The sequence below is a fragment of the Peromyscus maniculatus genome, chromosome 9 (genome assembly GCF_049852395.1).
Source record: "Peromyscus maniculatus bairdii isolate BWxNUB_F1_BW_parent chromosome 9, HU_Pman_BW_mat_3.1, whole genome shotgun sequence".
Lineage (NCBI taxonomy): Eukaryota > Metazoa > Chordata > Mammalia > Rodentia > Cricetidae > Peromyscus > Peromyscus maniculatus.
Window position 1 is genome coordinate 96,267,489 of NC_134860.1, and position 72,089 is coordinate 96,339,577.

The following is a 72,089-nucleotide window of genomic DNA, read 5'->3' on the forward strand; positions in this document are numbered from 1 at the left end:
GAGTTACAAAAGCATAAGATTCCAAATGGAATTGGTGTCTTTAGATGCAGAGACAGAAACTCCAATGCATTCCCTCTCTGCCACGAAAAGGAACAGAAAGATGCAGCCATCTGCAAAGCAGGAGGAGAGCCGTCACCAGAAAACACAACCGTGCTGGGCAACCTGATTTCAGGTTTTTAACCTCCAGAACTATGAGAAGCAATGAATGTGGTTATACCATTGATGAAATACCATTCCATCAGTGGTATTCGTTATAGTGCCCAAGAGGAACAGGACAATGAAGCTGTGTGACTTTCAATAGACTTATGCTTTGATCCTGCCTTCCTGATCTTTCTCTCAGAATATGTTCCCTTGTATGCTACAGCTAATATGGAAGAAGTTTGGTTCTCTTGAGACTATCATGCTAAAGAGAGCACAAGCAGGGAACCCATTAACAGAGAACCATGCCCAAGATGTGCCCCAACTCTTTGAGCCTCCAGATGTTCGAGTCTTTTCCTGCCCAAGACCCAAACCCATGGATAAGTCAGCCTTCAGAAGACTCTGTGGGATGGTTTTTGCAGGACTGTCTTGTACTGACTCAGTTATTTTTCTACGTCTCACTTGGGAGTTCTCAAGAGTAACTGTAAAATGAGCTGTGATGCAGGACCAGCAGAGAAGGAAGAGTGGCTAAAAGAGCCTCAGCTCTATTCTAGTACCTTCCCAGAAATAAGACATCTTTGATAATTTAACTCACTTTGTCATGTTGCCCCATGGTACAAAACAGAGGATCAGCTGTTTCCCTGAGCCCCTCAGCGGCAACGCTAGTGAGACATGCACAAACAGGCAGCCTTCCTGAGCCTCAAGGGACTGGCTGACTGAATCCTAGCCATCTGGATCCCTGGCTGCCCACCTATAATTCATAAGCCCACTTCATGTAAAATAGATCAGTGTTCTGTCTTTCTGGTGGTGAGCAAGTTGAAAAAGTGCATCCCAACAGAAGTGGGCCAACAAGCTATCATGCACAGGGCTTGACATGTTCCAGTTCTGAGCCGTGGAGCTGTCCTCCCCACGTCAGGGGGTGGGAACACGGCTTGTCTCCACTGAGCTCTGCTTAAATTTTACACCCAAGAGCAAAATAAACTTGTTTTGCAGCCAATAATGAGCAAAACTGATTGGATTCTATGTCTGCAGCCCTCTGCAGTCTAATTTTGCTCTTTCTAATAAACTAGGTTAGAATGCATGTTGAATTTTGTGTGAAGAGGGTAAAGATATAAATAGTATAGGAGGGTTTTTTTGAAAGAGGAATGTATGATTTCTGTTCTTGAATTTTTCAATTTTACTATCCATACATGTGTTGTTGTTGTTGTTTTTAACAAAAGTAGAGGAATAATTGTTCATACTGATTTTCACTTAAAACACTCTGATGATAGGCATGATTTCCGAGAATAAGGCTCACACACATGGCAATTCTAAGCACTTCTGATTTTTCAGAAGGAAGATTCTACAATGTAGCCACAAACCCTGAGAGCACAGAAACCCTCACTTTGTTCAATTAAGTAGCTTTAAGGACTGGTTAAAACATGAAAACAGACTAAGAAAAAATAACTTTCCTGGGAGACTGAAGCTCTCCATAGCAGAATCATTCACTTTTTATGACGGTTATAATTATTAGTGGCGATGGTGATAACAATCTATCATTTATATAGCACTTTAGCATTGCACACTGCTTTCCCTCCATCCTTTATTAGCTAATCTTCAGAATGCTCTTCAGTCATAAGTCAATATTCTGGCCTCCATTTAACAGGTAGGAAATTGAGGCACTACTTGCTTGAGTTCCTGGCCCAAGCTGAATACTCATTACTGAAAGTTCCAGCCTCCAATCCCAGCCTCTGTTCTGTCTCTAATGTGGTGTGACACTTTCTGAAGACTTCCCCAAAGTGAATTTTCTTACAATTAACAGTATAAAAAATAATGTGTAAGTTAAACTCATAGTTGGGTCCTAAGGATCTCTTAACATCCTATATTTGACATCAGACCCTCGAAAATAATGGTAAAGAAGGCTGGGGAGGTTGCTCCTTGGTAAAGCATTCACCTTATTCATGAGGACCTGAATTTGGATTCTCAGCACTCATGTAAAAAGCTGGGCGTAGAGACACATGACTGTAGTCCCAGCACTTAAGAGGTGAAGGCAAGAAGTTCCCCAAGGATTCATTGCACAACCTCTTGCCTAATTGGAGAGTTCCAGGCTAGTGAGAGACACTTTCTCAAAGGAGATGAACAGTGTTCCTTAGGTTGACATCTGAGGTTTTTCTAGGCACACACACACACACACACACACACACACACACACACACGTACACACGTACACACTCACATGCACACCACATATATGCTCAAACACATATGGATACATAGAGAAAAAAAAAAAGAGTGTCATTGAACTGTATGCCTGAAATGTATCCTTTAATGTTGAATGGTCATGCAATTGTCTTTCTTACATCTACAAGTAAAATACACATGCTATTTAATAACTATGTAAAACAGGAAATATAAAATTTATAAATTTTTTAGTTACTGAACTTTTTAGTTTTTTTTGTTAGAAATATCCGTGATGGGGATAAAGAGATGGCTCAGTGGGTTAAGAGCACTGGTTTCAGCCTGGCAGTGGTGGCTCATGCTTTTAATCCCAGCATTTGGGAGGCAGAACCAGGCAGATCTCTGTGAGTTCAAGGCCAGCCTGGGCTACAGAGTGAGATCCAGGAAAGGCTCCAAAGCTACACAGAGAAACCTTGTCTCAAAAAAAAAAAAAGAGCATTGGTTACTCTTCCAACTGACCTGAGTTTAATTTCCAGTACCCACATGGCAGCTTACAACCATCTATAATTTCCATTTCAGGGAATTTAACTTCCTTTTCTGACCTTCTCAGGTGCTAGGCATGCACATGGTACACAGATGTACATGCTGGCAAAACACTCATATACATAAAATAAAATAAATAATAAAGGCAAAGAAATAGTAATGATGCCTGGATTTCACTAACTTGGTGCTCTGCCTAACATCCTAGCTATTCATTTCACTATAGGTCACGTAGGCATCTCTTATATTATCTTGGGGTATATTTCTTTATAATGAGCACTTTACTTTCTGTCTTCCATCCAGTTTTTAGCCCAACTCATGTAAAACATCATCTAACTCAAGTGGAACACCTTGGTTTTCTTCAGTGTAAATTTGTTTTGTTCCCAAACAGTGGGAAAAAAATAGGATGTCAAAACTCACTGAAACATGGCATTTGTGCTTTTGGCACAAATAATACAAGCATGGACCCACTCTCTTGGCTCAGGGCTTCCAATCACCCAGGACTTACTTTATGTTTCCTTCTTCCAATTGTTCCCTGTGGCTGACACACTAACCAACAAAACACACACACACACACACACACACACACACACACACACACACACACACACACACAAATATGGCACAGCCCAAGGAATCTGAAGACTTTTTTCTTTATTCTGGGTTCCTCGTCTTCAAAGAAAGAATTCAAATGCCAGTCACTTTAGTTAGATTTCATGGAGAAACATCATAAAAATGGTGACCAGTCCAATAGCAAATCGCTTGGTGAGTCTTCTTTGAAGAGTCGCCAATAATGCTAATCGTCAGATGGTTGGATCCTGCTTTGTAAAGATGTGTTTGTGAAGAACAGCAATCTCTGTGACTTTGACAAAAGAACTGCTGACTCGCATCACTGTTTGTCTTTTGATGTGAAAGAGCAAATCGATTTATAGAGCTGTTGCTTGCAGATGTGGGATATGATTAGTATGCAGAAAGACCTTTCCACAGTGTCATTTGTTTATTTAGCTGCCTCTGCACTCGGCTCTGATTGTGTATCCCTAATTAATGTATACAAAGCCAAAAGAAATAAAGCCATGGGTCCACAATCATGGGCTACTGTATAGCACGTCATTTCTCGCCCTTGGGTAAGGAGAGACTACAATTTTACTTAGCTGCACACCAAATAAAGTGCATGGATTTATAAACCATCACAAAGAAAATGCAAGGTTTTTTTTTTCTCATCTACTGTCTTCCTAGCTATTTATAAATTTAGATAGGTGGGAATGAACTCGTTTAAATGTGAAAAGAATGTACTTGCTTTTCTGTCTGGATATTTGAATTTTTATTAAGAGCAATTGGTAAGTCTTTATGAAAAATATCTGTGATTTCTTGCAGCGGTCAAAGTAGTTTGTAAAACACCCTATGAGACCCGATTCAGTCCCTTCTTCAAGACATTGCTGTTCAGATGCCTGGAAATTTTAGCTGGGAGAGAGTTTAAAGTGAAAAGCAAAACATTACAGACATTGATGTCAATAATGAGTGATCAATAGAAGTCACACACTCAGAAATTGACATTCCATCAGCAGGTCTCTGTTGCTCACACATGTGGCACTGTCTATTCAGTTTCTGTAAGAAGTATCGCTAGCAAAATGGCAAAGCTGCTGAAATCTTTAGACGCCCAAATAACGGAATGCAGAGTGACATCTAGTGACATCCTACATTAGAGGCACTTCCTTTACATCTCAAGAACAACACAGCAGTACAATGTCTTCCACAGTCCCTGGTTAATGCAACAATCATTCCCTTATATACGTGCTGCCTCCAATGTTTACTTCAGTCTAGGACAAGTGTCTCTCACATCCAGTCACAACAATAGGAAGGCTTCAAAGGGTATCTAGAGATTTACATTTTTCTTTGAACTTGTCTATACCAGTTCCATATATGATCCATGGCAAGAAAGCTTTTCACTGGTTCCTGCACTGCTTTGGTCTCTGTATTAGCATGAGCACCATGCCAGAATTTCTGCCTTAAATCATGCCAGATCTCCCTAAGAGCAGCAGCCCAGGGAGCTGTTATCTTATTGCAGAAACTCAGAACATGCCATCCCATCTAAATCACCAGCATCCATGGCCTCATTTGCAATAAAGTTTCTTTGATCTATTTTTTCCCTAATGTATAGAGGAATTTTTTCCTTTTTCAGGAGACAGAGGGGATTGTTGGAAATAATATGGTCATTTCAGAAAGCAAGAAAAATTAAACTTAAATGCACAGCATAAAATTAATATAGTGTGAAAAGTAAGATGCCAAATACATCTGACTTTCACTGGCTGTGGGCATTCTGCAATAGGTTTTCATCCCAGTATATATTTCAAGTGATTTCTCAACCAGAGTAAAACAAATGAATGGGTAATTTTAAAAAGTAAGACTCTTAAATAGAATCATTTTATAGTCCCTAAGATCTTCTTCAAATGGGACACAAAAACAATGTTACACATCAATAAAGTAAGTATATTTCCAGGTAGACATAGCAATAGTCTGCAGCCAAGATACAGATCTGCTTAAATTTTTAATTAAAATAGAAATATGAACAACCTTATGTTCCCTTAATAGGAAAAGAATTAAGCAATACTCCCTCATAAATATCATGAAAATTCTCAGCCAAATATATCTCCAATGGCATTTAAGAAATAACTTTCTCTTGGATTTTAGGTATGACTTCTGAGAACTGATGGCTACCATAGAGAATGCCACTCCTGCTTTTGAGACCCTGTCCTTAATTTCACAACTTAAGAGATCAATTCCTGGCAGGACTCACATGCAGAAGGAATATCTAGACTGAATAGTGACCTTCATTTTGTCTCTTTGTGAACTCCCTATTTTGCAAATTATCTGTACTGTGAATTCCACCAGATTGTTCTTTACTTCTTAAACACATCCCAACCCTTTCACTCAGATTCATGTCTTTCAATCTCTTGGTTTTAAAAATGGAAAAAGAAAGGTCTGAGCACTCTCCACATTTTCCTCCAAGGTCACGGTTTCAGCACGTGTAGAACTCTTGGTTTCCTGCCGTCCATGTCGTAAGCCAGGCAACAGTAATCATGACAACCAATGTCAGTAGGAGAATAGTAAGCAATTGTGCAATTCACTTTGTCTGTTAACTTTTTCTTGCTCTTTCAATTTTACTTGGAGTAAATGTGCAAATAGAATGTGTATTTGGAGCACTTTGTGTAGCTCACCTTAACTGAGAGTGATGGTGTTTTACAGGATGAAAAACAGTGATGTAGAATGGTCTGTTTAGGGGCTTGTTTTTATTTATTTCGGGAGGCAGATGGGCTTTTTAACCTGCTAAAAACAAAGTCATATAATGATTTCTAAACTGCCTCCTACCTCTAAAACTTTACTTTAGGCATATATTTACCTTTTAATACACAATCCATGTATCTAGGAGTATGGTTTTGACATTATCCAGGATAAAACCTTGCTCTCTTATATAAGCAGATAAGAAGCTTAAAAAAGTAGTGGAAATGTTTCCTGCTAGTTGTTTTCTAATATTTAAAAAGAAGGTACCTTTCAATTATCCGAAATCATGCTATCTTCAAAGAGTGAGCAGAAAATCTTTTCCTAAAGAAAAACACTGAAAGCATATTTTAGGGAGTATTGAGAAGCAAGCATACTTTTTCTTCCTATGACTAAGGTTGCTATAACAAGAAGAGAAAAGCATAAGAACCAGTTGTTTTGAAAAAGGATCTCCCTATGCATTCCAACCTGTTCTCAAACCTACAATCCCAGCATTCATGGAGTTCTTTCAAAAGAAATACTTTCAAATACACAAAAATCTATCAAGTGACTTCACACTAAGTCCAATAAGCCATATATTATTTAACTACAAATTGAAGCAATGTCCTCCAAAGACTGTATTTTTTTTAAAAAAATGAAGCTCTTCTGTGGTGTTATTTTAATTGTGCTGAAATGTGATTTTATTTGTATGTTAATAAATAAAGTTTGCCTGGAGATCAAAGATCATAGCAAAGTCATAAACCGAAGTCAGGCAGTGGTAGCCCACATCCTTAATCCAATCACACGGCCAGCAGAGTCTCTGTGTGGTCAAGGACACAGCCAAGCATGGTGACACACGCCTTTAACCCTAGTATAAACCATAGAGACCTGGAGGTCTGTATAGACAGGCAGTGATGAGGAAGTCATGTAATTGAGCTTAGAGCCAATGAGAACACAGAACAGGAAGGTAATAAAAGCACAGGTTAGACAGGAAGAAGGATTCTCTCTGGGGGAGTGACGGTGAGGTGGTAAGCTTGAAGCTAGTCATGGCTATTTGCTATTTCTCTGATCTCTTCAGCTATTGCCCCTGTATTTGGCTCTGTTTCTTTTTTCTTTTTTTTTTTTTTTTCTGGAGCTGAGGATCAAACCCAGAGCCTTGTGATTGCTAGGCAAGTGCTCTACCACTGAGCTAAAACCCCAACCCCGGCTCTGTGTTTCTTATTTAATAAGACTGTTTGGAAATTCATCTACACTCTTCCATAATCCCACAGAAAACTGAAAGAAAAAATGCCACCCCCTAAGCTGGCATGAATCAGCAGCACCTTAACCACAAATGGAGTGCAACACACATTTCTATCTTGCCATATTAACAGTCTACCAGTAGTCATTCATTGTATTGCACCAATGACCCCCTGCATTCCTCTGACAGGTGGGTAATCAAGCCAAGATCACAAGACACAAATGAGAAAGCAGTAAGTGTTCCCATAAGAGAAAGTGTCAGTTAAGAAAATTCCCAGGAAACCAGGTTGAATTATTGCTTCTAGATATGACAAAATTCTTGAACCTGGAAAGTCCACTTTCTTCCCAAATAGAATTTTTAGGCTCTCCTGAATCTGAATTAGACTCCTGGATGTACTTCTAGGAGGTCCCTTTCAGGCACCATTGGCAAAGAACCCAGAAACAAGAGAAATTGTACCTATAGATCTCATAAGACCATGAGATACGTACTATTTTTTTGTTCAGCAACATGGTTGGAAAGTTTTTAAAACATTGGATACAACATTTTTCTTCTACTGGAAAATTGGTTTTAGGACACCATGAAGAAAAAGGAAAGCATCATGCTAGCCAAGATTTATTGGTTTTTTTTATATTAACTTTAGTGACTTTTTATGTACCTTATATAAAACACCTTATATGGTAACTATTAGGGATTCATTCTATGTTCTTTCAGATAATCATCGCATTAAAAGCCACTTGAATTTGGAAAATTGTCTTCTTTTTACTCAAAGAGACCAAATAAATATGTGTGTGTGTATGAAATAAGCTGTTTATTTGTAAATTTTTGTGATTGTGATGATTTTAAAATAAAAACTTTTATTTAGATTTTATTAAAGAAAAAAAAAAGGATCCTGCCCCGGACTTCTCTTCTGGACCAGAGATAAGAGCTTCCATCCTGCCCCAGAGTTCCCATTTGGACAAGAGAGGTCCCATCTGGACAAGAGAGAGAGACTTCCTGAATCTGTCAGCTCTGTCTGAACCAAGTGCGCTGGTAAGACCAAGAACGAACCACAAGGAGATGGGCAGACATCAAGGCAGAAGTACATATAACAAAATGAAGAGCAAAACAGCATCACCAGAACCTAGCCCACCTCCAACATCTAGACCTGAACATCAAAAATTGGAAGAAGTAGAAGAAAACAGCCTTATGAATAACATCATGAAGAAGATAAAGGCTTGTGTAGAGGAAAAGACAAAAAAAATGGGAAGAACGCTATAAACAACTAGAGGAAAGGGCAAACAAATTAGAAGAAAACAATAAAGTCCTGGAAGAAAGCAATAAAGTCCTGGAAGAAAACAATAAAGTACTGAAAGAAAATCATGAAAAAGCAATGAAACAAATAAAGAAAACAGTCCAAGACCTGAAAAGGGAAACAGAAAAAATGAAGAAGACACAAACAGAGGGAATGCTGGAAATAGAAAATCTGAGTAAACGATCGGGAACTTCAGATGCAAGTATAACCAACAGAATGAAAGAGATGGAAGAGAGGATCTCTGGCACTGAAGATACAGTAGAAGAAATAGGTTCATCAGTCAAAGAAAACATTAAAGAAAAAAAAGGTTGAACCAAAGTCACAAGCCAGACTAACTTTTCTTGCTCATCTTAATTCATAAATGAAAAAACAACAGAAGTCTACTTTCCCTTCTTTACCAGGCACTACAGACTACAGAGATCCCAGACAAAGAGAATGAAATGTAAATAAAACAGGGGTAGGGTAGGTGAGGGGCTTAGCAAAGTGTGTTTGTTCACATTCCTGTTTGGGTCCGTGTGTCTTCAGACACAGCTGTCTCTTTCTTCTGGGTAGATAGACAAGGGATATTTTCAGTAAAAGCTTGATAAGTTGATTTAGAAAAATCCTTCTTATGTGTGTCCTTATGTATCTCCTGCAAGCTGAGGAGATGTGTCTGCAGGTAAAATGCTTGCAGAACAACCCTGACAAACTGAGTTTGAGTCCTCAGAACCCACATAAAAAAGGCAAACAAAACAGAGCAAGCATCCATAATCCCTGATTGAAGCAGACATAGGAAATCACTATAATAAGCTCATACACCAGCCAGTCATATGAATCCGCAACTGTGAACAACAGAGAAACTGCCTAAAACAAGGTAAAGGGCAAAGACTGAGACCCAGCGTTGTTCTCTGACCTTCACATGTCCATATTCACACATATAAAATGCAAACACATCACACACATGCACACACACGCACCATAGATGACCTGCTTCAAGACGGAAGGTTGACATTGACACCTCTGCTCTTTTCTCAAGTGTCATGATGTTATTTTTTACCATGACGTTCCTGAGTCTCAATAGTAAAAAATAAAAATCTCTTTAGTCACCTTCATATTACTACAATACAGTACTTGAGGAACTGACTTATAAAAGAGAAAAGATTTGTTTAGTTCATGAACTTGGAGGTTCAAAGGTACAGCACCTTCATCAGCTCCATCCTGGAAAGAGCAGCAGATGGCAGTGACAATCCCAGGGTGGATAAAGGTCATATTTTGTGCAGGAATAGAGAAGCAACCCCTACTCTCCTCCAAGGACATGCTTCCAGTAACCTAAAAGCATCCCTCGGCTCCATCTCTTAAAGGTCCATAGCAGTTTGCAATATTGCTGTCGTGAGGACCATTTTAGTAGTGAAAATAAGAAAATTTGGACAGGAGAAAAACTTGGAAGTTACTAATCCAGCTATGTTGTTTCATTATCATATAGTTACTGAGTCCTACAAAGATTCAATAACTTATTCAGTGGAATCCTACTATTGAATAAAGTGGTTTAAAGACTTTCTCATGGATCATTTTATTACCTTTCTGCCGTTCTTTTCCTTTCTAGAGATACCTTGTAAATATTCTCCATAAATGGTGTTTGTTTACTGTTCCTGACAATTAGTTCCCATATGTATCTGCTATACAAAACTGTATGTTCTAGTATATGTAATTAGCAGGCTCACCCATGCTCCTGGATCAAACTGAGAACGTTTTATGTGTGATGGATTGAATAACAGCCCCCAAGAGAGTCCAGGTTACAAAATAAGAGTTTGAATGTTATCTCCATATAAAAGAAACTGTGCAGCTATAATCAAGTATGTTGGGATGTGAAACATTGTTCTAGATTATCGGGGTGGGAACCAAATGTGATCCCAAGTCATAGCAGGCTGAGGTTTGATTTGAAAAGGGTAATGTGAGAACTGAAGAACAATGTTATTCTTTCAACTTTGAGGATGCAAGAAGGGACCAAGATCCAAGAAATACCTCTCCAGAAACTAAAAACATTTTTCTTTTTTTTAAAGGGTAGATTTAAAGATGTTTTATATTTATTTATTTGGGGGTGGTTCAGTGGTGTGTGGATTTCAGAGGACAATCTGTAGAAGTCAGTCTCTGTTTCAGCCATCAGGGTTCTGGGAATCAAACTCTGGTTGTCAGGCTTGGCCACTTTTACCCATGAGCAGCTTTGCCCATTAGGGTTGCTTTCCTTATTTGGTTTTAGTCAATGTTATATTTTTTAATCTTCCATATTATTATATACAGTCAGTGGTCATTTATTTTCATTGCATTATAACATCTCATTATGGAATGTACTGCAACATTCAACCACTCTACTGATAATAGACACTGATATATATTCCTCTAGTCTTACTCTATAATAAAACATCATGCTATGTGTACAATTCTATAACTTCTTTTCTGTTCAATTAATGTTGACATAAATATCATTAAACTTATTTAAATACCCCTTCACTCTATAAAATTGAATGTCTGTGGAGCCTATTTAAACTGTGTTTTAAAATTATTTTTTATTGTATATTTAGTTACTTCCAATGTTTTATAAACTGAGGATTCAGTATTGAGACTCATAAATGCCAAGTAAGTATTCTATCAATGAAACAGAACCTCAGCCTTCTTTTCAAATTTATTTAAGACAAGGTGTGTCACTAAGCTATGCAGACTGGCTTTAAACTCACCATATAGTTCAGGCTAGCCTTGAACCTGTGTTTTTCTCACCTCGGCCTCCCAAGCAGCTGGAGTTACAGGCTTGTACCACTAGGCACAGCTTATAAACAGTATTTTAATCACTACTTTCACAATAAAGCATTGTATGTGTCCATATTATTCTTTTCACCATACTGTTTTATCATTACATTATTGTCCTCAAGGTAAATGGTTGACATTAGAATATATAAACATTTTCTGTATTTGTTTGCAATAAAATACCCAGACAAAAGCAGCTTGAGAGGAGGGTTTATTCTTGTTTAATTCCAGAAGAATATGGTTCATCGCGACAGGAAAGGCATGGCAGCAGGGACTGAAGGAAGCTGACTGGTCACATTGCATCAGAACTGAGAAAGCAAAGCATAAGCATGAAGTGGAGTCGAGCTAGAAACCCTAAAGTCAAGCTCCTACTCACTTACCTTCTCTAGCAGGGGTCTGTCTCCTATGTTCCCACGGCTTCTCAAATAGTGTCACATTTGGGGAGCAATTTTCAAACATGAGCCTATGGGGGATATTTCACGTTCCAACCACATTGCACCCACCCCTGGGACCCATAGTCTCATGGCCATCACTTGATGCATCCAACTTCAAAAATACCCATTGTCTTTTATACTTCTAACATTGTTCACGAGTCCAAAGTCTCTTGAGGCTCAAGGTACTCTCCTAACTGTGACCAACCTGTAAAATAAAATAAAGTAAAATAAAAACTAATTATGGACATCTTGTATCCAATGCAAAGAGTACATATACCCATTCCAAAAAAAAAAGAGAGAGAAATGGAGGCATATCTAGGCAAGATCATAGCAGAGCCAAAACAAAACCTAACCTAGCAGGGAAAACATCAAATCCTCCACATCCACATCCAGCCTCTGGGACTCACAATGGAATCATCTCAGTACCAAAAGGCTCAGGTATCCTAGCACCTCCAGTGTTCCCATCTATAGCACATATATCCTGTCTCTTAGACTGATTCTGACCCATGCCATCAGCTTTCCTTAACAGATTGCCCAATAGTTCTGGCACCTTCAACATCCTGGGCTCTCCCCTGCAACTTTATCTTCAAAGTTTTACAAGATGTTTTCACCTAGTTCGGTGGTGAGTAAAGAACCGATGATGTATTGATTACTGCAATAGTGACTCAGGAGGAGTAAGTAGCCTTGTGGTTGATATGTTGAGTTAGGAAAAGTCCTTAGCAGTTATTTTCCCGTGTACTTGTAAGTAAACTTCTTCTGTAACTTGCTTGGGTCACAGTATTTTACCACAACAGAATAATAACCAATACAGTAACATTTCAGAGTGAATCTCACTTGAGTCAGTAAATTTACAGGCTATTGCATGCAATGGTTAATCACTATTATCATCTCAACATCACTTAGAATCACCATGGAAACACTTCTCTAGCTCTGTCTATGAGAACTGTGTCCAGAGGCTTAACTGAGGTAAGAAGACCTACCCTGAGTATGGCAACATTTCATGGACCTGCATGACAGACTAAATTCAGGAGGAAAAGGGGAGCTAACCACTGGCACTTATTGTCTCTGTCTCTTGCCTGGTGATGAAGTTCACCTGTTGCCTCAGCTTCCAGCCTCCATGTTTTCCTACCATGAACTCTTAAACTCTAACTCAAAATACATTTTTCATTTAAAGAATGAATGTTCTTTAAATTGCTTTGCTCAGCTGCAGAAGGGAGAAAAGTAACTAATACATGCATGTTATCAATTTCCACAAATTTCAAAAAAAAATTAAAATAAGTACAAAATGCAAGAAATATTTGTGTTCAGTAGCCCTGTGTGTGTGTGTGTGTGTGTGTGTGTGTGTGTGTGTGTGTGTGTGTATTGTTTTGGGGGTGGGTTTTTTTTTGTGACAGAGTTTCTCTGTGTAGCCCTGGCTGTCCTGGAACTCACTCTGTAGACCAGGCTGGCCTCAAACTCAGAGATCTGCCTGCCTCTGTATCGAAGTGCTGGGATTAAAGGTGTGTGCCACCAGGCTCAGAAATGACCTATGTATTCTTAACTTGGGCAAAGAAATGTGATTTGGAAAAACTTAACATATAATTAAGAACTCTCAAGAAAAGTTTATGTAATAATTATTCATTTTCAAAAATTATTTTCATGTTTAAATTTAAATGGAATTTTAGTGATGATAATTTAATTAAGAGTGAGAAGGAAAACAGTTCCTAAGAAACTAAAACATCATCACAAAATACATCGACACTGTATTCCCCGATAGTCGTCCAAGGCATAAATATACTGAATTGTGAGAACCAAATCAACAACAACAAAAACAAAAACAAAACATTAAAACCCACACAGAACCTGCTATTTCTAGAATCTTCATTGATTTCCAATATGTAATGCCACTCTGAAAAAACAGGAAAATAGAAACCAGGGTAAAATAGTTAATTATATACTCCTATAGGGTAGTAATTTAATTTTATCATTTCTCTTCTTGGTGTCTGCTCTTATTTTTCCTGATTTTTAGAAGCAAACAATTATGTGACAGAATGATAACATCACATGGACTCCAAGTCTTAAAATTTAACATATTTCCCATACATGTGCACTATGTAAAGCCCGGCACTATAACCGGGTCCCTTCTGTCTCTCCCGCTCCTTATCATTGCAGTGTTCTGTTAGAAGTTTTAAACCTCCAAACAGTCAGCTCATGCACTGAGGACAGGTCCCAGTCCCAGTGCCCGGATGCCTCCCAAACAAGGAACCTGGGGCTTATACAGGGACACTTGGCTCAGCCTGGGAGGAGGAGACTAGACCTGCCTGGACTGAATCTACAAGGTTGAACTCAATCCCCAGGGGAGTCTTTGCCCTGGAAGAGATGGGAATGGGGGGTGGGATGGGAGGATGGCGGGGAGGGGGGAGAATAAGGGAATCTGTGGCTAATATGTAAAATTAAATTAAATTATAAAATTTTTAAAAAAAGAAGTTTTAAACCTTTGTTTTATATATACTTATGAGTTTTTTGTTTTGCCTTGTTTGTTTTGAATGTTCTAGAAAGTTTCCACCACAGGAGCAAGCCTGCATTTCTGCTTCATATTCTGTTCAGTTCTGTATATTAATCAACTTCCTGTTAAGACATTAAATGACTTAATTTCCAAAATGGTACATTAAGTCTGAAGTATTCGTTGCTGGAGTTTGTAAATGAACATCTGTGAATAGATTAAAATACTTACTGTGAAAGCAAAACCTCTTCCCATCAGAAGCACTGAAGTTGGTCGTGATCATTACTAATAACTGTTTCCTAAAATATTTAATTTTGGTAATAATAGCAAGATTGCATTTTAGCTGATTCAACAATTTGAGCAAAACACTCTACAGAGCAAATTGACATTAATAAAAGTATAGTTTAAAAATTAGAGGAACTTTTGCTAGCATGTGATGAACTAAGACCCTGGCACCTTTTTTTCCCTTTCACATCTCCCATTTCAAGAGCTACGAAGGACAAGGTGGGATAAAGTGAGAAGGGAAGGAGGACTGTCCCAGCTTCGCTGCATTTCACCCTTCCTCAGTGTCCTCTGCCTCCACCTTCATCTGCTTCCCTTTTTCATGTCCTTTTCAGAAAAATGACAAGATAGAGTCTTAAGGCAGAGCCCCGGGAAAATTAATACGATCCTGAAGTGTGGTGCAATTAAAGCAGGCTGGCACCACTCCTTGACTTATGTAAAGTTTATTCAACCTGCCATGCTCTTCGATGACCCTAGGAGTGCACGGATTTCTTAATAATGTGCAAATTTAAATGGACTTTATCAAAGACTCAATAAGTCTGAAGTCAGTGCAAAATAAAACTGAAAAATTCCATAGTGTAACATCCTATAGTATACATATAGAAAAAAAAAACTTCTACAGAAATCAAAATACTAAGTGAGACCAGCCAAACAAGTATATTTCATCTGGATAAAGATCCTGGAGCAATATCAAAATTAAGTACTGCCCATTTGCCTCCTTCAGTTCATAATTAGAAAAAAAATCTTCAGCTTCTACAGAGCTGGGCTTCAAAATCATTGTATTTGGGTGAAATATACCAACACAAATATCTCATTATAGTTTCAAGTACTAATGGAAATGAATTATGCTTGTTTGAATTGTGGTATTAAAATAAGGACTTTTAAATTTAAACAAATGAAATAAAAATATTTAGATGCTGGAAGCCCAGGAGAAGTTGGATAAGTTGATTTCATGGTCACAGGGAATTATTAGCCACAATTTAAAAAAAAATAAGTCACCCAGAGATATAGGTGAGGATCAAAAAATGGGTAGAGGGTCGGGGCTATATTCTCAATATGAATGAGGCCTTGGGTTTAATCTCCAGTCCTGTGAAAATTATGATAAAATTGATGAAGAGTACTCTGTGACAACTCCATGAAATAACTAATAGAAGAGAGTTTAGAAATCACTAAGAATTGATTTGGTGTTTAAAAAAAAAAACACAAAGTGGTTTATCTTAGTAGCCAGATGAACCACATTTTTCTTGCTTGTGTTCTGATTGTCTAGAATATGAGCCTGCTCACTGCTCAGGGACTGTGTCTATGTAAGTGCTGTTGGTTGGTAGCCTCCAATCTCTGTGCAACAAATTTTTCTTCCAATCCTGCTATCAAGCCTAGAAGCCATGACCTGGGTTTGGAACCGGAGTTTCCTAATCAAGATACTGGACTAAGAACAAGCTGCAAAAAGGTACAGGCATAGCTGAGACTTCCCACTTGATGACAACGTCTTAAGCACCTAGTATTCAGCAGTGGAGACTGCACCACAACCTCACCACTTGTACTGCCTTTGTGCCACTACTCAACAAAAGCATCGGACAAAAGCACCAGTGTACACACGGCTTACAGTTGCAAGAAGACAGTCCATCTTGGCAAGGAAGACATGACAGGGAGAGCAGAGTAGGTGATTCTATGGCAACAACAGTTAAGAATCATAAAGTGATAGATGTGTCTGCTCAGCTTCCTTTTCTCCTTTCATTCAAAGACCACAGCCTAAGCAGTGGTGGTGCCCACATTTACAGCAAGTATTTCTATCTCAACTAACTTAATACAGAAACTCTTGTAGCTAGAGTTTTCCTGCCTGGCCCACAGTCAGGACAAATCTTTGTCACCCGCCAGTCCCACAGCAGCTCAGACCCAACCAAGTAGACATAGAGACTTATATTGCTTACAAACTGTATGGCCATGGCAGGCTTCTTGCTAACTGTTCTTACAGCTTAAATTAATCCATTTCCATAAATCTGTACCTTGCCACATGGCTCATGGCTTACTGACATCTTCACATGCTGCTTGTCATGGCAGTGGCTGGCAGTGAATCCTTTGACTCCTTTCACATTCCTGTTCTTTCTTTTCTCCTCTCTGTTAGTCCCGCCTACACTTCCTGCCTAGCCACTGGTCAATCAGTGTTTTATTTATTGACCAATCAGAGCAATTTAACATACAGACCATCCCACAGCAAACTCTCTCTCTCAGATACGTGCTACAGTGGTTTAAATTATGATGGCCCCCATAGACTCATATGTTTGAATAACAGGGCCCCATTTAGTGGAACTGCTTGGTAAGGATTAGAAGGTGTGGACTTGTTAGAGGAGTTGTGTCACTGGTGGTCTACTTTGAGGTTTCAAAAGACTGTGGCATTCCCAATGCTTTATCTCTGCATCCTCCTTATAGATAATAGGTGGCCTACCTGTGAAGCCAGCCCTTTCTAAGCATCATAAAAAGACACTCACTGATAAGGATTGAGTCAGGAAAACAATCCATAAAATTGTATATCCTTGGTGCTTTTTGTGTGTGTAAATAAGTGTGTGTGAGCTAATAAATGCTACAATCACCATCAAACTATCAGAGTTCAAGCTAATCTAACTGAATTGCTAAGATGTCATGAAGGCTAGGCAAAAATTGCTGTCTTCACAAAAATAAATGTTTTCTTCTGTAGACATTTTTGTCTTAAAAAGATTTGGGGTCTGATTTCTAATCTTTGAGATAGATAAAATAAGAATCAAAGGCAATATTTTTATTTTTGAGATTATAATATAATTATATTTCTCCCTTAACTTTCTTCCCCTCAAACTCTCTCACATACCCCTCCTTGCTCTTTTCACATTAATTGTTATTTTATGCATATATGTATATACACATATATTCCTAAGTACAAATTGTTCAGTCTGCATATTTTTATGTACATGTATGTTATCAGGACTGACCATTTGGTACTGGATACAATAGATGTGTGCCTCGCAAATGCATTTTTTAAAAAGTCCAACCTAACTCTACCACAAGAAAACCACATCATTGGTGTCCTTTTTCCCACCACTGAGAGATGCCAGTTTATACATGGCATGGCTGTACAACTGCTGTTTACACTCATTAAGATCTGAAATATCCCGACAGAAGTGTTCAGTTATAGGAAATAGATTGTTGTGGACCTTGAAGAGAACCTGGAGCTGGAGAAAGGGCTTAGTGGATAAGAGTGCTCTCTGCTCTTCCAGAGGACCTGAGTTCAGTTATTAGCACCAACATCGGGTGCCTCAACCGCCTGTCATTCTAGATACAATCATATTCACATGCATATATATATATGTTTTCATTTTAAAAGTCTTTTAAAAGAGTACAAGGATGGTATCCTTTTATCTCTCTCCTTTCTTCTCTCCTCCTCCTCTTTCTTCTTTCTTTTCCTCCTTCTCCTTCTCTTTCTTCCTCATCGCTCTTCTCTCCCTCTCCATTAGGTGACCTGTTCACCCACATGCTCCCCACTGTATACAGTCCTCATTATAACCTAGAAACTTTAAAGGCAAATGACCACAAGCTGATGTCTCTGAAATCATGAGCCCTAATCCATTTTGCCTCCTGTAGGTTGATTTTCTCAGACGTTTTGTCACAGCCACACAAAGTGCCTGACTTTACTTAGCTCTTAGGTCTTCTCCAGGAATTCTGAATCTTAGTGGCTGATAAATTAAGCCAAAATTCAAGTTGGTTCGCCAACCACACATGCCTTGTTAGGGAAAGCTTTTGTTTTAGATTTCTATCCTAATTAAACTGTCCAGCTTCAATAGATCTACTAATAGACTTTGTATCTATAACCCTAAATTTAAATTTTCATTGCATGTTTTATAGAAGAAAAACTTTCTTTTACCAACAACAGAAAAAAAAAGACTCATCAAATGGAAATGGGTAATTAAGAATCATAGTACCAACATCCCCAAACATCCAATGTGGTACATTGTCAGTTATGCCAAGAGTTGCACCCTTATTTGGTGATAAGCCTGCTGACTGGAACTGACCAAGGAAAGAAGTGAGTATTATTGTTGCACATTCAGTTATCAAATCAAACCTGCCTGCTTAGATGTCAGGTATTCTTAGACCAGATCTTACAGATGTATGTTAACGGACAGGGCAGAAGAGAAACTCTTCATAGATGTCAGTGGATGTCAAAGGCAGTGATAAGTCAGAACATACTTGCAGTGATATGGGAAAAGCTTCCTGTCATGCCCATAGTTTTCAACACATCCATGTGACATCACTGACACATTTGAATAAAGCTCTTTTTTGAACAGAAACATGAAAAATGTTGCTACTCCCTAACTCAGAGGTATATTGACTGAGATTCACAACACAGAATTGTCTACTTCAACATCCATTGGGCCATCTGAGTTGAAGTTGGTTGATTTAAATCAGTTGTTATTTAAAATGCTGCTATTATTTCACACATGGATAAAATCCTAATATTCTTTGGGAAGAATCCAAAAATAACTGAATGTAGGTAATTTAATATATACCTTTTCCATTTTAATCCTTCTCAAATAATGAAGAATTTAAGTATCTAATAAATAACAATAATAAATAGTAAATGAATAACTATTTGTATGGAGTATCTAGTATATGATTGGCATCATGCTACCACACGCTATCTCCTTTTCCGTATTCATTTAATCTTCCCAACATTCAATAGGATTTTTGTGGCACTAAGTCTGTGAATTCTTGTTTATAGAAAATACATGTAACTGATCTAATGCCACACTAATGAGCAAATGGGGAAAGAGTCTATTTCAATTCCTGGTGTTCATAAAAATATCTTCTGCTTCCTCCAGCACTGATAGACTATCTCTCACGTACAGAATTTGAACTGAAAATAATCAACATAAAAAAAGATTTTAAGCTCCAAGTTTCTTTAATAAGTGAGAAAGATGTAAGAACAGTTACAAACCCAGATGATCAACTAATTCTTGGCAAAGCATTAAAGGCAATTCAATAGGAAAATTTCATCTTTTCAATACATGACTACAGAACAATTAGATATCTATTTGCAAGAATTAATTGAAGAGGAACTGGGGAGAGAAATGAGTCAATAAAGTGCCTGCCATGCAAGCGAGAGGACCTAAATTCAGACCCCCAAGACCCATGTAAAAACTGAGAGTGGTGGTGGACACCTGCAATATCAGTGAAATAAAGAGGAGAGACAGAGAAAAGTTGACTCCTGGAGCTCAGTGGCCAGACACCCTAACCTATTTGGTGAAGTTCCAAGCCAGTAAAAGACCCTGCCTAAAGAAAATCTGGAGGGTACTTAAGAAACAGCACCTGAGATTCTCATTTGAACTCTATATACATGCACACTCGTACACATGCGTGTATATACACATACATGTGCATATAAATGAGCACACACACACACATACAGTAGATAACTCCTGATAAACAACGCATCAAATTGACCTCTAATCACTGTATGCACACACATGTACTTGTTTTAGTGCATGTGTGCACATGCATACATACACTCATCCAACAATGAACTTCAATGCACAGCTCATAATGTATACAAAATAATTCAAGATTTTTATAGACGTAATTACAAAACCTAAAATAACATAATTAATTTCTCAAAAGAAAAACAGGAAAATGTCTTTCCTGTTTTTTTAACTTAAAGTAGAAAAAGACACTTTAAATATAATACCAATATCCCAATGATAAAGTAGACTTCACCTACAGTTTAGAACTCCAACTCTTTAGATGGTAAATATTAAGAAAAGGAAAACAAAGCTACCAACAGAGATAAATCATTAAAAAACACCTATCTAGACAAGGACTTGTATACTAAATTTCTTCAAAAATACACAAACTCAATAACAAGGCAATAAACAACACAATAAAAATAAATAAGCAAAGTATTTGATAAATTTGTCACAGAAAAATTGTATGGCTGCAACAAAAGCCCTTGAAGTGATGCTAATGAAATTAATCATTAGTGATATTCAAATAAAATCACCAAGAAGTGTCACTACAAACATTGTTAAATGGACTGTTTTTGCTTTACAATGGGATAATAAAGGTCTAGAGAGCTGTTCTGCAACTTCTTATCAAATTGAACATACTCTTGCAACTCAAGATTTCCACTCAGGAGTCGGGTATAGTGTCAAAAAGCTCTAATTACAACACTTGGGAGACTGGAATAAGGCATCAAGATTATGTAAGTTCAATAACCAGTTAGGCACCATAGCACAGCGGAGTGCAGCCTGGACCACCCAGTGAACCTCCTCCTTAAAAAGCAGCAAAACAAAAATTCCGTTTCTAGATATTTATCCAAGAGAAATGAAAATTGTTTAGGTTTTCCTAACACCTATTTTTAAATGCTTATTAGATTTATAAGTCTTCCAAATCTTAAAATGTCAATGTCCTTTAACTATCAAACAATTTTTGAAGTGCTTACAGAATGGACTACAACTCATTGATAAAACTATTCAATTACAGATAGAACAACAACAGTTAATCTCAAAAGCATTGTACTAAGAAGCCGGGTAATATTATCATATTCAAAAGCCAAAGCTTAGTATTGCATTCTGCACGGTTCCATTTCATGACATTCTAAAACCTGAAAAACTATAAAAGCTACAACTAATTAGTGGCTTCCAGAGTCTGAGGGGACATTGAGAAATTGTTCATTGGAAAATGACAAGCTTGGGGTAATAGATCAATTTAGGTAGTGACTACATCTCCCTAGAACTATATGCATAAAAGGTTGAGGTTTGCTCTAAATTTATTGTATTTGGCAAGTCTAGCTTTAAATGCTGAGTATGTCCAACACTGAGGGTGTCCAGTTTTCCATTGGTTAGACTGGGCATTACATGCAGTCAGCTGTAATGCCTAATCTAACCAATCCATTATCTTCTTCTCTATTGCTCTTACTGGTGTTTGGTTGAAGCATGGTTCCCTCCCAGCGCCCCCCCCCCCCAATGATGTGATGCTTAAGAGACTGAAGGAACTACTTTGAAGCTCAATAGACCATTTCAGAAGGGAGAGGAAAAGCTGGTTTCCTGTTGGGTCCTGCATAACACAAGGCTCAGTGCAAACGACCTTCATTAAATCATCTAACTGAAGATAAGGTGAATGAACACTCCATAGTCCTGGGTTATCTGCTTGTTTGTTTACTTGTGGGGAAAGAGAGGTACTCATTACCAAATGTGCACAAATAAGAGATTTTTGTCCTATTTGATTTATCTTAATCACTTTTTTCTTTTGTCCAGGATTGGAAAATGTCTCTCTATTTTGGGGTTTGCTATTTCTCATTCATTTTCAGCCAATTTACTCTCATGGCTTATTCACTGGAAATGAACTCAAAATCACAAAAAGTATAGATTATTCATTTCAGGCAAATCATTGTTTGAAACAAATTGTTGGACCGAGAAGCTTGCTGAATTTTAATCAAATTACATTTGGTCAAGTTAGAAGCAGGGAAATTGCACTGCACAAACGGTTTAAGGGCAAACTGATTAACAATGATGACCTAACACTTCACCATCAGCCCTAATGAAGCTCTACGGTTTCCAGTGGATACATAGCCAACCAGCATTGCGGCAAGTGACGCCGGTAGGAGGGGGTGATGACAGCACTGATGGAGAGCGAACTAATCTAAGTTGGGGTTCAGAATAAGTTTGATCCATTCTACTTCCTAGAGAGCACTTAGGGGGAACGTTCAAGAATGCCTGAGGCAGATAATACTAAAGATACTGTGATGGAGAACCTTGATTTTTCATCTTGATCCGAGTTAGGGCCAACCAGAAAACTTATAAAGCTGTGCCTCTGGGACTGCTTACTGAGATGGTTAGCACGTGAGTCAGCAAGCTGAGTGGGGAAGATGGCCCGAACCAGAGACCATCCAGGTTTCTGGGTACGGGGTGGAGCAAAAAGTGGAAGAAAATGCATGCTCACACATGTGCCAGTGCGGGACTCTTCATAAACAGGTGCGTGTCTGCTGCTACTGTCTCCTGCGGATATCAGTAGTTTTTGAACAAAGATTTACACCAGTTACTTTCCAGGGAGCTTTCAGGTCTCCAACCTTAGACCAGTTCTTTATCACTTATCTCTCTTATTCTCAGGTTGCCAGCTCTTTGGACCAAGCAGCTACTGGCTGCCCTGGCTGTCCGCTTTGCAGATAGCCATCACGGGATGCTCCAACCTCTGAGCATTTTGTATGCCATTTACTAAAATCCCTCTTACAGTCCTGTGTTCTCTTCCTGTGGGGAACCCTGACTGATACAAAGTAATAGTCTTATTTTCATTCTCTCTTTATTATATGGTGAGTACCCTGGGCAAGGCTAATTTACAATCTGCAGGGCTCAGTTAAAAAAAAAAAAAGATGCAAAGACCTTTTTTGAAAAAAGAATAAAAGTGTCATTAAAAGCATTGCAATTCACAGCTCTTTATGCTTCTTCCGCAGCCTTTTAATTTCCCATGATTTTTACTTGTAGTTTAATGCCATTCAAAGTGAATAAATTGAGTTTACATTATTGACATGGATTTCATAATTTTTTTCTTATATAATACAAGGACAGTTTTCAATGCCAATATAAAATTATAGTTCGGTCAGTGAAAGTACACAACTTGCATTTTAAATTATATTAAATGATTTTTGAGAAGTAATTTTATTATGGGAACTCTGGCTTCATCAATGTATTAATCCATTAATGATTTTTAATGTGCTGATTTGCTGAGAGATTATGGAATCTGAGGAAGCAAGACCCAGTTAAAGAGCATATTATTTACTTTTCTATTACAATGTTTACTCTCACAGAAGCAAATTAAGGGGAAAACAGTTTATTCTGGTTCACACTTCCAGATTACAGTCTGTAATTGCGGGGGAAGTCATGCCAATAAGAGCGTGAAGTGGCTGGACTGGAGGCAGAGAATGTTTGCTTTCTCTTTATTGGCTGGTCCAAGTCTCAAACCCATGCCATGATGCCACCCACATTGGGCAGGTCTTCCCACTTCATTTAACCTCATACAATTGATCCCTCACAAGTGTGCCCAAATGCTGATATCCCAGCTGATTCTAGACTCCATCGAGTTAACAAAATGAACCATTGCAAAGAGTGAGAGTGTTCTTTGGGGCTGTTCCTTTTCCTCAACCCCTTCCTCGTTCTTTCTTTGTTACCCAGTGTGGTAGTTTGAAAGTAATTGGCTCCCATAATTTCATAGGGAGTGCCATTATTAGGAGGTGTGGCTCTATTGGAGGAAGTGTGTCACTGTGGGAGCAGGCTTTGAGGCTTCCTATGCTCAGGATGCCATCCAGTGTCTCAGTCAACTTCCTGATGCCTGCAAGATGTAGGACTCTCAGCTACTCCAGCACCATGCCTTCCTATATATCACCATGCTCCCCTTCATAACAATGGACTGAACATCTAAAACTGTAAGAGAGCCACCCAATTAAAGGTTTTCTTTTTAGGAGTTCCTATGTGGTCATGGTATCTCCTCGAAGCAATAAAAACCTTAACCAAGACCCAGTCACCCTGAGCTGATCAGTTTTGCCCTGCCACATCCTTGCTGCCATGACAATTTTCTTACCACAAGCCCAAAGGGTCAGACCAAGAAAACACAGACTGAAACCTTTAAAACTGTGAAGAAAGTAAATCGTGGCTCCAGTTGTCTTCCCACATATTTTGCTTTAGCGGTGAAAAGCTAACTAGCATATACCTCAACAAGGTCAGTCTCAAAACTGATATATTGAACAAAGAAAGCCAGACATGGAAAAACAGATGCTACGTGTCAACTTTATGAGGTTCCAGAAAAGGCAAATGTTGAGGGCTGGAGGGATGACTTGGTCGGTCAAAGCTATTGCAAAACAAGAAGGTTTGAGTTCAAATTCCCAGTGTCACAGAAAACCTAGACTGTGTGTGTCTATTACCACAACATTGGAGGGCAGAAATGTGTGGATCAGGAGAGTTCACTGGCAGAGAGCGAAACCTAAATGGTGAATTTCAAATTCAATGAATGACCTGTCTCACCGGAAAATGAAAATAGGGTGAAGAACGATAAAGGGAGATATCTAACATTACATTCTCCTCTAGCTTCCACATGCATTCTCCTGGGCATGTACATGGGTATATGTGCTGTATTGGACAAGGTCAACACACATGTACATGTACACACATCGCTCACATTTATACCAGAAATACACAGAAGCAGAATTGGGCGGCAACAAACGTAACTCGAGATGTTAGCAACATGCTGGCTCCTTTGTAGGAGCAGCTAAGCAGTGAGTAAGAAATGACCCAGGATGCTTCTCACAGTGCTAAAAGTGTCTGTGTCTTGATTTGGCTGAGAGTGCATGGGTGTACCTTTTTCTTTTTTCCCCACATTTTATTGTTTAACAGTTTCAGAAGTCCATTGAATTCTGGTCATTTTCCCCCTACTCACCTCCCTCTCTCTAGTATTGGAACCCTTCTTTTCAATGAATCCCCCCTCTTAATTTCATGCCCTCTGCTTTGTGTGTGGCCTGCTGAGTTTCATTAGTAACTTGCATAGCTATTCAGTGAAGCACAGACAACATATATCACTCCCCCAACAAGTGTTAGTTGCTGAGACTTGCTTTGTACATAGGATCTCTAAATCCCACTCCGTATAAACACTGTCTCAGTAAACAATAAGTTGTTCCATGTTTCTCTTTACCAAAAAGGAAAAGGAAAACCTGATTAAATTCTCACATACTATCTGGCAAGTTATGAAATCAAATTGCAAAACACCACAAAACATAAGTGGTGTTGAGATTAGGACAATGATCTTTATGTGCATTTATGTGTAACTAAAGACGTTCTTACTATGTCAACTCATCCCCATGACTATGGTTCTTGCCATAAAGATTTTTTTCTATTTTTAGTACACTTATCTCTGTAGAAAAATCTTCACACTGTTCCTAGGTTTACTTCTAGATTACTTAGAAAATGGCTGCTTTAATGTATGAACTGAAGATGTAAGCTGTCAGCAGTAAAAAAAAAAAAAAATTGAAAAATTAAATGAGAGCTGTGGTTACAGGAGGGAAGGGAAGTGGTAACAGTTCTTCACCTGAAGCTGCCCAAACCATGAGGGCAGTGATCAGCACTGCAGAATCATTTTTATTGAGCCTGGGTACCTCTGTATCTTGACACCATCTAAAATGACTAAGAATTAGAGGGCTTGAAAAGAGTGAAGTGTCCCAAATCCAGCCCTGCTGTGATTTCTCCTCTTGGGATTGGGCATATTATTTTAGACCTAAATTTCACTCAAGTGCTATAATCCAGGACTCCATTTTGAATGCTTTTTTTTTTTTAGCTTAAAAAGCCCGTGATCTCTAGTTATACTAAGTCTAATAACAGTGAGTCTAATTAGGAAATAACCAGTTTGAGACGGTCAGCCAGGCTCTTTAGTAGAGAAAATGAAACAGACAGAAGCTAAAGAAGAGAAATACAAGGTAAATCTGCATGTGGTAATAGAAAATCCCCAAATCACTGATGGAATAGTAGGCAGGCAGTTGTTCATGTGATGCAAGGGATCTTGAGAGAAATCCACCACATGAGAAATACCAGACTTATTTCTTTACCCTAGAAAAGATGGGCCACAGAGGTGTTACCTAGCTCACCAAAGAAGGGACTCACACCACAGCAGAAGTACTGCTATTTATTTCTTCCTGGTGTTAAAGGAAACAGACATTGCTTGTAGCTCATACAAAAGCAGGGCCTGGGAAAGGCTGGTGCTATGGTTGGGATTCAGCTTTTCATAAACTGAGCCTTCTACAGACTACAGTCATCATAGTTCTCCATTCTGTACCCTCAGCCTCTGACAGCCTGCTAATTGAGAGGGTCTCTAATTTTGTCATTGATGTTCCCTGTGCTTGTATTATTACCTGAGCAGGTCCTAGATGGCCCTTCTCTTCTCCATTCTCCAGGATCACAGCCAAGAGACAAGGATTAGAAGAACAGAGGCCATCACTTCCCACAAATCACTCAGAAAGAAACAATCGATTCTCTTGCTGCCTATGAAGGCAAATGTCTGAGGACTTCCTCACTGCAAGCCTACTGTGAGTACAAGTACCTGAAATGTTTGGCTTCATAATGTTTTACCCAAACATGATTTTGCCCACTTGAGGTTTAGGAACCAGGTAACAAATTCTGAATTACTAATGGTGATCATTGTACATGGAAGCTACTAAAATGAGGGTGTAGGTTGGGATAGGATATTATAACCATAATTCCTACTTCTGCTCATTTTGTAGCTGTCATTGTTGGATTTGCAGGTGGGATCTCACTGCCCATCTGAGAAAATGGTGGACTTTGAATGGAATGCAAGACCTCCCCGACATATTGTAGTTATCCCTCCTCTGAGATTGTGCAGGAAAACCCTCTCGAATTTTAGGTTTGCCTCATTGCAACTAAAGTACGTGTGAGTATTCCCGTTCTCAGGAGACAGGAAAATACGGTAATGTAAACTTTATTTATCTTACACCAAAGTTTCCCTGCAGTGCTCAAATTTTCTAATACTTTGCACTCATGTACATATAAAGTAAAGTAATTTTAAGCTTGGATTTATTTCAGAACAGAAAAGAGACATTTGTAAAAGACATCAGAAAAGAGATTGGGGAAAAAAAACAATTGTAACAAATTAATCACAAGTCACGGGTACAAATTTCCTCATTTCCCCCCTCAGTCATGTTTAATTGTTTGGGTTTGATTTGCAAAACAGGATTTCCTCTGCTTCAAATGGAGTTATTTTCCATATTCTTCTCATTTGACATGATCTGGGGAAAGAGCATAGATATCCCTTAAGAGAGAAAAACAATTCACGTCATGAAAATGGGCTGCATAAAACCGTAATAAATACATGTTCAAGGGCATAAATATGTAGTAACACATTGCAGCTAAAAATCAAATATGTGGTAGAATTTCCCTAGGGTAGAAACAGGCTGCATCAAAAGCAATTTACCCTCTCCCTAAAGGCCCCAAATGTCCTACATTCTCAATTCTCACATCCTGCCTTCTGGACCTCTTTGACATTAAGAATCGGTAATATTTTCATGTGTTCTTGTTTCCAGATCACAGTGTCACATCTAGGCAGGTAGGGCACAAATTCATATCTCTTAGAGTAACAGCTATTGCCTCGCTTTCTCTAAATGCCCAAGATGGTAATTTACATCTTTCTTCTCTGGATGAACAGAATGGAATTTCATCTCCCACTACAAATGAAGTTTTATCTTTCTGTATGTAGTGACAATTCAAGGAAAGCCGAGGCTGCTTACACAAACCGTGCCAATACCTTTTACAACACAAGCCACTTCACAAAAGAATTCTCTTGTTGTAATCCATGTTACAAGCTCCACAAGCTTCCCATAGGACACCAACTTTTAATACACAGCTGCTGTGGATAACGTTCTATATAAATAAAACACTGATGGCCAGTGACCAGACAGGAAGTATAGGCGGGACAAGGAGAGAGGAGAATTGGGGAAACAGGAAGAAGGGGAGAGAGACACTGCAGCCACCGCCAGGACAAGCAGCATGTAAAGACGCCAGTAAGCCACCAGCCACGTGGCAAGGTATAGATTTATAGAAATGGGTTAATTTACGATAAAAGAACAGTTAGCAAGAAGCCTGCCACGGCCATACAGTTTGTAAGCAATATAAGTCTCTGTGTTTACTTGGTGGGGTCTGAGCAGCTGTGGGACTGGCGGGTGACAAAGATTTGTCCTGACTGTGGGCAAGGCAGGAAAACTCTAGCTACACACAGCAGTTTAGCTTGGGGCTGGTGTGAAGACAACAGAGCCTCAGTTCTGAGATCACTAGACAAAACTATAAAGAGCAGGGCTTCTGCTCAAACCCATCAGGATCTTGAGGGTTCACCATTTTAGCTGGGCCAGCATTCTGTCCTTTGAGACTCTGACTTCTGAGACTCCAGCCAAGTGATGTGCACTTTTGCCCTTCCCACCCAGCTCTGCGTTACCAGTCAGTCTCTGATTCACAAGCTCTATAACCCTCGCTGAACACAGAACTTGTCCAAAGATAGAATTAGGTAATTTACACAAGATCCCTCTACACAGTGCTATACAGCACCTACTGTCAGCATCATAGTTTTGCTGTTCCCATTATCTGATAGATCTGTGGGCTTACTATAGTTTTCTTGACTTCTTTAAAGCCTTTCCTTGTTTCATTCTATTACATTCTAACCCTTGAAAAACGACTCACTATTGGGGAGATGATGGAGTGAGTGGTAGAGTACTTGTTGCATAAACACGGAGATCTGAGTTTTATCCCCAGAACCTATGTAGGATGCAGCAGTACACATCTGTAACCCCAGATGCTGGATAGGTGTAGACACAATGTTCTAGGGACTTGCTGCTCAGCTAGTCTAGCCATTCAGTGAGCTCCAGATGCAAGGGGAGTTACTGTCTCAAAAATACAGTGGAGGGGAAAACATTGACCTCTGGCCTCCACATGTGCAAAGGTGAATACGCTTGCAAACACACACACACACACACACACACACACACAGAGAGAGAGAGAGAGAGAGAGAGAGAGAGAGAGAGAGAGAGAGAGAGAGAGAGAGAATAAGAGCTAATTGTTATTTTCTTCAAAGATACTTGCCAGAGTACCTTACTTAGTTTCAACTGTCATTTTGACACAACCTAGAGGCATCTGAGAAGGAAGTCCTAACTTAGATAGTTTCCAGATAAGCCCAACTTGTGGAAATGTCTGTGATGGGTTGCCTTGATTGTTAATTGATGTACGAGAGCCTATCCTAATGTGGACAGCAAGTTCTGTGAGCAAATGTTCCTAGGCTACATATGAAATCTGGCTAAAGGCAAGCCTGAGCAACTCAGAGCACAAACCATCAAGCAGTCCTCCTCATGTTCTCTGCCTCAGTTTCTTTCTTGGGTTCCTTCTCTGGATTTCATTTATGATGGTCTGTACAGCTGTAGAATGAAAATAAACCCTTTCTTCTCCCAAATCACTTCTTGTCAATATTTTATCCCAGCAACATAAAGGAAACTAGAACAGAGGAAAAGGAGGGATGTTTTCAACAAATTCTCTAAGATTCCATTTCATAAGACCAGCAAATCACCAGGTGACTCCCATTTCTCAATGTTTCACCATTAATTCAGTCTCAACTCTTCACATGGAAATATTTAACAATGTCCATTGAATGGATAGCTATTTCAGTTTTCATTTAGTCTCATGTTTTCTCAAAAACCATGAATCAGAAAAGGTAGTAAAAGTAATCAGAAATGGAACAATGATACCTAAAACTGACTAATGCTTAAGGAACAAAGAAATCAGTTTGTTGAGAAGGTATTAAGGGCTCAAATAGGTAACAAGCTGACAGGTTAAGTGATCGAAAAACCAGAAAGAAAAAGAACAAGGAAATGTTGTATAGCATGAGCTGGAGAGGTTGCTCAGAAGTTAAGAACATTTGCTTAATGTTCTGCCAGAGGTCCCAGCGCCCATGTCCAATGGCTCACTGCCACATGTAACTCCAGTTCCAGGGGATCTGGAGCCATCTTCTGGCCTCTGTGAGCATCTGTACACACATGCAAATGCTCTCAAAGTGACACATATAGACACATAAATTTTAAATGGGCATGTTGTTCAGGATAGAATCTAATCACTGTGGCACAGGGGCCTCGCTCACTTGCTGGTCAATCACCCTGTTGCAGTGTCTTGAGTTCTGCGAGCTGCAGGTTCTCTAGTTCTTGCCCATTGTCGTGATTGCTTACTAACTAATCTTAACCTTCCTTAGCCAGATTTGAAGCAGCAAAAGCAGATCCTAGTCAATGAAACTATTACAGTAGGGGAGAGGACCGAGTGTGTGTGAGTGGGACTCACCTGAGCTAAAGCGAAATGGTGGAGTAGGCTAAAGGCCTTGGGGGGTATGGAGGAGAGTTAGCTCATGTGACCGGGCCATGTAGTTTGACTTTGGGTTCTTTGGTTTTTGTTTAGTTTGCCTAATGCTCATCTATAAAAGAAATAAACTTCCGTTCTGTGGCAGAGGCATGGTGCAACTGGAATAAGCAAGGCATTTGGGAGAATAAGGTCCTCAGTCTCCACAGGTGCCAGGAATGCATTTCCTCTGTGGATCCTAACATTTGAAAGAGAGATGGAGCTCAGAGCCATGTGAGAAGAACTAGGGATTGTAATTTTACATCCCAAAGGTGAAAGAAGTGTTCATAACTTCAAGGTATTTAAAGTTACTGCTTTAAAAGGCAGGTCAGATAAAATACAGGAGTTATTCCAGTTTTCTTTGTATCTGTTGAGATCTGCTTTGTGACTGAGTATGTGGTCAATTTTAGAGACGATTCCATGGGGTGCTGAGAAAAAAGTATACTCTTTGTGTTAAAGTGAAATGTTCTATAGATGTCTATTAAGTCCATTAGTGTCACAGCATCTGTTGGATCCCTTACTTCTCTGTTAAGTTTCTGTCTGGCAAACCTGTCCATTGGTGAGAATGGGGTGTTTAAGCCTCCCACTATTAGTGTATAGGGTTTGATGTGAAATTTAAGCTTTAATATTGTTTCTTTTATATATGTGGGTGCCCTTGTATTGGGGGCATAGATGTTCAGACTTGAAACTTCATCTCGGTGGGTTTTTTTCCTGTGATGAATATGGGAGGGAGCAGGAGGAGGGAAGAGAGGGGGATCTGTGATTGGTTTGTAAAATGAATTAAAAAAATTCTTAATTAAAAAAAAGGTAAAACTGAGCTAGAAAATGTGAAATAAATAAATAAATAATGAATGAATGAATGAATGAATGAATGAATGAATGAGTGAATGGCAGGACAGGACCTGTGCTGTACAGAACTCAGAACAACCAAGATAGAAAGAAACGGCGCGGGGGGGGGGGGGGGGGGGGGGGGGGGGGGGACCTGCTCCTGCTGAAGTGGTGAGGAAGAGGTGAACACATTCTGCTCTTTGTTATGAGGTCACTCACTAACAGTCCCAAGTGTGAAAAGTTTAATCTCCAGTTGACCACTGTGGGGAAATGGCAGACATCTTGGCAAAGAGCTGGAGCCAAACTGCAGGCCTCTTGGTCATGGGGGAATTTCACTTAAAGGGAGTTATGGGATACAGCCCCTCTTTTTTCCTCATTTTCTCTTCCAGCCATTAGTTGAACTGGCTTCTTTTGCCTGCACTCCCTCCATGACGCTCTGCCCTGCCGCAGGCCCAGAAGCAGCATTGCCAAATGACGACGGATTGCAACTTCCAAAACTCTGAGCCAAGATAAGCCTTTCCTCTTCCTTAGTTTATTATCTCCAGTACTATGCTATAGTAACATAAAGCTGGCTGAAGCCTTTTCTTCCTTTTAGTCCTTTGAGAGACTAGCAAATAAGCATCTACATCATGAAAGATAATCTAGCATATAAGTTTATCAATGAAAATTTAAATTTCATCCTAAAACACCCTCCAAGTTATACTCAAAATGATGTCTGATGAAATATCTAGGCAGCCCCTGGCCTAAGCAAGTGGCCATATTACATTAACCATCACAGTATCTTACCTGATCCTTTTCAGACTTGAGAAAGAACAAATAAGCTCTGTTGGCAATGTTGAGCTTTTCATACAGGCATTTTAAGGGAAGCAGGTTCAGGGATCACCCTAGAGATACAGCCTTATGCTGCTGGAAGCCACACTTGAAGTTGATAATATTTGAGTACAAAAGTTTGGTTGGGGCCATCATGTGCAGAAAATTATGTCTCTAGCTTGATAGAGTTTCCATCTCAAAAATAATCCACCTGCAATTTACTTTTGTAAATCTATAATGCAATCTTGTGGCAGAAGGACAGAGAGAAAGTCTCATTTTGACATAGTTCCATTATGCACATTTCATTACCACGGTTTAGTTAAATAACACCAGTCCCCTAAAACCACTATTCAAATTTCTGTTTCCAAAGTAACCCATAATGGCACAAGCCAAACACTTTATTGCTAGATTTTCTATTCATATATCACTGTTTAAATAACTGCCAGGTAGGATGATAAGAAATGATCCCACCTGTTTTCAGGTGTGTCTTAGTCATTGAACTTCTGTCAGTAGGCCACTTCACAGACAGCAAAGTGCATGGGTCTCAGGTTGACTTCAATGGCTTCCTACTTGGCTTTCAAATGTATGCAATGATCCCATAAGTTTGATAGGCATTCCTACTCACAGTGATGTTTACTGTGAATATCTTCGTCAACATCCTCCCCAAGCTTCTTTCAATGATGCCAACACTGGTAAAGACCAGTTCTTCCCACAGATGCCATTTCCAAAGACCCAATACCAATTTTCCAAAGACCCAATACCAATCTTCTTCCAAAGATCCACCTGTACACTGCTGGCCATCAGTCTTCAGACAATTTGCATCTTAGCTTTGACGCATCTCTAGACATTTACTCTTCAAATGCTGTTTGCTCCCATTTACAGCAACCCTCTTCTCTTGATCCCCCTGCAGTGGTAACTTTCTAGCTCACCTATTCTTCTGCATTTCTGGAGCCCCTTTTCCCATTCACACAGTCTCCCCAGTAGTAATCAGTCATCTTCAGAGACAAAATGTTTATGTTCTACAAGGAATAAGGAAAAAAATAATAACCATAAAATGAGGTGGCCTGAAATGAGAGGTGAATACGTGGTTAAGTATTTTCTGAAGTGCCGGAAAGGAAGAGATTTTTGTTTGGATTGGTAATGTGGAGAAGGCAAGTGATTTTATTGCTCTAGATTGTAATATACTCATTTCAAACAATTTAACCATTTCATTTTGGATAGTTTTTCTCCTTAGGGAAAAAATACATAACCTTTTTTTCCTACTGGTGATAAATTTTTGCAATTCGGATACACCAGCCTTGCTCAGTGTATTACCTTCCTCTACTCTTTCTCCCAAGATGCATTTTTACATCCTCATAGGATTTCTCTTTCCAAAATATAGACAATGCTTCCCTCCCGGGGAGATGTCACCCAGTGAATACATAAAATTATTAACCCTCTTAAGTAACACACACACACAATTTTTCATCTGCTCATTCCAGTCTTTATTTTTATTTATTTATTTCTGGTTTTCGAGACAGAGTTTCTCTGAGTAGCCCTGGCTGTCCTGGATCTCGTTCTGTAGACCAGACTGGCCTCAAACTCAGAGAACTGCCTACATCTGCCTCTCTAGTGCTGGGATTAAAGGAGTGCATCACCACTGCCTGGCTCATTCTGGTCTTTTTTTCTAACCTCATTTTCACATCCCTGTCCATCATTCCAGGCAGATTCTATACTCACCAGCACATATGAATGAATGAATACTGAGCTGTTTGTTAGGGAATATCCCCTAGTCTAGAGGGCCCTACTCACCATTTCCCATATAGTAAGCTCCTCCTGCCTTTTACTACCAAGGACACCATGTTTTCTCTGGGCTTTTCTTTTTAACTGTAACCCACCTCTAGAAATGAATTGATCACTGAACTGTGTTATGTGCTACCACATACAAATCTCTATCATACATATACATACATATTAAAACTCTGTTACAGTGTGTCATAAGTTACCTTTTGACACCTCTGAAGTAAGGATATGTCTTACAGTAGCAAAATGTTATTTTACATAATTTATTTTACATAATTTATTTCTTAATGTCACATTAACATAATGGTACATCATACAATTAATGCCATCTTAGACTAGATGAAATAATACAATTCTTTATTATGTGTATGATTTTCCTACTAGACAGTGGATCTTGTATTCCTCTTATTTGTGGATAATTTGTGTATTATTGAATGTATACATATTACATTAAAATGTCAATTGGATGGCTGATAGATGCACTAAAGCATGGAGAACAGGAGGAATATTGAAATGTAATATAATTTTCACTGGCAAAGTCTCAAAAAGAACTTTAATTTGTAATCATGTCAGTTTCCTATTTGTACTATTGTACTATATTTATGAATGACACTACAGCTGAAGAAAACATGATTAACCATACATGGGATTTCTTTGAACTGCATTTTGCAATTTCATGTGAATTCAGTTTAAGATATCTCTCAATCTCTCTCTCTCTCTCTCTCTCTCTCTCTCTCTCTGTGTGTGTGTGTGTGTATGTATGTGTGTGTGTATGCATTATCTTTGTGTGTGTAGATAAACTCACCTGTTTACATGCATAGAGGACCAAGTTTGATATTGGGTATCTTTCTCTGTTGCTTTTACTTTGTGTTTTGAAACAGGATCTCCTACTGAACCTGATGCTCATTGTCTTAAGTACCCTTTCAGCAAGTACTCCTGCTATGCTTATACAATGGCACTTTATCTACTAAGCCCAAATCACCAGGTAGAGCTCCAGGAATCCAATTGGCAAGAGAGAGGAGGGATTGTATGAGCAAGAGATATTGAGACCATGATTGGAAAAAGCACAGGGACAAATAGACAAACTAGTGGAAACGCATGAACTGTGAACCAATGGCTGAGGAGCCCCCTTGTAACTTGACCAGACCCTCTGGATAAATGAGACAGTTGATTAGCTTGAACTACATGGAAGGCCCCTAGGCAGTGGAGCCAGGACCTGTTCTTGGTGCATGGGCTGCCTTTTTGGAGCCTGGGGCCTATGCTGGGACACTTTGCTCAGCCTTGGTGTAGGGAGGAGGGGACTGGACCTGCCTCAACTGAATCTACCAGGCTGGGTTAACTCCCCAGGGGAGATCTTGCATTGGAGGAGGTGGGAATGGAGGGTGGATTGGGGGGAGGGATGGGGGATGGGAGGAGGGAGGATGGGGGAATCCATGGCTGATATGTGAAATTAATTATAAAATAAAAATATTTTTTAAAATATGTTTAACGTAAAAATAATGTACTATAAATTCCTTATGCTGTTGATGCTCAAACTGGTTTTCTTTATTACTTAATAAAATATATGCATCACTCTTGAAAGAAACTTAAAAAAATCTTTAAATATAGAAAACCACAAGACAAGTATAATATATATCCTAAAGCTTTGTGTTAGCAACAAATCAACATTTTGAAAGACAATGTATATAGCCTTGACACCATTGTAGACTGAAATCAAACTATTATATATAAATGCTGCATATCTATTTACTATGATAACTTGACTTGCTATTGGCATGCCTTTGACAGACCAAAGTTACTTTGTTAATGTACTGGACTTACAGACTCCATAGGATGCCTCTTCAAACCTAGTGAAAACATATTCTCTGTGGTCCTGAATCCCCCCCCCCAAGAAGATAACAATATAATTTTAATAATTAAAAAACTGACCTCATTTCACAGTGCTTGTGATCTTTGTAGCACTTAATTGAAATCTCATTTGGTGTTAAGGCTTCGTCTGTTGGTTGGGTCCCCCGCAGTGGACAAAGATCAGTGACTTCTGTTTACTTTTGATTCCTATCATCTCTCTTCTTTTCCTCCAACATGTGTCTATATATGTTAGGCTGCTAGAGAAGAAAGAGCGGGTAACAAGTGGGCACAGTCCTCACTTGCCTGGAAGCAGGCAATGAATCTGTCGGGGACTGAAATTTTCCTAGCCAGTATAAATGGAGGTCACAAATAGGAAATGGCAAATTTCAGCATAAAGTATCAAACTAGTTTGTCTTTTGGATTACACTGTATCTCATTTTAAAAATTGCTGTAGACTGAACTAGGTGTTTAAATTAAGACAGGATTTACAATTCTTCGTGAAATTACTCCCCTTTAAAAAGTTTTTGCTATGTACCCCAAGCTAGCCTCAAACTCTTGATACTAAATTCTGGGATTCCAGCTATGCACAACCATACCAAGCTCGCTGGTCCTTTTGTGTGCTTTCCAGGAATGAGAGCCTCCTGGGTAGCTTTCTTGACAACAGCAGAGTCTCTGCTGACTATCAGCGGCCACTGTGTGTGCTTCCAACAACACAGCTTTCCTGTGCTCTACTGACCTCAGCTGGGTCAACAGCAGTCCCACTTACCAGAATCGTTCTGTCTCCCTGAACAATCTCCTCAAAGACTCACCTGTCACATGACTATGGAAAAGGGACAAAGGCCTACCCTTGTCCCTAAGTACAGCAAAAGGAAGAATAGGGGGAATGATACACACTAACAAGCAGTGTTTATTAGCACCTCTACTGGCCATTTGAAACACTTGGGTGTTGCTGAAGTGTGTGGCCCTGCAGTCCCTTGAAAGCCCAATGCTGTCACTTTCTCTGCCATCTCTGCCTTTGCATGAAGGCCTCAGGCAAACTTGCATAAATAGCTAAGTTTTTCAATTGTTTTCAAATCCCGTCATACGTTATTTTCAGATAATCATGTGCTTTTAATCTGTGGATCACAACATAATGTGAAGTGATGTCTCATAAAACTGAATGTGAGAAGGGAAAATTTAGCAAGAGTGAAGGTTTCTGAACATACAAAAACTGAAAACTAATTGAAAATTGAACCTGGGATGGGTCTAAGTTATTTGCAGAGTGGCCTGCCCAGGGTGCATCATGTGACTTCACTGATTTCTGAATGTTATGTTGGTTCTACATACAACAGCACACTTTGCAATGCACATGTCATCACACCATGCAACACCGATTGTTCCAGAAAGACCTCAGCTCAGGTTTGATACTTAGACACAATGAATATCAGTGCTGTGACTGCACATGCAAATACTTTTGCTCTTGAAATGAAGTAGTTTAACTGCAGAAAACAAAACTCAGTATTTTCCTCCATTCTTCTCAGAATATAAGCACCAAACTAGTAGGGCTTTTAGATTGCACTGTGCTACAATGTTTTATTTTTAAAGTTACTGTCTAATGAATTTTGTTTTGAAATTAAGATGGAACAGTAATTTTGAAATGGCCCTAAATGTCCTTCTGCCAATGTGTCTGTGTAATTGTTTAAAGCAGTATTCTCAACATTGATGATTAAAATATCAGTGAACTCTGAAAAGCATTGAAGATGCTGTATATCCCACAGAATCAAATATTCAGCCAAGATATAATTCTTAATGCAAAAATAAACACATATATCTATTTCATTAGCATACAAATTCACTTCTGTCTTTAATAAATGACAAAATTGTATATATATACACATATTAGATAGTTCTTCTAAAATAAATTTCTTAACAATTTATTATAAGTAATTTTTATTTGTATACTCACTCTACACAGATATATATCAAATTACCTCAACTCATGTAAAAAAAAAATTCTTAGATGGAAAGAATTCCCAAGTAAAAAAAAAAATCTCTGTATCAAATAGAACATACTTGAAAATATTTCAATTGAAAATTAAAGAAACTTTATCAAGTAGTATCAACAAATATATAAAATATATACCAGATAAAAACAAGTTATGTCTATAATTTCTCTGGCAGTCTATCTAAGAACTGCTGTTAAAGAGAATGTGCATGTTATAACAATAGTACATCAGTATCTTACAATTGTAGATAGACAGGTTTTTAAGCATACAGGTTAAAGTCTGTATGTATTTCAGGGTGAGGTTAACATCTTACTCTGCAAAGCAATCACGATGTGTGTTTATGCACTAGTATATAGGACAGCAAACCTTGCTCAAGAGATAGACTGAATTTTTAAGATAATGTTCATAATTTTTATGTAATTTTGATGATGCTGTTAACATAGCATTTAAAAACAAAACAAATTTGCGTAAAATAGCAACCCTTTAAGCTCTGAGTCAAAGGCTAGCCACGCGGAAGGCTGAAAAATAACTAGCTTTTAAACCCTGTCCTCCCGACAATGCTACTGCGCTTTCAAATATGCTTTGTTGTTTTCTTTTAATTCACTAAAATTAATCTTATAGATGTAGATGCCAGATTTGCATTAATTAAAACTCTACTGTAGAAGCCAGGCTTAATTGCAATCAAATTTGCTTAATTATGCATGGCGAGAGATTCCCAAACGAGAAAGGTTTTAGTAAGGATTTTGTTTTTTTGCATTGACAAAATAAATTGAAATTGTCATTTTTTTGTGTTTTATGTAACACTTGTAAATAATTTGTGGAGCACCTTAAGTCTTCTATGTAAAGCAATGTTATTGCTTAAGTAATTATAACAATCTGCATTTTTCATTGTTAATTGTGGGTGTCAGACTCATTAATTTTCATTTACAGACTGTAATGAAATTAAGAAAATTTTGTGCTGATCTGCTGAAAGTTGTCTTACAGGAAGTTGTTTAATACAACTAAAGTTTGGAAAAAGTCAAGGCTCATTGTTGTCATTTGAGTTTTAACCAATGTAATCATTCCACAGCAATTTTCCTTCATGTAAAAGCTGCTAAACTATGCGCAGATTTTTAGATGTTTTAAGTTAGGAAGTCACTATATTTATGTTTAATTTAGGATTATATTTTCTGGTTTAAAAAAACTGCAAGCATTCAGAATATATTTTCAAATTTATCTCATCTGTTTTCTGCAGCGGAGTATATTGTTGAAAAGGAGAAATTTTCTAAAACAACAGACATAATTACGAATCAATGCAATCATTGTTAGATCAGTGGATGACCCATTTGTTACCTAGCTTCACATTCAATGCAGATTACCTACAATTCTTTTATCTCAGATATCTGTGATGACTCTATAGCTTTAAACACTGCATCTCCAATCTTGTTTAATTTTTCAAATGTGAATTTAAAACAAGTAATTCATTAGGAAATTAGTAAAGTGTGTATTTTAAATAAAGAAAGTTAACGACAAAGAACAAGGCTAAAGTCTTTATTTTTATGTTAAGACATTGCGTCTTGTTCGTAAAGCCTGTTTAAATGTTAAGTGGTACAATTATTAATGTAAAAAATAATGGAAACAGAAAGTATCTTTCATGCTTATTTAGGAGCAAGTCAACTCTTAAGAGAAATTCGCAAAAGAGCCTTCACCTCAATTATTATCTATCTAATTAAAAATTCCAAAACAATTACTGCAGTTCTGCTTAAACCCAAGCATGAAAGTTAGATTGTTGAAAACGCGGTTGTTGAAAGTCTTGAGAAGAAATTGGCAAAGCAAAGATCATTTTATAATTAAGACTAACCTTTAATTATTGCTCTTTTTATAGCAACTTACTCTGAAAAGATAAAATAATTCACCGAAGGGTTTTGGGCATCCATCCCAGCATGCAGCACTAACCACAAGACATTGGTATGGGTCAAAATCTTTTTATTGTTATAGTGGAAGGCATAATAGAAACAAGAAATATTAAAATATACAATAGGTGCCAATTGCCTAAAAGGAATTTTCTCCTAATTCATTCATAAACAATGAGAGAAAGCAATGTACCCAAATGTTTAATAATTTCCTGGTAAAAATTCAGAATTACTCTCTTTTATGTCAGACTTCAGTTTAAAAACTACTTCTGCATTTTATTTACCCTGATATTAGTCTCAAAATTGTTCATTTTTGTGTTCTTTACAAAAGCATTTGACCACTATCATATTTTTCCCTTCTTAATCTCAATAATTTAGCGGTTTCTACCTAAGAACCAAAGACTCGGGAATACAATGAGAAGAGTCCTTTGCCCCTGCATTCCTAAAACCATGTCCATGTATGGCTTAATTTTCTAGTGTTTTTAATGCCCAAGCACAGTTACAAACAAATTCACTCTCAGAAAGGATTTTCTGTTTCAATAGTCTTCAAAATAGTTTTCTCTTGATTATAATTTTCTGCTTGAATCTTCGTGTTTACTTATAAGAAAGTTACTGTTTTATTCTCTTGCCGCCCCTATCAGTGTGTGTTCCTAGTTCCTAGTGTTTTTCCCGTCATTTTCCCACCTCTTTAGGTCATTCTTTGGGGTTTGCATTCTCTGTTCTGTTCTCTGTCCCTTTGCATTCTGTCCTCTCTGCCCCTGGTTTCACCCAGAGATGCTATTACGGTGATTGATTTACACAGTGCAGAACATTCCATAGGTATCATATTGCTATACAACGTACACATCCCATACAACAATAAATCTAAAAATAACTAGCAAAAGGAGCCATTTAAGTTGAGAGTTAAAAGTGCTAACAGGGTCAACTGGTACAGTCATTGTGTGGATGGTGGTTTCACTAGCTTGGAGACAAATGGGCAAGAGCCAATGGAGCTGGGCACTCATGATGAAATCAGTAATAAATCAGATACAGAGTATAAGCATGAATCAAATTACTATACTCAAATAAGAGCTAGGCACAGGCTTGAAAGGAAAATATGTCATTTCCTCCCCATTCCCACCATCTCTCTTCCATCCATCTTTCATCTCTCTTACTTGATATCTGTCTTTCTCATTCTGACCTTATTACTGTTTCATTTATTCTGTAATTTTCACTAAAAGCAAGGTTCCTATTAATCCTGACATGCTTCTGCTCCTCACTAAAAGTAAAAGGACCTGTTAAAATCCGTTCTCACTTTCTAAAGACTCGGGTGTGTGTGTAACGATGAATAACATTGGTAATTTTTACATGAAAGCTAGTTGGTGATTCAAAAACCAACAGTGCTACATAAAACCCTGCCTCAAAAATAAAAGGACACAGCATCCAGCAGGTAGTCTGTAACCTTCCCATTGTCTCTGATTTAAAAAAAATAAAAATAAAAAAACTCCATTCAGCATACTGCTTCTTTTTCTTGTTCTCTCCTTTTCATAGGCCCATAAAATTTCAGTTCAATAACCACCCTCGACTTGGGTGCAGCCACAAGTGTCTATGTGTTAAACCACTTGTGAGACATATTAAGCACAACCTCAAACAATGCAGTAGAAATATTGACTTGTAGAAAATAATAACACCAGACAGAATGCACTAGCGCTTCTCTTAAATGGCTCACTCATTTAAAGCCAATACTCAAGTCAGCTCCAGTGAGAACAGACAGAGTGAATACTAGGTCTTGGACAATGTCTCCATTTTTATTTATAGACTTAGACTGTTTATATTTATAGAAAATTTCAAACAGTGCTGGGGAGATGGCTCAGTGGGTAAGATGTAAGTCCTATGTAAGCATAAGGACATAAGTAAATTTTAGGTTCCTGTTTTTAATTGGCATTTAACCCAATTTTACTTGAGTATTAATACTGAAATTTGAAAGCACCCTCTGTGACAATGATAGAAACTGAAAGACCATTGAAGGGAACAAATAACAAACCATTAGAGAAGGCTTGAGGGAGATATTACTTCTCCGTATTCATGTTCCTTTTCTACATCTGATACTTTTTCTTTATATTAACAAAGTCTTTTTCTAATATTGCTTATGATGGTGGAAATTAATTGTCAATTTGACTGAATCTAGACTCACACAGAGATAGCTTCTTGTTGTATCTTTGAATTTCTAGATTGGGTTAGCTGAGATAAGAAGACTGACTCTAAATATGAGCAACACAGTCTCATGGGCTAACATTCTGGACTGACTCACAAGAAAGACAGCTGGGCACCAGCCTTCATCTTCTGCTTCTTGAATGTGAACACAATGGAACCATGGGCTCATCTGCTGCTGCCATGGCTTCCTCACCAGAATGGACTGATACTGTAAACTGTGAACTGAAATCAATCCTTTTTTACTTGTTTTTGTGAGTTTTTGTTTGTTTGTTTGTTTTGTTTTGTCAGACTGAAGAGGAAGGTAACTAATACACAAGCTCTGCTTTCTGGTTAATAATGCATATGCAATCAGTGGACATGAGGTAGGAGTGAATCCCAGATACTACATACCCCGGGGTAGTTTCTGCCTTTTCTGAGAAAATACTGGCTGAACAGTGCATTGCCCCTTTTACACTATTAACCAAGAACATTTTTCTATAGCAACAATCTGAGAAAGATATAAAGTGGGAAATATATGCAGGTAGTGTGAAAGAGAATGTCTGGACAAAGCCAACTGAAGCAAACCACACCTGCATTCCAAGCAGCTGGAAGCCTGAGTGGCCTAGGGAGAACACCTATCCTCATGTTTTTGTTTACCTTAAGTGGTTCAATTGCAACCTATACAATTTACACTGACTTACTTATGTTTCCTCAGTTTTCAAATTGACTATTAACACACTTCTAGTACACATTATTGTTTTTATATGTGTATATATTATAAAATGGCTAAGCCAAACTTTTTATTGTATGCATTATCTGATAGAGCAATAATTATTTTTAAACTAGGTGTGGTGGCACACACCTATAATTCTAGCACTTGGGAGGCTGAAGTAAAATGATATCAGGAGAATAAAACCAGATCAGGCTAAATAGCAAACACTGTGCCAAAAGGAAGAGGAGGAGGAGGAGGAGGAGGAGGAGGAGGAGGAGGAGGAGGAGGAGAGGAAGAAGAAGAAGAAAAGAAAGGGGAAAAGCATTGTTTTTGTAAGAACACACACAAAATCTGTCTTCAGCAATTTTCACATATACAGCATGCATTTTTAATCTATTGTAACCATGGTGTCTAATAGAACCCTCGAACTTATTCTCCCTGCCTGACAGAAAGAGTATCATTTCCTTCAGGCAACAGTTTTTTTAGCAATGCCACCACACTTAGCCATCAGTAACTACATTACATTTCACTGTGACTCTGTGGGTTGAGTTTTTGAGTTGACATGTAAGTAAGATTTGTCTCTTTATGCCTGACTTACTTCACTTGTCATAATGTCCTACAGATTCATACATACCCCCTTGATACATCATTCAAGTTCATGGCTTTTAGAACCATTGAAATCCAGTTTCTAATTTATTAATGTATTTTTTAATTTAATGTTTTTTCTTAAAATTTCATGCTTGAGTGATATATTCACATCATTTCAGTCCCTTCCTCTACCCCTGCAATTCCTTCTCTGTCCTCTGCAACCCTCTTCAACTTTATAACCTCTTCTTCATTATTGGTAAACACACACACACACACACACACACACACACACACACACACACACACAGCTTGCAGAGACAATTTAGTATTGCTTGTACATGTATTTATTTAGGGCTGACCACTTGTGATTATTCGGCTTATCAGATTGCTTATCATCCCTGGAGAAGAATGATATTCTCTCTCTCTCTCTCTCTCTCTCTCTCTCTCTCTCTCTCTCTCTCTCTCTCTCTCTCTCTCTCTCTCTCTCATCAGTTCTTCATTCAGGGTGAGGCTTTATGAGATTTCCTCCATCCACACTGGCATGTCAACTTGTATTGTTGTGCAGGTCTCATTTAGGCAAACATAATTTTGTGATTTCATGGATGTAGATTCCCTGTCATATATAGACTACACTATCACACAACAGATATCTTAGCCCTCTGGATCTCCCTGGACTCTCTCCTGTGATGTTTCCTGAGCCTGAATTGTACAGGTTGGATGGTAGATGTATCAGTTCTGTTGGTCACCCCATAAGCAATTGTTCTCTACATTTTGAGCAGTTGTAGATTTCTTTCTGCACAAAAAAAAAAAAGATTCCTTGATGACAGGTTAAAGCGACACCTATCTGGGGACAGATAGAAGGATATTTACTTAGAATGTAGTTAGAAAAGTGACAGAAGTAGGTTCTCCTCTAGGATCCTTGGCCTAACCAGTCAGGGGTAATTATCTGAATTCACAGTACCAGGAATAAATGCCCTCCTATTTCCTGGGCCTTACATCCAATTAGACATCTATAAGACGAAGATATACGTGCCACTACTGCACTCTAAGAAACTTCTTGCCATCCTGGTTATTGTGGTTCGTAGACTTTACAGCTAGGTAGAACTATTGACTCATTTTCCCCCTTGGCAGCTTGCACACCATCTTCATATACTATGAGAACTAGTCCTCAGAGATGAGGTTTCCCAGCCAGCTCCACCTCTGTTACTCTGAATTCTATGTGCAAACTATATGGTGTCTTTGCCAATGCATTCTTACCTTCAAATTCTAGGAGGCAACCAAAGGCCACAACCATAGCCTATATTATTTCTGGAATCTCTTTGACTTCCTTGACCAACAACTCAAAGGGAGGTAACCTAATCTTTTTGATATCCAGCTTCTTCTGCAGCATCAACACTCAGACATCTAGTAAGATTCTCAAACTTGGCTTTTGAGAACTTAAATTTCTTATACGCTCCTCCAGTCTACTCCACCTAGATCTCAATGGAGTCATGCTCAATTTGGTGTCTCACATACTTGATATTTGATCCAACAGCAAAACTTATGAGGACTACTTTCATAATCCATTTAGGGTATGAATACTTATTAATACCTCCTGTGTTTCTTTCATGATTTGTGTCAGCATCTTCCCTCTTCTGGATGACTTGTGTAGCCTCCTCATTTACTCACTGATCCTGTCTTTCTCCCACTGTAGTCTGTGTTTGCACAGTAACAGCCAAGGTGGTCCTTTTGAAGGGTGAATTAGACCACCGCACCAGCCCCAAGTGGTCAGCCCTAAGCACATACACATATGACTAACAACGAATGAACTCAGCAAGGGGCGTGTGTGTGTGTGTGTGTGTGTGTGTGTGTGCGCGCGCGCACACGCATGTGTGTAACAATTAAAGAAGAGGTAATAAACTTAAAAAAAGGAACAGGAACACAAGAGGATTTGGGAAGAAGAAGGGAAGGAAATAATGTAAAAAGAGTATTCATTCATGAAATTCTAAAAAAAATTTAAATACCCAATTTATGGGTCAGTCAAGTGTTATATCTAAGAATCTTCTTGGTTATACTCATTTGGTCAAACGACATAGACGCTTTGGGCCCTGGGATCCGATTTCCAGTTGATTCTTAGCATTTGTTTCAATCAGATGTCAATAGAGAATACAGCAACAGATCACATGCATGAGGTTGTGGGGATATCAGTTCTTTCTACCGCAGTATCTTTTTTTATTTCTTCCATCCTTTATAGTTTGAAATATTTATTGCCCCATCTTGGGATGTCCCACCCCTTGTCACTTCTCCCTAGAAGATTGCCCTTCTTCAATCTCTTGAACTCAAACATAAGCATGTAGTTTGATCTGGACATTAGAAGATAGATCAATAGAAGTGACAGCTCTACTTTTGGCATGGACCAAAACTCAGTCACTCATCCATTCCTATCTCTAAGGAGTCTAAATAAAGCCTACCAATATGATCAGAAAGAAGAGAGACACATAAATGTAGGGGAACCCAGATATTGAGCCGTCTTCTTGATTCATCTTCCTTGGGAAATTATACTATATGCAAAACATTTGCTCAGTTCCTTCCCATTGACAAGCTTCCTGGGTAGGGAATTAAATATCCTCAATCTATTGAGCTCAGGCATGGGCATATGGATTGTTTTACCAATGAAGTATGAATAGGTGCTGCAAATGTCGTTTTAGGAACTGACATTTGTTCAGCTACCTCTTTCTCCTCTGCTGGGGGACAGGTACAGTCCCAGTAGCATCTTATCCTCCACAGTGTGAGCAGAACTGTAGTCAGCTCTCCATGGCTGTGTCACATGTCATATGGATTAGAAACTTATCTTTGTGCTGTAAATCACACAAACATGGAGGTCTTTTACAAACAGACCACTAACTGAGAAATGCCTTCCTTATTTTTCAGAGTTTATCAAATAATTATATTTACTAGAAATGAGCTAAACTCACAGAAAATACCTAGATTCTCTTCTAATCTCCTCAGTTGACTTATCTGCCTGTTCCTGAAGGTGTCATCTTTCCATTGGGAAAATACATTGTGCGATACAGCACAATGTAGAATACTTGCCTAGCATGAGCAATATACTGGATTCAATCACCAGTATCTAAAAAAATAAAATGCTGTTCTTGTTTCAATTATCTTATAGTTTATTTTCCAAGTTAATCAAAATGTCTTCTGAGAACTAGAACAAATAAGAAACTCAAATCTAAAATTCTGACTTTTTTTTTAACCTAATACTCTAATTCAGTGGTGTTTGGTATACTGAAACTCAATTCAGTGTATAAAGTATGTTGTTAATTTTTCAGTAGCTGGTACACTACTATTCAAAATAAAATTAAATATATTTTCCTCCTCACTGAGAATTAATCTTAAGGCCTCACATATACTCGGTAAGTTCCCAGTCCTCTGAGTACATTCTTTTTTTGAGGTTGTAATTTAATTACAACATTTCTCCTTCCCCTCCCTTCAAACCTTCCATTATTCCTTCCCCACTGTCCTTCAAATTCCTGGCCTTTTTTTTCATTAATTGTTATTGCATGGATACATGTATTTGTATTTACATATAAATATATATATATACATATATAAACATAATAGTTGAGTCCATATAATGTTACTTGCATGCATGTTTTCAGAGCTAATCTGAATGCTCCCTCCCTGAGGACTAGATTCGTTGTACCTGAAGGTATCATGCAAGCTTCCAAAGGAGGGAGGCAGTCAACAGCCCTACCCAGCTAGGATGCCTATAAACGACATAAATGGCCAACATGGCACAGTGATCCTATGGGTGCAGTGATGGCACACATACCTTGGCAGTGACCAACATCTCTCTAAGTGGACTGAAGACCCTCTCAACAGGAGGGAACCACGTCTGCTAATGGAAACCTAACTAACGACTAGGTGCTAGTCAAGTCACAGTTATTGAAGGAGAGTCTACACCCACTAATTTACTAAACTATCATAATTCCTAACACCAGTCTATAAACATTTGTCCTCTTAGTACTTTGTATGTTGAGACAGAGTCTAATGAAGTTTTCTAGGCTGGCCTTGAGCTAACTTGGCAGCACAGGCCGACCTTCAATTTAAGATTTTCCTGCTACAGCCTCTAGAGTAGCAGGAATTATAGACCAGGGCCACCAAGCATGGCTTAAGTTGTATTTTTAAAGATAATGGTAAGTACTCAGAATAGTTCCACTAGACTATACCATTATTAAATCTCATAGATTATTAATCGGTTACATCTGTGTGATGGAATTGACAGTGTGCAGATAGGCATCTCTTTCAACCTCTGTACTATTGATGCACACTGGTGGCTTGAAATCTGGCATGACATTGATGAATTTATACTATAGACACACTCTGGAGATCAATGCTTTGATATTTTATATTTGCCAGCACCCCACTGTACAAACGGTAAGTAGTAAGTCTAAAACACGCAAGGTGTGAGGGTGTGTATTTACAGAAGTCAATCCTCTCATCTTTCAGAAGATATTTCCCACATCTTCAACACAAGCATCTGCCCAACCGCCATTCTCCCTTTTAAAAGCATGTCTGACTTTATTGGGAACACTGAAACAACAATTAAGTTACCTAGATTGATATAAGTCTGTTGGAACTAATTTACTGATCAGAAAAAGAGATCTGCAGAGGATAAGAGGAGATAAAATTTTGTAGGCCAATAAGATGATTGAATTTCCTGACAGGGTTAATTCATCTGCAGTATTGGAGAGAGTCTGGATTGTCAGAGGCAGGTGAACTTTCAATGTACAGGGGGTGTTTACATCTCGAATATCTATTGCTGCAATTTCAATCTTTTTTAAAAAGGAAAGCTTTCATAAGCTAATCAGCTTCCTTATCTTCATATTCTTGCTAATTAGTAATTATAAATTGCCTATTTTAAAATGAGATCTAGGACACAATGAGAATTTTTAAAAAGTTAAATCAAGCTGGGCTGAATGCCCAGGAAAATTAAAAATTTAGTTTTAACACTCCTGGGATTTCTATGTGTGTATCTTATGTGTCTATGGGTGAGTTTATTAGATATAACTAACTGAAAAGATATAATATCTGGAAATTAAACCTCCAATAATGTTAGTCAGAGATAAAGAAGGATTTTTTAATCAAACTTCATTGGAGAGGGGAAAAAAGTCCCCCAAGTGGCATAGTTTAGGGTGTTTATCTTTTTGAGAAATACAAGGGATAAAACTTGTATTACATTTAAAATTAATACTTCAATAAAGAAAACTTACTCTCAAAATTTAATGTTAAGAAACACACTTTTTAAGAGAGTTTAGAATGGAAAAATCTGTAGGAGGAAGAAACCAGTAATTCAGTACTAAAGGTGAGGAAGCCAGATGTGATCATAGAGAGAGGTGCCCAGAGAGGGAGGCAACAAGAGGGAATGATTCTACGTGTGCTTCAAGGCCTGTCTTTAGGCTACAGTCACATGCTAAGCAAGCGAGCTGGCTGCCTGTTATTCTCATCTACCTCAGTGCATTGGCCACTTTTTTAACAGTGCCTAATTGTAATGCCCTACCCATTATGTACACCATATAAAATAGCATCGAATTAATATTTATCCTGAGAACTTTAGAAGCCCCTCTTTGAATGGATCACACTCGAAGAGGCAAACAGTGGGAATGCACATCCTAGAAATGATTATCAGTGTTCACAGACGTATACTCCTTTTAGGTACTAGCCAAAAAAGAATTCCATCTAAAATAGGATTGGGTATATTATTTGGCCTAACATGAAAGTGGTTATGAGTGTCCATGTTAACTGCATAGTATGGTATGAAGTTATTGTGTAGTGTACTTTCTATGAATGTTTATCTATAATATGTAAGTTCTTCTGAGATAGAATCTCATGTAAGCCAGGTTAGCCTCAAACTTGCTGTTTAACCAAGGTTGAACTTCTGATTTTTTTGCCTTTGACTCCCTGGTATTGGGGTTATAATAAGAATGCACTACCACACTCTATTTTTTAATTGAAAATAAATGTTCTTCCATACAATATATTCTGATCCCAGTTTCCCCTTCCTTGTCTTCTCCAGGTCCCTCCCCACATTCCCACTGTTCCAACTCCACACACCTTCCCCCTTCCCCCTCCCCCCCTTCTCTCAAAAACAAGCAGGCAAATAGTCTATTGAAGCAATGATGGGGGTTCAACTCAGAGTTTCATGTTTATATGCAAACATTCTACAGACTGAACCACTCTTCAGTCTAACTGTATGATTTAATCTAGACTTACCTCAGCAGTGTCTATATATTGTGGTGGTTGTGTCTGATGCTGCTCTGAGCCAGTTTGGGGGCACTGGCTAGGGGCTGTTCATTCTGGAGCACTCTATTAAGCCCACCCTCTACCACACCCTATATGGTGGGTCTTTGCAGGATTACTAATGTTTCAATAACCCAAAAGTCAAGTACCAACCAACCAGGCAGAGTTGCTTTGTCCCAGAACACACAAAACTATTAAAATCAGTCAACGCTTGCTTACTGGTTTAGGGACATGTAGGTAGCTGTACCTGTCTACCATAGATAACTAAGTGTTTGTGTCCCCATGTTGCTGTCTGTTCCTTTCTCTCCCTTGGAGCTGTAGCAAAATGTTCTGCCTTCTAGCTACCTGAGTATAATTGTATTATAGCCTGCCAACAAAAGAATCTGAAAACAAATAGGAGTCATAGGTAGAAACCAATTAAGGTGTAAAAGAAACAAACTAACCAATGACACTATACATATTTATATACATGTTCGTCTATATGTATATTAAATACAATATTAAAAACTCAGGTCTTGACAACTGAAGTGATTAGAGAAGCCATGTGTCTTGACATTGTCTCTTAAGTATTGTTTTTTTTTTTCCTTTGTAACCACTAATCAGGACAGAGCTCCAAAATGAAGAACTAATACATTACAAGAGAGTCACAAATTAGCCTGCATTCTGTTGTATAGCTGTGACCTCCACAATCTATCCTTAATCTCTTAAAACCCACCTTAATCTTCCAACATCCCTAGGGTCAAAGAAGCATTTTGGTCTATTCTAGGAGCTGGAGCTGCGTATTCATTAACAAGGGTGAAGTAAGTCATGTTAATGTAACCAACCGTCTTATTAAATAAGAAACACAGAAACAATGTAAAAGAGAAAGCCAAGAAGTCAGAGCTCAGAGCTAAAATCTCACCCTTCCTCCTGCTGTCCCAGCTTCGCGAAAAGAGACCTACTTCCTCTCGGTTCGTATTTTTAAAGTATGTTGTTCTGCCTTCTCATTGGTTGTAAACCCAAACACATGACTGCCTCGTCACTGTCTGAATGTACAGCCCCCTAGGTCTTAAAGGCATATGTCTCCAATGCTGGCTGTATCCCTGAATACACAGAGATCTTATGGGATTAAAGGCGTGTGCCACCACCGCCACACTCTTGCTATGGCTCTAATAGCTCTGACCCTGAACACACAGATATCTATGGGATTAAAGGCGTGTGCCACCACCGCCACACTCTTGCTATGGCTCTAATAGCTCTGACCCCCAGACAACTTTATTTATTAACATACAATCAAATTAATATTTCAGTACAAATCAAAATAATATTTCAATACAATTAGATTACCACCACATTTCCCCTTTTCTATTTTAATAAAAAGAAAAAAAGCAAAAGGTTATGACTAACAAAAGAAAAACTATATACAAAAGTACAATAACTATATACAATATATACAAGTAATAAATACCTAAACAGGTATTTGACGAATCAGAGAAAATAATTCCATTATCTATCCTATTTTGATAATTCCAAGATGTATCTAATGTACTTTCTATCCTAATTAATTTTCAACTATAACTAACTAATCTTCAACCATAACTAACTAATCTTCAACTCCCTCAGAGACCCAAGAAGGGAATAATATTAGCTAACAAAAATAAAAACAGGAAGTGCATGCAAGCAACTTCCAAAAAAATTTTGTGAGTTGACAGAAACAGCCAGCTGCCTGGGCAGTCACCTGAGGTTTCTCCGCAGTGTTGGGGCATCATCTCCAGCCTATAGGCTTAGTGTATCTGACAGACTCATTTGTGAAGTAGGATGTACACAAGGTCAACAGTTCAACCTCACATTGGGTGAGAGCAGTCCACGTACCAGAAACACCTGAATTCCACTAGTGTCCTGTCATGATTCAGGATTTTAAATTCTGGAAATTGTTGACAGTTTTTTAATTCAGCTGTCCATTCTTCTTGGCTGTGTATATATGGCTTCATCTCAGCATCCCCTTCTTCTCCACATCCCTCTATTAAATGCCAGTCTACTTTTGAGAGGCATGAGCTTTCAGCTGCTGTTCCATTGTACAACAGAATCCATCGGCCCTCTGCCTGTTAAGCTGCCTTCGAAGAAAAGGGCACCGTACCTTTTCCGGATGCGAAGGCCACTTCAGGGATGGGGCCATATTGTCCTGGCCTCAGAAGATGCCTTTTGATAAAGCCATAACCACACTTGTTTTGGCAAGAATCAGTAGTCTCTTGTTTCGTGATCTGTCTGTCCATTTTGTCCTGTTGATTCGAGGATACTTTGTTGTCCAGTGGCTAACTTTTGCCAGAATGAAAGTTGACTCCATATGCAGTTTCTTCAATGCCCATATTTTCTCTAAAGTAGATTGGTACTGCCAGGAGCCGACATGTCTCAAAAAAGAAAAATTTTCTAAGTTATTAAAACATTTTAAATGCCATATTCTGTAGATCTCTGAAGGGTTTGAAGATGACCTGTCTAAAACATCTCTGCTCAATTTTTAAAACATATCCAATATGACTACAAGTTCTATGATAATGTCTAACTACTAGCTTTCATTTCTTTATATCCTAATAGTTGATAATAATAACATTCAAGGATCAGAAATTTGCATTACATTGTTAAATGGATGGAATAAATACAATTAGAAATATACATATAGCATTTTCTAACAATATCAGTTTCAAATTTGTGTACAATATAAAACAATTCAATCCAATGTAAAGTATTTAAAACTAGTAATTGTCTTTTTCTTTTCTTTCTTTCTCTTTTTTTTTTTTTAAACAAGAACTTTAAATCTAATCTCCTTTGCTTAGCCTTTTTCCTAACCCTTGACAATAACTTGTAACCAACCCCCCTAAATACTGAAAATTATCCCAGACCCAAAACCCATTAAAAAGACCAAAAAACCACCTGCCCCACACCACCTCTTTGGGAATGTGGGCGTCGTATTCTTAAAATTGCTTCCTGCTGGGTATGGGCGAAGTTTTCTTTATCCTGAAAGAAAAATTTTAGGTTAATTGTCAAATTCTAAGAGAGGTAACTATATCCTTCACTATCCAGTCTGTGTATAATGCCAAAGTTCAGGGTTTATCTCAAGTCCTTATTCAAGTAGTCTTTGAGACTGGATCATCTCAGCTAGTCATCTCAAATTTGCTCTGAGCACCTTGTAGTTCAAAGCTGATCTGTGGATGATGTTTGTCAGCTTAATGATATTATTATTGTCCACGTGGAATTGTTGTTGTTGTGGGGCCCCATCTTCTTTCTGGAGACTTCAGTTGATGTTAGGCCTGGCCGTGATTTCCTGCAGAAAACTGATAAGAGACTCGAACACAAAAACATATATATGCAGCTAGCCTTTTTTCTAGAATTAGTTAGTACTCTATGTGACCACTCATATCTTAACAAAGTTTAAAATGTATATATATATATATTAATCTTGTAAATTTTGATATAAAATTTATACCTTGAGAAAAGTTTAAAGAATCAGAATAGAATCAGAGTTGAGATTAGTAATAGAATAGTCCCTTAATTAATTTTGCTTTTGTCCTGTACCATAGCAGAAGATGGCTCTTATTCTGGCATGATACAGGGAGTTTGCATTTTCCTTTTAACAACATGCTTGATTTTAAAGAAGGAGAGAGCCATTCTCCAACTCCAAAGTCAGCTTTAAATTTTAATTGAACTGGGACTATTAGAAAACCAAGAGTGTTAAATCTTTAGAGAAAAGCAGAAACAAACATTTAGGAAGACATAAAATTTTTTTAGATAATATATACCCATACATCGTTTCACTCTGTTTCTTGGGATAGATGATTTGTCCCTTTTCTTCAGTTGTCTCATTTGTCCAGTGTTCTTCAGATTCCTTAACCTTCATTCTCCTAAAAGACAAAAACAAAAACCTTTCCCCAAGACTAATTTTGGGGATGTTCCTTTTTGGCAAGTTATTATCTGATGAAATGAAAAGGCATGTGTTATTGATACAAGTTAGTTTAAATTGGATGTTCATGCTGGTTGATGAACTATCACCTCCTCTAATTAAGAGGTCTCTCTTGTTCAAATCGAACCTTTATCAATTTTGATGGTACCCACAGCTTATCTTCTCCTGTAGAAACAAAAGCAAAACCACGTCCCCAATGTAATACATACCCTGGTTTCCATTCTGAGGTCAGCACATCCTTAAAGTATATAGGCTGATTTAATTCTGTAGTTTTTTCTATTATCCAATGTCTCTCTGCAGCTGTTGTTCCTTTCTCATTGGCATTCAGAAAATTCAAAGTTAGAAGAGCATTATGCAGTCTATTTCTGGGGGTTTTTGTTACCCATTTCTGTTTATTTAGCATATCCTTTAGAGTTCTGTTTGATCTTTCTATAACTGCTTGACCTGTAGGATTATGTGGTATGCCTGTAATATGCTTTATATTGTAATAAGCAAAAAACTGTTTCATTTTAACAGAGACATATGATGGAGCATTGTCAGTTTTGATTTGTGCAGGTATACCCATGATGGCCATAACTTCTAGCAAATGAGTGATTACAGAATCAGCTTTTTCAGAACTCAAAGCAGTTGCCCATTGAAATCCTGAATAAGTATCGATAGTGTGGTGTACATATTTCAATTTTCCAAATTCTGCAAAGTGAAACACGTCCATCTGCCAGATTTCATTTCTCTGAGTACCCTTTGGGTTACATCCTGCTGGTAATGGCGTCTGATTGTAGAAGGAACAAGTAGGACATTTCTTTATTATTTCTTTGGCTTGTTGCCAGGTTATGGAAAAATCCTTTTTTAAACCTTTACTATTAACGTGATGTTTTTTATGAAATTCTGAGGCCTCCAGCACATTTCCTATCAATAATTTATCAATCTCTTCATTGCCTTGTGCTAGAGGGCCTGGCAGACCAGTATGGGATCGAATGTGAGTTATATATAAAGGATGATTCCTTTTCCTGATTGTATCTTGTAATTGAATAAATAGTGAAGTTAATTCTGAAGCATCAGGGATAAATTCTGCAGTCTCAATATGTAACACCACTCTTTCAGCATACTGAGAGTCAGTTACTATGTTGAGAGGTTCTGAAAAATCCATTAATACCAACAGAATAGCATACAATTCTGATTTTTGCACTGAATTATACGGACTTTGAACCACTTTACTTAAATTTTCTGATTTGTAACCTGCCTTTCCTTCTTTGTTGGCATCTGTATAAAATGTACGAACTCCAGATATGGGTTTTTGCCGTACAATTCGAGGCAAGATCCAATCAGCTCTCTTTATAAGATCAATTCTATTGCTTTTGGGATATTTGCTGTTAATTTCTCCCAAAAAATTACTGCAAGCTCTTTGCCAAGGTTCACTTTCTGTCCATAATTTTTCAATGTCCTCCTTAGTTAATGGTACGACAATTTCTGCTGGGTCTATGCCTGCTAATTGACGAAGTCTCAATTTTCCTTTGTAAATCAAGTCAGAGATTTTTTCCACATAAGTTTTTAATTTTTTATTTGGTTTATTTGGTAAAAATATCCATTCCAATATAATATCTTCCCTCTGCATTAATATTCCAGTAGGAGAACGCCTAGAAGGTAAGATAACCAAAATGCAATCCAGCTTTGGATCAATACGATTCACGTGTCCTTCATGCACTTTCTTTTCTACCAATGCTAATTCTTTCTCAGCTTCAGGTGATAATTCTCTTGGACTATTTAAGTCCTTGTCACCTTCTAAGGTTTTGAACAAATTAGTCAGTTCATCATTTTTTACCCCAACAATAGTTCGTAGATGAGAAATATCTCCAAATAATCTTTGAAAGTCATTAAGAGTCTGTAGTCTATCTCTCCGAATTTGCACCTTTTGGGGTCTAATTTTTTGTAGCTCTATTTTATATCCTAAATAATTAATAGAATCTCCTCTTTGTATCTTTTCAGGAGCAATTTGTAATCCCCAGCGAGGCAAAATTTTCTTTACTTCTTCAAACATTATTTCTAAAGTATCTGCATTTGAGTCAGCTAGTAAAATATCGTCCATATAATGATAAATTATAGATTTAGGAAATTTTTTACGTATCACTTCCAATGGCTGTTGTACAAAATATTGGCACAGAGTTGGGCTATTCAACATTCCCTGTGGGAGGACCCTCCATTGAAATCTTTTAACCGGTTGAGAATTATTATAAGTAGGCACTGTAAAAGCAAATCTTTCTCTGTCTTTTTCTTGTAAGGGTATTGAAAAGAAACAGTCTTTTAAATCAATAACTATGAGAGGCCATCCTTTTGGTAACAGAGTAGGCAAAGGCATCCCAGATTGTAGAGAGCCCATTGGCTGAATTACTTTGTTAATTGCTCTAAGGTCTGTTACCATTCTCCATTTACCAGATTTCTTTTTAATAACAAATACAGGAGAATTCCAAGGGCTGGTTGATTCTTCAATATGCTGAGCATTTAACTGTTCTTCTACCAGCTCTTCTAAAGCCTGGAGTTTCTCTGTTGTTAAAGGCCATTGCTGGACCCATACAGGCTTGTCTGTTAACCATTTTAAAGGTAGAGCTGTTGGTGTCTTTGGAAGATCATCAGTTGTTGTGCCCTGTTCTTGTATAATATGGATGGCTGGTGACCACTCATTAGAACAATATCTTCTAATATTTCTCTCAGTAACATGTGCTAGTTTATGATTTGTTTCTGAGATTGGAGGGATGTTAATCTGAGTATTCCATTGTTGCAACAAGTCTCGACCCCACAGGTTCATAGTTATGTTAGCCACATATGGTTTTAATTTTCCTCTCTGTCCTTCTGGACCTATACATTCGAGCCATCTTGCACTCTGTTTCACCTGAGATAATGTCCCAATTCCTAACAGTTGAACATTTACCTCCTGAAGAGGCCAAGTTGGATGCCAAAATTCTGGTGCAATTATGGTAACGTCCGCACCTGTGTCTACCAGACCAGACAACAAAACACCATTTATTTTTATCGTTAATTTTGGTCTTTGTTCATTAATAGAAGTCTGCCAAAAAATTTTCTTTATGTTTTCTCCTGAATTTTCTATTCTCTCTGTTTCATCATCCTGACCAGCATGATTTATTCCAATAGGCATTTGGTTATTTAATCGCTCTCCAGAGCAGGCATTTCCTCTATGGCTGCCGGAAAGGTTTGAACTGGATTTGCACTGGGGGCCTGCCTGAGGCCCCTCTGGGAGTTTCCCGAAGACTGAGGCAAAGGATTACCCTGTCTGTCCTTTGTTGATCTACATTCGTTGGTCCAGTGTTTTCCCTTACCACACCTTCTGCATACTCCAGAAGGAAGGGGCATTCTGTTGCCATTGTTCCTTGAAGAAACATTGTTTCTGGAAATGACCTGTCTACAGTCCCTTTTCAAATGTCCTTGCTTTCCACATCCATAACATCTAACACTCCTCAAACCTTTTGAAATTACTTCTCCTACCCATGTATCATCATGCTCATCAGCTTCAACATTAATTGTTTCTCTAATCCAATCTTCCATAGGTGCAGATCTTGCCCTTAATGGCCTGATTATTCTTTTGCATGCTGCATTCGCATTCTCAAAGGCCAAAGATTCAATTATTGCCTTACCAGCTTCTGAATCTGAGACCGTTCTCTTTACTGCTGAAGCCAGTCTTTGTAAAAAATCTGTAAAAGACTCTTTTGGGCCTTGCTTCACCTTTGTAAATGACTCAGATTTTTTTCCTGGTTCCTCAACTTTGTCCCATGCATTCAAGGCTGCCGTTCGACATAAAATTAGGGTTTGGACATCATATAAACATTGTGCTTGTGCTGAAGCATATTGGCCTTCGCCCATAAGCTGATCCTGGCAAACTTGTACTCCTTTATCCCTCCATTGTTTTTCTATGTTTTTAGCCTCCTCCTTAAACCAAGTCAGAAATTGAAGTCTCTGGCTGGGTTCCAGAACACCTTGTGCGAGGTCCCGCCAGTCCTGTGGTACTATCCTATTATATGTTGACCAAGTGTTTAACATTTGCTTTACATATGGGGAATGCATGCCATAAGATACTATTGCCTCCTTAAACCTTTTTAAATCCAACATTTCAATTGGAGCCCAAGTATTTTGTGTAGCCATTTGATCAGGCATCTGCTGTACTGTTACAGGATAAATTAAGGGTGACTGTGTGAAAACAGGCTTTCTTTCTGCAACCTTATGATCCCGACTTGAAACAACTTCACTGTTAATTTCTTCTGTCTGAATTTTTACAGGTTTAACAAGTTCTTCTAACGCTGTTATCCTGGCACTTAAATTGACTATCTTTTTAAATATTAAAATGTGGATTATTATAGTGATGAGGTGCATAATTCCACCAATACTAATATTATATAGTTGTTCCATTGCCAGACTGCCTAAAATTTCGAACAAAAACCAATTTTCTTCCAATGTACACATAAAACCCATTTGTTTTTTAATGTGGAAAAAAATTCTCTTTTAGATAGTTTCCTTTAAAATATCTGATATATTATGACTTACCAAATCTGCGTAGAACAGTAGAAATCCGAGGGGATTTTCAAAGCAGCCACCTAGTGTCCCAGGTGTAAATCCAGAGAGAGAGAGAGAGAGAGAGAGAGAGAGAGAGAGAGAGAGAGAGAGAGGAAAGAGAGAACGCACAAGAAAGCGTAGCCGGCTAAAGCTTAAATGCAGCCACGTGTTCCCTCTTGTGCCGAGTCAAGGCTTGGGTCTGGCTTCCTTAAGCTCCGACCACGTGCTTTGACTTTACAGGCAGGGCCCTGTTCGGCAGGGCAGGTCTGAGTTGTTTGTAGCACCGGCTTTAGGCAAGCTGCTCACAGACCTAGGCCCGGGCTAGAAGTTGCTACCCGGACTAGGACGCCAGCAGCTCGGACTAAGAAGCCGATCGCCGCCGGCCGCCGTGTGCCGCCGCTGCCGCCGCCGCCGCCGCCGCCGCGGGCCGCCTGCCGCCCTTGCGGGAAAGCGGACCTGCCGCCAAGCCAAGCAGTTTTTAATGGATTCTTGTCACGTTGGGCGCCAGATGTTAATGTAACCAACCGTCTTATTAAATAAGAAACACAGAAACAATGTAAAAGAGAAAGCCAAGAAGTCAGAGCTCAGAGCTAAAATCTCACCCTTCCTCCTGCTGTCCCAGCTTCGCGAAAAGAGACCTACTTCCTCTCGGTTCGTATTTTTAAAGTATGTTGTTCTGCCTTCTCATTGGTTGTAAACCCAAACACATGACTGCCTCGTCACTGTCTGAATGTACAGCCCCCTAGGTCTTAAAGGCATATGTCTCCAATGCTGGCTGTATCCCTGAACACACAGAGATCTTATGGGATTAAAGGCGTGTGCCACCACCGCCACACTCTTGCTATGGCTCTAATAGCTCTGACCCTGAACACACAGATATCTATGGGATTAAAGGCGTGTGCCACCACCGCCACACTCTTGCTATGGCTCTAATAGCTCTGACCCCCAGACAACTTTATTTATTAACATACAATCAAATTAATATTTCAGTACAAATCAAAATAATATTTCAATACAATTAGATTACCACCACAAAGTCAACTATTATTTTTAAACCCCCCTTAATCTCCTTGAGCTTTAGTTCCTCATCTGTAAAAACCGAACAACGTCTCTGGGTCATTAGAGTAATAGAGATGACAAATGAATAGCAGTTAGTCTAGTTCTTGAAGCAGTCATCCTTAATTCATGGCAGCTCTACTGTCAAAATAAAACTTCTGCTGCTGAGTGTGAGCTGAGCTTTCAAGGTATCTTTCATGGCTACTTCTTCGTTTCTTCGTTCAGCCTGTGTAATTCATTCCAGTTGCTCTGCCTACCGCATCCTGGGATGTGGTGAAAGGGGAAACTGACACCTGCTGCTTCAAGCAGCTCCGCCTGTTCTCAAGGTCTTGCTTTCTTAGGTTCTTTTGTCTTCAGTTCCTTAGCAACACATCCCATCAGTTTGCCCAGTCACTCAAACATGCGGAAGGCAGGAAGCCAGCTATCTATCTGCTCCCTGTGTTCCTTGTGTGCCTCTGAGTGTGTCATTCTCGGCCTCACTACATAGCTTTATTCTGTTTTACATGCCCTCCTGCCTAAAAGGCCCTTAAAAGAACAATTTTCAGCCTTCAAACCCAGTTCAATTACATGGTTGCCATATGACTTTATCTCTTCAAGGCTGTCTCCCTTCATTCCTACACCTTCTCTGTACACAATCATATTTTGATACAATAAAGTCTTGAAATTTATTTCATGACTTGAAGAAAATTATAAATATGATTAAGACAAAAAATTTATCAGTCTTTTGTTGTTGTTGTTGTTGTTGTTGTCTTGATGCTAAAAACTTTTATTAAGAAATCCACCTGAAAACAAGAAGCCTGAAATAAAACTTGGCATTGATGGAGGACTTACTTTGTGTCCTGCACACCCCTTTATACTTTATCATTGCCCCCCAAAAGCTGTCATGATGGTTATGAATTGTTGCCATTTATAGATGAGGGCTCTGTAGCTTGTAGACCTGAAGTCATGCACCCAAGAGTACAGCATCAGTCAGCCGGCAGCAGCCACCCAAGGGGACCTACCTTTGTCTTAAGTTTTCCCCAAGGACACAACTGTTGAATAACACACTGTTCTTTTTTCCTCTCCCTTGAAGAACCCAAGTTCACTCTCATTGCTTTCTTGGTTCTTTCCCCCTGAAAAGATCTTCGTCCAAACTTTGACTATGCCTCCTTGGAGCTGACATCTCTAATGTCTTATTACCTCTTTGGGGAGACCATTCCAGAACACCTGAGCTACAATGGTCCTCAGTAATTTACCATCATATCACTTTATTTAAACATCTAATAACGCTACCAAGATCTGAAATTATATGTGCTTGCTTATTAATTATGAAAAATAAGCCTCTACCATCACAAAATTTTGTATCTCACATTTAGGTCAAGTGAAAACAGAGTTTTGATTTCTGATGTTGACGTGTGATTCTTAAAATCACAAACCTAAGTTACAGAAGTAGTTAATAACACCCAGCTTTAATTGGAAAGAGCTACTAGCATTTTATTCATCCTATTTGTCTTTAACATTTTCCTACTTGCAGCTGACGTGGAAAGTAAAATTCGTGAAGAAGAAAGTGTAAAATCGGTGATATAGCTGAGCCACAGGCAGCAGCTTCAGCCACACATTACAGCCCCCACTCCCAATTTCTTTACCTGGAATTAACAGAATCAGAAAGAAAATAACTGTTCTCTATAAGAATTTATTTTTCTAAAATAGATTGAGGGGCTTTCTATACCACTTAAAAGACAAGCTAAAGGGATTTCTGATCTCCTGTGGCAACACTTTTTAGAGACACAAGTCGTGAAATAGTTAAACATCAGCTAGATTATGTACATAAAAAAAAGAGAAAACACTCTAAAGTGGACGCAGTTAATGGCCCCGATTGAAAAGTGAAATCTAACTATAGGCACATGCACAGTGAGACGCAGCCCATCCATCAAGCTTAGAAAGAGACTTCTGCTCTGAGTATTGACAAGCAGCACAGTGGCGGCACTGGAGATAATGGAGCTGCTTTGTTCCTGGAGTGACGTTTTAGCTGGGACTTCACTGATGTGTGCAAGGTTGTCTGAGAGGAAGTAACAGATCAAAAATGCCTGGATCTCCAGGGCTTGGAGTTTTTCCTAAATAAACTATACAGAATTTTCCTAAAAGTCACCACATTTTGCTAATTCTGGCCTTAGACAATTCTTTTTTTTTTTCATAATTTGTCCAATTTGGGAGCTATTTGTATAATTTTAAAACATTCTTGTCTAGTTGACAACTATCTACAACCAACGACCTGCCTACCAGACAACTAACCCAATGCTGGAACCAAGTCTTCTAATCCTCTTCCTGGAAATCTACTCACATGAATTCAGGGAAAAATAAATAAATGGAAAATCCAAATATAAAAAGGCAAATATGTTCATTGTAAAGCTTATTTCACATACTATAAAACGTTGTGGATGTGAGATCATGTTATGTCATATGTTACACTCTATTCTGTCACCGTAGAGTGACTTATCTAGATTATTTTATGTCTAGATTAGATCTTTCATGTGCTTATTTACTCCCTTTAAAGGCTTACATGTGAACGTGAGGGAATGGTCTAGGTGAATCACTATCTACGTTTAAACCTGCCGAGTTTCAACTGTTTTCACAGAGTACAGTTAACCCCTCTACTCTGGCTCTATAAAAGCCAGAACAGAAACCTGTAACAAAAACAGCAGGACATGGAGAATATTGCAAAGGACAACATTTAGAAAACTGAAACAAAATCTAAAGAACTGAAAAAGGAATGTGACGTGGCTGAAACCACAGCTGACTGACTGTTCGATGTTTTCTCTTTGCAACTATTTCTCTCTTACTCAGAAAGTGTTCCCACAATCCTGGAGCTGGTCAGCAGCCTAGATTTTCATGTGCTTGAGCTTTAGAAACCTGATACTAGCTTTTTATTTTATTTTTATTTTATTTTATTTTATTTTATTATTCTCACTCAGCTTAAAAAAAATCCTCTCCAGGAGAAAGTATCCAGGTTGAATATTCTGAAAAGTCCTCCTAGAATGGGTACCCAGGAAGAAGGGAAAATGTGGACCTGCTGGCAGGGAACAGAAGGGGAACCACATCAGTAAGGAAGCTTGATGGTCCATGAAGGGACGTGACAAGATCAGAAAGACCAGAGGGAAGCAGTCTTTGTGGGGCTCTGTCCTGTCATGCTGCAGTAAGATAATTATGTCCCCAAAACAATGTATGCTCAAATTCTATACCTCAGTATTTAATATGTGAAAATCTAAAAATAGAGTAAAAAGTAAAAATAGAGTAATCAGACTAAAATGAAGTCATGAGAGTGAGTCCTAATCCAATATCAATGACATCTTCATAAAATGAAGGCGTTTGGTCACAGAGGCATGTTTAGGGAGGATGCCATAGGTACACTGAGATCGCCATCTACAAGCCACACCCTACATCTTCACAGCCGTCAAAAGAAACCAACCCTACTTCTGCAGAACGATGCAGCAAGCACGTTTGACTGCGGGACACCTGGTTTCTGACACATTGTTGTACTGGCCTTAGAAACCCATGCATAAATGCTAACTAGGTGTAAAACCCTGCTGCACCTCCACAATATCTTTAGGAAAATGTACAAAGCATATTAATGTAGACAAGTTTCTAAAATGGTCTTATTAAATAAAAAACATGGAGCCAAATGTAGGGGTGAAAGCCTTAGATCGGGGAAATAGGAAAAGCCACCAGCCAACCTTACCTCACCAACTCTACAGCTTCCAAATTTGAGTTACTTCCTGTCTACGCATGCCTTCACTGCCTTGCTGTTCTGCCCTCTCATTGGCTATCTTAGCCCAGCTACCTCACTTCCTCTTCCTACACAGCTCTGTCACTGTCTGTCTGTACAGACGTCTAGGCCTCTATGGTTGGTACTAGGATTAAAGGTGTGTGTCACCACGCTTGGCTCTGTTCCCTAAGGTGGCCTTGAACACAGAGACCCTGCCTGCTAAGTAATAGGATTAAGGGCATGTGCTAGCACTGCCTGACTTCTTTGTTTACATACAATGGTTTGCTATTTCCTCTATTAAAGCACAAATAAAATATCACCACATTTCAGCACAAATAAAATATCAGCACATACTAATTCTTTTGATACAAGGAAATTATTTATATGGACAACAAAGCTTCTGAATTCTGAATACTGGCAAGCATACAATTAAAAATCAAGAACATTCAGTTGTAAACTAATAACTGAGATGTCCCATTCTCCTTATTTCAGGTGTTACATGAGAGCATTTCACAAACTTCTCCATATTCTTCTTCTTTTTAAGTCCTTGTACTTATGAAGCTAGTAGGAACAGTCTGTGTTTCAAGTTTGCTCTGACTTGACTCTTCTACGTTACCTAAGTTCTCTGAGGTGCGCTGTTATCATGGCATACAAGACCAAAAGTCTCAACATCACTGGAAGGGCTCCAGTAGCCAAATCCATAATGGAGACTATTCTGCATTTTAAATGGCTGAGTGTCTTAACAGCTAAGCAAATGGACCAAGGGGAGCAGAAGGATATTTAAATGTTAAAATTAAAATATTTAGGTATTATACACAGGGACGGGAAGAGAGCTCAGTGGGTAAAGGTGCTTGTCACCAAGCCTGATGATCCGAGTTCCATCCCCAGAACCTACATGATGTAAAGGCTCCCACAAATTATCCTCTGGTATCCATGCTTGCACAGTGGCACTTTCCCTAGTACACATGCACACACACACACACACACACATACACACACACACACACGTACACACACGTGTACACACACACACACACGTACACACACACAATAATAAATAAAATGAAATAATTTTTAATAAATAAGCATACTAGCTAGATGCTGTATGAATGTCTGAAGGTTTGTGTTTTTCCAAATTTTCCAAGTTGAGACCTTACCCCTCAAAGTGATAATATTAGGAGCTGTGGCCTTGGATTAGTGACCCAGTCATGAGGGTAGTGTTCCAGTGAATAGAGCTGATGTCTTTATTTTCAGAAGAGGCCCAAGCAGCTATCTTCTCCTCCCATTAGGAAAAAGCAGGACTAGAAAACACAATCAACCAGAAAGAGTCTTCAGTGGACAGTGAAGTGGTTGGAACCATGATCTCCTCCAACTGTTAGCTTCCAGAACTGAGAACAATGACACTTTTGTTGTTTTGAAACTTTCCAGATTAGCAACCCTTTGTTCTGCAGTGGTGTCCTCCCTGCTTGTGGGACTTATAAACAAATAACTGATTTGACCTAAGGACTACTCCATGAGATGGAACCTGTAACTGGGACTGCTTGGGTAACAAACAACCTGAGACTAGATAGCACAGGGACCTAGGTTAAAACCAAACACTATTCTAAGAATAAAAAAGCGATAAATAAAATAATTCCTAATGACATTCTACTGTTTTCTGCTATACTCATAGATCAGTGCCTTGCTGTGCCATCATCAGAGAAACTTCCTCCTGCAGCAGATGGAAACAAATAGAGAGACCCACAGCCAGACAATATGCAGAGTGAAAGAACTTGGAACATTTGACTCTAAATGGGATGTCTCCATCAAATCTCTCCCCTTGGGCCTCAGGGAACCCCTCAGAAGAAGAGGAGGAAAGAATGTAAGCCAAAGGTGATGGAGGACACCAAGAAAATATGGCCCTCTAAATAACATAACCAAAGTTCATATGAACTCACAGCATGCCCAGGGCCTGCACTGGTCTGCATCAGGTACTCTGCATAAATATCATGGCTTCCAGTTTAGTGTTTTTATGGGATTCCTGAGTGTGAGAATAAGTGGGTCACTGATTCTCAGGCTTTTACCCTTCTGTTTGTTTGTTTTTTTTTTTAATCCAATTCCAATGTGTTACTTTTTGTTTTGTTTTATTTTATTTTGTTATTATCCCTTCAAAGCCTGTTTGTTTTCTGGTGACAGAAAGGGGATGGAACCAGAGACGAGGGAAGGGAGGGAAGACCTAGGAAGAGCAGAGGGAGAAGAAACTGTAATCAGGATATAGTATGTATGGAAAAAATATATTTTCAATAAAAAGAGAGAAAAAGAAAAGAAAAACAAATACTCAGGCAAATGTCTTTTGTTGTTGAGACCTGAATAGACTAGGATGCAGTGTGTAAAAGTTGTCTGGCTCCTTACTTGAGCAAATGATAAAAAAATTTAAAAAAAAAATAAGCAATTGAGGAAATTCAAATACAAATGACGCTAAGTGGTATTAGCAACATGCTTTCTCACCTTTTCTCACGCAGTAATGACACGGTCCCCACCTCCACTACCACATATCCTCACATGTTACAACCACACTGAAGTGCAGACGAGCTAGTGGACATCTGCTCCAACATACTCCGGGAAAAAAAAAACAAATGAAGGAGACTAACCAGCTAACTAGCGCATTAGGAAAGTGCTGGTAGTTACTGAATTTAGGTAATGAATATTGGAGGGATTGCATTGTACTATTCTATTTGTGTGAGTGTTTCAAATTTACCAAAATAAAACATTAAAATATTGTTTTAAAATATTGTAGTAAAAATTTACCAGATGTAGGTTTTATTTCCCTTTGGATGAGATATTTTTGGACCAAGAGTATCTTTCCATTTCTAGTGAACAAAACAGAAATATCTTTCTCTCCCAAAACCAGGTTTTTGTTTAACACATATGTGACCCTACTGTCTACAGCGTAATGACTACAGTTGCTCACCAAATTTTTTCAAATGTTTTTATTTTAAAAGAGTTTTTCCTTGAATGTCTTTCGGCCATTCGAAATTCTTCTGCTGAGAATTCTCTATTATCAGACTAGGCCCTCTACATATGGGAGACAGTTGTGTAGCTCGGTCTGTTTGAGGGGCCCTGGTAGTGGGATCGGGATCTATCCCTGGTGCATGAACTGGCTTTTTAGAGCCCATTACCTATGGTGGGACACCTTGCACAGCCTTGATGCAGAGAGAGGGGCTTGGTCCTGCCTCAACTAAATGTACCAGGCTCTGCTGACTCCCCATGGGAGGCCTTACTTTTTTGGAGAAGGGTATGAGGGATGGGTTGTGGGGGGAAGGGTAGGGAAGAGTGGGAGGAGGGATGAGAGGGAGATCTGTGGTTAGATGTATGTAAAATGAATAAAAAAATTTCTTAAATAAAACAAAAAAAGAGTTTTTCAAAACAAATTTATACAGGAATGTACAATGTACAGGCAAGACAGTTGTCACGTATGTACTAGTAATTTTTAAATCCTTTTCTTGCAGATAACATAGAAAGGTAAATCCCAGGTCCATGGGGAGAGTTCTGTGCTTCTTCTCTTATAAAAGAGAAATGTATGTGAATGACCAGAAGCACTACAGACAAGCTGTGGCGTCCACAAGTGAGACCTTCAGCCAAGCAAACATAACAGACACAACTAAGAAAGAAATGATAAAAATGCTACAGCAGTGCAAAGCTTTAACACGTTTCTTTCGATTTTGACTGGCAATGCTAACAAGGCATGTTTTTAAAAGAGTAGATATCGTATGATGTAACCCACATTGCTAGCAAGTCCTATGTTCCGTCAACAGAAAGCCCATGCCGCCTCCTATGTAGCTCCCTTGTAAAATTTAAGGTCGTTATGAGGATTGTGAAAATTAGGGGGGAAAGCCCCAAAGAGCTTTTCAACAAAAAGTAAAAATAATTACTTTCTCTGACCACAATACAAGGCAACAGAAATATTAAAATAAAAACTAATTAGTAATAATTCAGTCATATATCAAGTAAGAATGTGCCATAATAATTTTCAGAAGATAAAACATTAAAGAGTTGCATCTAAGCCTGCTGACACAAACATTCAGTCTCGGGAACGTGGGAGGCTGAGACAGGTGGATTGCGAGTTCAAAGCCTGAGTGGACTAATCAGTGAAAAGGTCAGTCTGTTCCTGTTCCAGTGTAAAAATTAAGAATGGATCTGTGGAAAGATAGTTCAGTGCTAGAGCATTACTCTAGGATACATAAGGCCTAAATTCAATCCCTAATATTGGAATTATATATATATATATATATATATATATATATATATATATGATCACGAGTTATGATAAACAAGAAGAAGTACTCATCATAGGAGAACTCATAACCTTAAATGTTCCTTTTATTGAAAAAAAGTAATGAAAATAAATGAACTATATAAGTAAACTAGAAAATAAAAGCAAAACGAAGTAAAGAATTTAAACATGCTGAGACTGGTGGTGCACAGCTTTAATTTCAACCTTAGGAAGCAGAGACAGATGGATCTCTGTCAGTTCTAGGCCAACCTGGTCTACACAGTGAGTTCCAGGTCAGCCAGGAATACATAAAGAAACCTTGTCTTAAAAAAAATGAGATGCAATTTCATTAAACAAAAACACAAAACGAATTAATTTGAATGTATGAAACAATAAAGCTTTAAATAAGGTAAGAACAAGATTTGGCTCTTTAAAAAGATGACTTAATAATTAATATATGGTAAGTCTAATACATACATATATAAGTGAAATATATATGTCATGAAATGTAGTCACAGATAAAAGTGTTTGAAAAGATAAAAAATAAAATAATATTTCAAGATCTGAAAATTTTGATGAAAATAAGTTACTAAACTGAGTCCTATTTCCATCATATCTCATAAATGGAAGGTAAGAAAGTTAAAATAGTCTGTAATATAATAGCTCAAAATGGCATCACGAGGTCCACATTTTCATAATAAAACCATAGTGCATACCTCCTTAAGGAATACTTCGTTTCTATATGTGTTTGAAAAGATAGTTTAAAAAGCATTAAAAAGTTTGGAAGCACCATAATTTGTACTTCAATGAAATTATTACTAAATAAAGCAAAGCTCGGGGAAAGAAAATCAACCAGCAAACTCAGTTAGAAATATAAATGGAAAATATCCTCAAATAAGCAAACACTGTTTTTGAATCAAGGGTAGCTTTTCACTTCTATTAAACAAAAGAGAAAAATCTTTCCCAGAAAAGCAGACTTTTGTTTAAAGGACATAGTACAGTAAACTCGGAATTCAACAGTACCTAGGATGGATGATTTCAAGAATGCAAAGATGGTTAGGTGTGAAGCCTCACAATAGAATCTGTTGTATTAATATGACAATAGGTAAAAGGCATATGTTCATCTCAACAAGTACCCAAAAGGGATTTAATAAAACCCAGGGTTATACAACTACACAAGATTTTTTAAAAAAAGAAAAGACCACAATTTTTTAATATAACTTCAAAGTCCATCACAAACTAATATCCAGGACCCTATTGAGTGATGGGTGATGTTATCACTACTGGGATCAAAATGATACAAAATTGCCTGTCGACATTCTGGAAGTAGAAGGTAAAGTGCAGTTACTAAACAATAAGAAAAAAATATGAATATCATACAAAGGTAGCCAACCTTTTATTATGATTGTCTGAACCTTTCGAAAGAAAAAAGATGGTATTTCACCACAGCTCTTAAGGAAGGCAAAAAAAAATCTAAGCAGTTACAGAATGGTTGCACCAATGGCCCAGTTCCCTTCTCAAAAGCAACAACCACAAAGAATCTGGAAAAGGGAGATGGTATCATGAACCATAAAACCAAAATAAAACTCTACGATGGAATTAACATAATGATGACACATGGTATATTCGTGAAGAAAATTAAAAACCTTTACTGAGACACACAAAATAGGACATAAATACATTGTGATATTATAGTTCTGTATGAAGTCCAGATAAACTGGAGAATTTGTGTATAATTTAGCACAGCAGTTAAATTGTGCAAGTATTGGAGATGAGATGGGAAAATTGCTTAACCTCTCTGAGTTTGTTTGTTCAGCTCTAAAATAGTCATAAAAGGATATTTATCTTGTAGAATTGAAGAGGAGATTAAATAAAACAGTGTGGGTAAGGCCCACAGCACTGTGTGTGGTCTCTGGTTAAATTTAATAATGCTAACTCTTTTAATTACTATCACTGTACACCAAGCCAAGGATCTTAAACATGTTCTACAAGGGTCTGGGTAGCAAATATCTTTATTCTCAGCTACATATTTCTTTCTCATATTCTTCTTTATTCATCAGCATTAACAACCTATTAAAATTCTAAATACATTATTCTTCACTTGTGTCCATACAAAAATAGATCATTGGCCAGATTTTGACCTCTGAGTTATAGATTGCTAACTCACATACTAAGGAAGTAAAAAGAAATGCCATGACACTAATAATAAGAGAAATTTAAGCTCAATGCAAATTATTAGGTAGATAAATTTTTTCTTTAAAAAAAGGTATTTATGAAGATGCAAGAAAGAAAAAGTATTTATGAAGATTCAAGGAAATGATCACTTCCCTGCTCAGTGAACCTATGGCTGATGGGTTACTTGATGCATCCAAAAGATCGAAGTAAGCATTTTTCTTCAGCTAAGGATTCTATTTCTAAAAGGATGGCCTAATAAAATACCTGGTCACATTACTACATGAGTGGATGAAGATATTTATAACCCAGATATGTGTAATATTAGAGAAATCAGTAATTTCTTAAATACCTAATAGGAGAATTTAAAAAATGCATACTTCTATTCAATAAAATAAATATGAAAATATGGAAAGTTATAATGGGCTTTTTCTGATTTTTTTCTATTGTAAAACAGAACACTAAGTGAGTCTGTAAGTCAGGCAAGGGAGTCAGTGTAAAAGTCGGGCGAGCTTGAAAACTCTCACCCTGAGATGGCGTGTCTTTCAACAAGGGACAGGGTCTAGCATTAGGTACAACGGAAGGGAAGAAAACAGCCACAAGAGGGACAGTGGTAGTTACCAGGAACAAATTCCTTCATTTATAGAGATTTCTTTTCTTAAAACCCGTTTTAAATACTACAGTTCAACACATTTCTCCTCCACCTTCCCTGATTCTTGCAACATCTTTAAAGACAAATCAGTCCCTCCAAGGTCAATATAAGATGCATGGAATTCATGTTTATTATGCTTTTCTAAGAGAGATTTGTTCTCTCTCCCTCCTCCCTCTCCCCTTCCCTCCCTCCCCACCTCTGTCTCTTCCTCACTCACTCCCTCTCTCTTTCTCATGTGTAGTGCATGTGTGGTGCGCGAGCATGTGTGCGTGCGTGCGTGCGTGCGTGCGTGTGTGTGTGTGTGTGTGTGTGTGTGTGTGTGTGTGTGTGTGTTTGAGACAGTGTCATCCACTGTAGCCCAGGCTGGCCTGAACACTTGGCAGTCCTCCTCTTCCAGCCTCCTGAGTCCCGGGATTGCAAGCATGTGACAGAACCTGGCTTTAATTTCCTTGAAAATTCTGACAATGTGTGCTCAGAACTTTGGGTGCGGGTATTTTTTTTTTTTTTTTTTGCAAGGCTGTAAAAATCTGATAAGGAAAATGTATTGTTTGAATTGTTGTGGCTATTTGAATTACCTTACTGATGTCTCGGTATAACCTTCTCTGTCTGGATGCATTTACAACTCCCAGTTGCCCCTCAGTATTCACTCTGTCACTTTCCCCGAGGCTCAGCACCCTTCTTTAGAACACAGAATGTGTAATGAATTGCCAATGGACTCAGCCATTGAAGCCAAGTAGCATCCTGTTTTCCGAGGAAGCTGCTAGGACCTTTCCCCATTGGTTTTTAGGGAGATGATATACCTAAAGGAGTGTCTCTTCAGTGGCTGGGCTTAAGGCAACATGATGAACTAAACCATCTTCAATGTGATACACCCATGTAAAGAGAACATCATTGTTATCAGTGAATTCAATCACATTAAAAGATCCTATACAACCTGTATCTTAATTGGCTCCTTTGAACTCATGCCTTGCCCTGAGTAATTATATAAAATCATGGCTGCAATTTTCCATTGAGTGTGTCTATGGAGCTGGTCTATTATTTCATTCTTAAAAAAAAATCACTTCTTTTATTTTTTGAGATTCTAATACAATTACATCATTTCTCCCTCCCCTTTCCTCCCACATCCCTCTCCTCTTTTTTAAAATTCATGACCCATTAAGAGCACCAACAGTTTATCCAGTACTGAATGGTCAGCCCTGAAAATGTGCATACATGTAACATTATAGAGACTGAGCAGGTTGTACTCATGTGTATAGGAACACACACACACACACACACACACACACACACACACACACACACCACATCACTTCCTTCTCTAAGGACACTGTGGTTGTCAATCCATCTTGCGTTTCCTCCTCTGAGATTTCCTTGTAGCCTTCCTTTACGCTCCTGTCCATGTGACTCTGGTAGAAACAGCACCTTGGCACACAAGCAAGAGTTGCTGTGCTGAACCCACGCAGCTAAAACAATGACTTTATTTCCGACGAATTAAATGAGCACATCTCACAGGATAAAGAATAAGAGTGCGGGAACAGTGCAAGGTGAAGGGCGGAGAGAAGCAGGGAGGGGACAGCAGATTTACGAAAAGAAAAGGTGAGGAGCGTGCAGCGAGCAAGGCCAGCGACAAAGCTGCCAGCCCGTTAGGAGGACTCTGTGATGAGCAATCATATGCATGACCTTCAGCAGAATCCTACCTGTTTCATGATTTGTTGACAGGCCGCTGTGTGACATTTTGACTAAAGGACCTAGTTACATTGTGAAAAGAGGAAGGTACCCTTTAGGTAAAGAGTATAAACAAATGTCTCCAACTCAGACATTTTTGAAAGAGCTCAAGAGACCCTTCCTAAAGTGCAAGAGGGTGACATCTATAGCCATTTAGAAAAGGCAGAGGTTTCGGGCCCCACGAGCTTGCTGGTAAATTATTTTTTCAGATTTATATGGAAAAGTATGATGGATACGAATCAATCACTCCTAGAATTAGGTGAGGGAAAAAGCCATCATCTAGGAAGAAAGCTAAGGAAGTCAAAAGGCAAACGGAGTTTTAAATTTCCGACTACATATTTTTTTCAAATATAAATCTTTTGCCTTTTTCAAACATATAAAAACTATTTGAGAATAAAGGTAGCTAATAGGGAATGTGATAGTTCCGCTCCTTTCACTGTAAAAGACACTCAGGATGCCCCTGCCTCAAAGCTACAGCGTGAGGAAAATTAGAATGTGTGGCAGAGATTGAAATCTCCAAGGAGAAAGTTACGGAACATCTTGAGAAAATTCAGCCTCTCTAGAACAGCAGGAG